Raw genomic sequence first — 72,089 nt, forward strand, 5'->3', positions numbered from 1 at the left:
AGCAAACATTTTGACTTAAAACCCCAAATTTCATTCTCTTCACACTTCATCATACTGTCTCTACATTATTTTATTTAATCTCCACAGTGGTTCTGTGAAGCTGTAGTGTTATCTTCATTTTATGTTACTTAGAGCAGTAGGATTAGCAGAAAAAACTTGTCAGTACTTCAGGATGAAAAGGTTATTGTTGCCTAATTGCAAAAAATTCCACATTCATAATACCTACTTAACTGGTTCACCTAAAAGGTAATATCCTCTGTGTTGTGGTATTGAAGCTCAAATGGAATATAAAGAAATATTCAGGAAACAGAGACAATAAGCACTTTAGATCTTGTTTTTGGAAATAGATAGGAAATTAATTTACTTGACATATTACCATGAATTTTTATTGATATATACTTCTTTTTTGTAAGTAAATTTTAATTTATTAATTTTGAATAGGCAATATCAGCTCTTAGTAAAAGATTAAAAAGATATCAATGAATAGGTAGGGAAAAGTATTTTTCATATCTTGCCTACACCTTCCCTCATCAGGGGTAACCACTTCCCTTAGTTTCCTCTGAATTCTTCCAGAGATAGTTTATGTATACACTTACTCATTATATATACCTCTAAAATGTACATGAAATAATTTATTGATTCTAAGTCATACCCCCCCAATTTTGACATCATTGAAACTGGGCTTGCTTCTCTCAAACAATGTCATGTTGTAGTTTAACTGACAATATGTTTTATTTCTCAGTGGTACCTAGAATAGTGGTGTACCTTACATTTAACGGATTATTATATTTGATGAAATAATAAGCATACATATTTAAACGTGACCAAAGAGTAACTGAAGTCTAGTTTCTTAGTTTTCTGTGTTGCAAATTTCATCCCCAAATAACACAGAACAGTAAGAAAAAACTATACAGAAATCACTCAAAATAACTTGAAGACAGAGAATGCCCAAATTTCAAAATAACCATAAGCAAAAAGAAAAAAAGAAAAGAAAAGAAAACAAAGCATCAAATCTCAGTGAGTGATCTCTTATGTTCCTACCTTCCTGCAAAGCTTTGTAGCAAACAAAGACAGTGTTTAAAAAGCTGCAGAGAAGAAAAGCAAGCAACTGGCCTAAGGTTGGTCTAAAATCACCTGCAGAAACAGTTAAGTCCCTATTAAATCTAAAAATGAAAATATTTTGAGCATATCAGGGCATGACATACAAGGAAATGACTAAAAAATATGTAGTCTTCCTGTTTCCCTTTTCTGCTTTCTTCTGGGTCACTGAAAAATGCAACTATTTCTTATATACGAAATTAACGAATGGTTTTAAACATATGTATCTTGCTCTTTTTAAAAGCTCCTTAATTGATAAAGACAACTTTAAGTAACTACATTCATATATATTAAATAGCTCAGGAAAACAAGGTAGGAGTTCTCTGGTGGCCCAGTTGTTGAGGATTCAGAGTTGTCACTGCTGTAGCTTGGATTCAGTCTTTGGCCCAAGAACTGAACCCATGTTACAGGCACAGCCAAAAAAAGAAAAAAAAAAAAAAAAAAAAAAAAAAAAAAAAAAAAAAAAGGAAAACATGGTAAGTGGAATGCTCTCCCACAGAGTTGATAAACTCAAACCACTTAGAATTAAGTCTGATGAGAAAGAAGCAAGTTTCAAAAAGAAATATGGATGTGTCTTTTGACAAATTGAACTACCTGAAATCAAGCAGGTAAAAAAAGCTGTTTTGGTAGAATGTGTATAGCCCCAAATAAAATAAAATAAAATAAAAAAATTCTCTATATTGTATTAGAAGGGGCTGTGACTATTCTAGTCTTAAAATAACCTTTGAGCAAGAAGCCTTTCAATATCCTTTTATAGACAGAGTCAAGGAAAGAAATGGAACTAGAAAGATACACCAGGGTGTAGAGCTAGGAAACACAGAGAACAATAATTTGTAGTAGCAAAACAAGGACTGTGTTTTACTTCCAGAAAAGACTCCTCAATGACAAAAATCTTCCCATTAGGATTTCAGAACCACTGTGGACTACAAACTGCTGTGTGCCTTGCAAAAAAAAAAAAAACTTTATTTATAAATTTTATTTCTGGCTTTATTGAGATAGAATTAACATATAACATCATGTGGGTTTAAGGTGTCCAACATGATTTTATATATGTATATATTTGCAAAATGATTATCACAACATGGTTAATGATGTCACCACATCTATTACCTCACACCTTTTATTTATTTGTGTTGAGAACTTTTAAGATCTACTCTCTTAGCATCTTTCAAGTGTACAATACAGTATTGTTAACTATAGTAATCTGGCTTATATTAGATTTCCAGAATATATGCATCATATAACTGAAAGTTTTTACCTTTTGACCTTCTTCACCCATTTCCTCCACACCCCCCACCACTGGCAACCACAAGTTTACTCTCTTTCTATGAGTTCTGATTTTTCAGATTTTATATATGGGTGAGATCATTTAGTTTTCTTTTTCTTCTTTTTTTTTTTTTTTTCTATGTGGCTCATTTCACTTAGTGCCTTCAGGTTTCATCCATATTGTTGCAAATGGAAGGATTTCCTTTTAATGTCTAAATAATATTCCATTGTGTAAAGATGTGTGTGTAATATGTTATTCTTTTTTTAACTGAATGAATTTTATTATATTTATTTGTACAACAATCATCACAGCCCAATTTTAGAGCATTTCCATCCCAAACCCCCCTCTCATTCTTCCCCCACCAAACTGTCTCCTTTGGAAAGCATAAATTTTACAAAGTCTGTGAGTCAGTATTTGTCCTGCTAAGAAGCTCATTGTATCCTTTTTTTTTTAAGATTCCGTATATAAGTGATAGCATATGATGCTGGTGTCTCACTGACTTATCACTTAACATGGTAATTTCTAAGTCCATCACATTGCTGCAAATGCCATTATTTCATCCCTTTTTAGGACTGAGTAATATTCCTTTGTGTATATGTACCACATCTTCTTTATCCACTCCTCTGTCAATGGACATTTACATTGCTTCCGTGTCTTGGCTACTGTATATAGTGCCACAATGAACATTGGAATACATGTATCTTTTCGAGTCATGGTTTTCTCTGGAAAGATGCCTAGGAGTGGGATTGCTGGATCAAATGGTAATTTTATTTTTAGTTTTCTGAGAAATATCCTTACTGTTTTCCACAGTGGTTGCATCAATTTACGTTCCCACCAACAACGTAAGAGGGTTCCCTTTTCCCCACACCCTCTCCAGCATTTATTGTTTATAGGCTTTTTGATGATGGCCATTCTGGCTGGTATAAGGTGATACCTCATGGAGGTATTGATTTGCATTTCTCTAATAATTCGTGATGTTGAACATCTTTTCATGTGATTTTTGGCTATTGGTCTGCCTTTATAAAATTATCTGTTTAGATCTTCAGCCCATTTTTTTTTGATGAGGTTGTTTTTTTGATATTGAGCTGCAGGAGGTGTTTATATATTTTGGAAATTAATCCCTTGTCATTCACTTCATTTGCAAATATTTTCTCCCATTCTGTTTGTTGTCTTTTTGTTTTGTTTGGACTTTCCTTTGCTGTGCAGAAACTTTTATGTTTGATTAAGTCCCACTAGTTTACTTTTGTTTTTATGGTCATTACTCTAGGAGGTGGATCTGAGAAGATATCACTGTGGTTTATGTTGGAGAGTGTGTGGCCTATGTTTTCCTCTAAGAGTTTTGTAGTATCTGGTCTTATAGTTAGGTCTTTAATCCATTTTGAGTTTATTTTTGTGTGTGGTATTAGGAAGTATTCTAACTTCATTCTTTTACATGTAGCTGTCCAGTTTTCCCAGCACCACTTATTGAACAGGCTGTCTTTTCTCCATTGTGTATTGCCACCACCTTTGTCATAGATTAGTTGACTGTATGTGTGTGGGTTTTTTTCTGGGTTTTCTAACCTGTTCCTCTGGTCTGTATTTCAGTCTTTGTGCTGGTACCATATGATTTTGATGACTGTAGCTTTGTAGGATAGCCTGAACAGGGAGCCTGATTCCCCCAGTTCCATTTTTCTTTTTCAGGATGGCTTTGGCTACTCTAGTTATTTTGTACTTCCAAACAAGCTGTAAGATATTTTGTTCTAGTTCTGTGAAAAATGTCCTTGGTTATTTGATAGGGATTACATTGAATCTGTAGATTGTCTTGGGTAGTATCGTCATTTTGATAATATTGATTCTTTCCATTCAAGAGCATGATATGACTTTCCATCTGTTTGTGTTATCTTTGATTTCCTTCATTATTATCACAGCTCTTTTATCTCTTTAGGTAGGTTTATTCCTAAGTATTTTATTCTTTTTTTTTGATGTCATGGTCAATGGGATTGTTTCCCTAATTTCTCTTTCTTATCTTTCATTGTTAGTATATAGAAATGCAGTCAATTTCTGTGTATTAATTTTGTATCCTGCAAATTTACAAAATTCATTGATGAGCTCTAACAATGTTCTGGTAGTGTCTTTAGGATTTTCTAGGTGTAGCATCATGTCATCTGCAAATAGTGATAGTTTTACTTTTTCCTTTCCAATTCGGATGCCTTTTATTTATTTTTCTTCTCTGATTGCTGTGGCTAGGACTTCCAAAACTATGTTGAATAGTAGTGGCAAGAGAGGAGATCCTTGTCTTGTTCCTGATCTCAGCAGGAATTCTTTCAGCTTTTCACCATTGAGAATAATGTTAACTGTGGGTTTGTCATGGCCTTTATTATGTTGAGGTAGATTTCCTCTATGCCCACTTTCTGAAGGTTTTTGTTTTAATCAGAAATGGGTGCTGGATTGTGTCAAAAGCTTTTTCTGCATCTATTGAAAGGATCATATGATTTTTATTCTTCAGTTTGTTAATGTGGTATATCACACTGATTGATTTGTAGACATTGATGAATCCTTGCATCCCTGGGATAAAGCCTGCCTGATCATGATGTACAATCCTTTTAATGTATTGTTGGATTAGGTTTGCTAATATTTTGTTGAGGATTTTTTGCATCCATATTCATCAGTGATATTGGCCTGTAATTTTCTTTTTTTGTGGTATCTTTGTCTGGTTTTGGTATCAGGTGATGGCAGCCTCATACTGTGAGTTTGGGACTGTTCCTTCCTCTGCATTTTTTTGGAAGAGTTTCAGAAACATAGGTGTTAGCTCTTCTCTAAATGTTCGATAGAATTCACATGTGAAACCATCTGGTCCTGGACTTTTGTTTGTTGGAATTTTTGAAATCACATTTCCAATTTCAGTACTTGTGATCAGTCCATTCATCTTTTCTATTTCATCTTGGTTTAGTCTTGGAAGATTATACTTTTCTAAGAATTTGTTCATTTCTTCTAGGTTGTCCTTTTGTTGGCACATAGTTGCGTGTAGTGGTCTCTTATGTTCCTGTGTATTTATGTGATGTCTGTTGTTACTTCTCCTTTTTCATTTCTAATTTTATTGATTTGAGTCCTCTCTCTTTTCTTCATGAGTCTGGATAAGTGTTTATCAATTTTGTTGATCTTTTCAAAGTACCAGCTTTTAGTTTCATTGATCTTTTCTATGGTTTTCATTTCTATTTCATTTATTTCTGCCCTGATCTTTATAATTTCTTTCCTTCTGCTAACTGTAAGTCTTGTCTATTCTCTTTCTAGCTGCTTTAGATGTAAAGTTAGGTTTTTTTATTTGAGCTTTTTCTTGTTTCCTGACATAGGCTTGTATTGCTATAGACTTCTCTCAAAAATGCTTTTGCTGCATCCCATAAGTTTTGGAATGTTCTATCTTTGTTGTCATTTGCTTCTAGGTATTTTTAAATTTCCTCTTTGATTTCTTCAGTGATCCATTGGTTGTTTAGTAAAATGTTGTTTAGTCTCCATGTGTTCATACTTTTTGCAATTTTTTTCTTGTTGATTTCCAGTCACATAGCAGTGTGGTTGGAAAAGATGCTTGATATGATTTCAATTTTCCTAAATTTACTGAGGCTTGATTTGTGGGCCAGAATGTGATCAATCCTAGAGAATGTTCCTTATGCACTTGAGAAGAATGTGTATTCTGTTGCTTTTGGGTGGAATGTCCTATAAATATCTATTAAGTCCATCTGGTGTAATGCTTCATTTAGGGCCTGTGTTTTCTTGTTGATTTTCTGTCTGGATGATCTGTCCATTGGTGTAAGTGGGGAGTTAAAACTCCCTGCTGTTTTTCTTTTATTGTCAATTGCTTCTTTAAGTTTGTTAACAGCTGCCTTATATATTGAGGCAATCCTATGTAGGATGCATATGTATTTACAATTGTTATATCTTCTTCTTGGATTAATCCTTTGGTCATTATGTAGTGTCCTTCTTTGTCTCTTATAATAGTCTTTATTTTAAGGTCTATTTTGTCTGATAAGTGTACTGCTACTCCAGCTTGTTTTTGATTCCTGTTTGCATGGAATATTTTAATCTTCTCACTTTCAGTTTGTATGTGTCTGTAGAAGTGAAGTGGGTCTCTTGAAAACAGCATATAAAGTGTCTTGTTTATGTATCCATTCAGTCAGTCTATGTCTTTTGGTAGGGGCATTTAGCCCATTTACATTTAAGGTAATTATTGATATGTATGTTCCTATTGCCATTTTGTTACCAATTTTGGATTTGTTTTTGTTGCTCTTTTTTTCCCCTTCTTCTCACCTCTTGTGGTTTGATGACTATCTTTAGTGTTGTATTTGAGTTGATTTTTCTTATTTGTGTGTGTATCTATTGTAGATTTTTGGTTTGCAGTTACCCTGAGCTTTTGATATAGGAGTCTCTCTCTCGCTATATATGAGATTGTTTAAAGTTGTTGGTCTCTTAATTGCAAGTGCATCTCCAGTGTCCTGAATTTGTAACCTCCTCACAATTTCTCATTTTGGTAGCATATTTGTGTATGGATGATTTTCTACCTTTACTGTATACATGCCTTTACTGGTGAGCCTTGTCATTTGCAGTATTTTTGTTTCTGGTTGTGGCCTTTTCTTTTCTGCCTAGAGCAGTTCCTTTAGTATTTATTGTAAAGCTGGTTTAGTGGTGCTAAATTCTCTTGATTTCTCCTTCAAATCTGAATGAAAGCCTTGCTGGGTAGAGTAATCTTGGTTGGAAATTTGAGCAACAAATAGTTATGGTGGTATTGGATTGTAAGTCAAAGTTTAAAATATATATCAATGAGTCAGCACTAATACAAATAAATGGCGGAATAAATAAATGGGGAAGAGACAACTTTCTTCTGCAAAAGAATTCTAAATTATTTATCTAGGTACTCTACTATCAAAGATGTAGAACACGCTCCTCTACCCTCTAAGTATGGGCTGAGCATAGTGTTTTCCTTCTAAAGGAAGATTGGGAAGAGGGGGAAAAAAGAATAATTTTAGAATAGAGAAACTTGACAAACACTTCTCTCTCTCTCTCTCTTTTTTTTTTGTCTTTTTAGGGCCACACCTGTGGCATATGGAGGTTCCCAGGCTAGGGGTCCAATTGGAGCCACAGCTGCTGGCCTAAACCACAGCCATAGCAACACCAGATCCAAGCCGCATCTGCAACCTACACCACAGCCCATGGCAATGCCGGATCCTCAACCCACCCAACGAAGCCAGGGATCAAACCCTCAACCCCATGTTTTCCAGTTGGATTTGTTTCCACTGTGCCACGACGGGAACTCCAATAAACACTTCTTTAGCCAGGTGATCAAGGTTAACATCAATAGGGATGAGTCATGTTGATAGTATGAGTGTGTACATTTGATAAGATGTGATACAAATATCACTTTAGTTCTGTAGATTCCTCCCCTAAAACACCTAACTCCAGTCTAATCATAATAAAACACCAGGAAAATCCCAATAGAGGATTCTGAAAAATACTAGCACTCCTCTAAATTATCAAGGTCATTAAAAAAAAAAAAGTCTGATATACTGTCCTAGGCTAGCAGATCCTAAGGAGACTTGATGACTAAACATATGTGGTATCATGGATTGCATCCTGGAACAGAGGAAGGACCTTAGGTGAAAATTAAGGATATCTGAATTAAGGATGAACTTGAGTTAATAATAATGTGTCAGTATTGCTTCATTAATTATAACAAGCATGTCCCTTAAATAGTAAGGGAAACCAGGTATGTCATGCACGGGAAATGTATGTACTTTCTTTGTAACATTTTTTTATAAATCTAAAATCTTAGAAAATAAACTTTATTTTTTAAAAGCTACAAAGATTATAACCAAGATATAGATGGCAAGTGAGTAGAGTGGTCTTGAAAGTTGCAAGTGAGAAATTTTCTGCCTGAAGATTATCAGTGATCAAGTAAGTTGATAGAAATTGTTCTTTGGATTTAGTAACATGGTGATCTATTAGCTGAGCAAGAGTAGTTTCAGATGGTGGCAAGATGGGAATAGAAGCTAGATTGAAGTAAATGAAGAGTAAATGTGATTTGAAGGCAAGTGGGTACTGCTTGGAGACATGTCACGAAAAGTGTCAGAGAAGTGTAGGAGAAAGGAGAAAAGGCTGCAGGATTTAGGAAGGATGAACCTTTTTACTTTTTTTTTTTTTTTTTTTTTTTGGTAAGCTCAAGATGAATGGGAGGGTAGATAAAAAGTACCCATTAAAAAAGTAAATACTGAAAATATGGGAGGGTGGATATTTAATTCATTGAATGATGAGGCATGGGATCAAGACCACAGTTGGATGGATTAGCATTTAATAAAAGGCTGAGCATACCCTCAGAAACAAATTCACAGATTTCAAAACCAATCTTATGGTTACTGTAGGTAAAACCACTGGGGGAAGGAAGACTTGGGAGGTAGGGAATAACATATACATATTACTGTGTAAAATAGATGATTAGCAAGAACCTACTGTATAGTACAGGAAAATCTACTCATTAGTCTGAAATAACCTATCAGGGGAGAAAAGAATGGATATATTTATGCATATGACTGATTAACTTTGCTGTACACTTGAAACTATTACAACATTGTAAGTCAATTATACTCTAATAAAATTAAATTTAAAAAAGATAAAGTCATTGGAGGGCCCTGATCCCATGTGACTATGTCCTTATAAAATGGGACATTTGGACACAGAGGCATAAACCCAGAAGAATGACATGTGAAGATAAAAGCAGAAGTGAGGCTGATGCATCTAGAAGCAAAGGAACACTAAAGACTGCCAGTAAACCTTCAGAAACTAGGAGGGAGGCATGGAACAGATTCTTTATCACAGCCCTCTGAAAGAACCAACTTTATCCAGACTCTGACATGTCAATATCAGACTTCTTTCCTCTAGAACTGAGACAATAAATTTTAGCTGTTAAGGACCTAGTTTTTGGTCCATTGGTATGGCAACCCTAGCAAACTAATACAGCCATAACTGGTTTTATTTCACTTCAGTTTATTGTGCTTCATGGGTATTGTTTTTCACATTGAGGGTGTGTGGCAACCCTGAATTGAACAAGTCTCTTGGCACCATTTTTCCAGCGTTTGCTCACTTTGTGTCTCTGTGTCACATATTTTGTTAATTCTTATAATATGAAAAACCCTCCACTAGCAAAAAGATTACGACTTGCCGAATGCTCAGATGATGCTTGGAACTTTTTAGCAATAAAGTATTTTTGATTAAAGTATGTACATTTTTTAGACATAATGTGATTGCACACTTGGTATACTATATTGTAATCATAACTTTTATGCACTTAGAAACCAAACTCACTTTGTTACAATATTTGCCTATTGCAGTCATCTGTAATACCAGTCTCTGAGGTGTGCCTGTACATTGTCTGATGATTTTCATTTTTCCTGTGAAGTATTTGGCAAGAGCATCCTCTGAAAGTAAAAAAGATGGGATATAGGTGAAGGCGGAGTTGAAAGTTAAAAGAGAGAGGAGAGGTAATTGAGTTTTATATTTCTTTAGTAAAATGTTTCCATGAGACATTTTTACTAATTCAAATTGACTTTTCTCCTAGGGATTAATGGGATTATGTGAAATTTTAAATTAATATTTTTATAGCACTCTAAAATTTATATCCTCTTGTAACAATGTAGGGTTTAAACCAATGTGATGGTTAATTTTATGTGTCAGCTTGGCTGGGTTACAGTGTCCAGATATTTGATCAAACATTATTTTGGATGTTTCTGTGAAGATGTTTTTTTGGATGAAATGTACATTTAAATTGGTGGCTTTGAGTAAAGCGGATTCACTCCATAATGTGAGTGGTCTTCAGCTAATCATTTGAAGGCCTTAGTAGAACAAAGATTGATTTCTCCTGAGCAAGAAGAAATTCTGCCAGCATATGGTTTTTGGATTTGATTTGCACTCTTTCCTTGGTCTCCAGCCTGCTGGTATACCCTGCAGATTTGGGGCTTGCCAAGCCTCCCCAATCATGCGAGCCAATTCCTTAAAATAAGTCAGTCTCTCTCCCTCTCTCTCTACTTCTTTCCCCTTCTTCCTCCCTCATGCTCTCTCTCTTCATATCCTGTCGCTTCTTTCACTTTGAAATACCCCGTTTAACACAACCAAAAATTGTGTTTCAATTTTCCTTATTTGTAAACATAGTGTTGTAATTTTTGAAGAAAATAATCTGTACTAGATATAAAATTTCAAATAGTACAGAGAGGTTAAAGCAAAGTGTAAAAGCCACCCCAAATAATATCACCCTGTGTTAAGCACTGTTACTGTCTTGATGCACACCTTTTTGAATTTTCTCTGTCTCCCCACACTCTTTATGGCCTACTTTTTTTCAGTCAACAATTTGTCACAAGCTCCTTTCTATGACAATACAAATAGTTAATTTTAAATGAAGCATACATAGTATTTCATGGATGTGTAAATTATTTCCAATATTTGATAGCATGTGGGACTGCTATGAAATCCTGTACCCCTAAAATGACATTTTCCCCATACATGATTATCTCCTTATGCTAGTCTCTTAAGAGGGATTTCTGGATAAGGTTATTTTTGAAATGAGAAAACTCAGGGTCAGAAAGATTTTTCAGGTGTCACAAAAAGAGTGTAAGTTTGGTTAGAACGCACAGCCAAGGTCTCTCAAGTTTTTTGTCTAGACTACTAAGTAGTTTTTTCTTAATATATGTCTCATGGGAAAAGTTCCATTCACTGCAGCAAATTTATATAGCCTGCTGAGGCCACAGCTTTGACAGAGCCTCAGATTTTATTTATTATAATCATCTATTAGAAAAGAGAGGTAAATTTGTAGGTGGAGTTGTTTCTTCTAAAAGTGTATATTTCTATTAAAAGATAGTAGAAATCAAAAGAGTTACTTGGGAGCGTCTTTTAGACTGAGGGCATGTGGAGCTACTGGGTGGCTGCCTTTGTTTTAATGCAGCTTATGTGCAGAAACATAGATCTGATTATTGGTGTTTGCTGTTGGGGAAGGAAATTTTTGCAAAACAATAAATAACATTCATATAGAGAAAGGATATATACTCTATAAAGAGAACAGTTGACATATGTGGAACTCATGAATAAGTTTTCTGTCTTAGCCAGGATTTTGATGATATTGAATAGGATTATCTTACATTTCATTTAACACGATAATCAACATGTTTTAAAATTTTAATATTTCTAAGTACTTATACTCCTTTAAATATTTGTTGAAAGAAAGAAGAAATGAATAAAACTGGTAAGGCAGAATTATTTATATTCATTTATATTATTGACATAGATACATCAATCTTGCTTGTAATTGAGAGTTTATTAGTAAAAATATGTTTATCCTCCCTTTAGGAGATAAAACCAGAGTTAGTTTATAGCCCAGCACTAAATATGGTAGCCACTAGCCACCTGTGACTATTTAAATTTAAGTTAATTAAATTTTTAAATTTAGTTTCTTAGTTACAATAGGTACATTTCTAGCACTCAGTAACCCCAAAGGACTAGTGGCTACTGTATTGGACAGCACAGATATCAAGTATTTCCATTACTGCATAAAGTTCTGTTGCACAAGCCTATTCTAGTTTATACTTAACTATTAAAATTTTCTTTATATAGCAAATGTAAAGGAAACTTCATGAAGATGTGGCAACACAGTTAATCACTGACAGTGATTTTGATGTGATAATTATATATAATAATTATATATGATCATGTATATCACATCATATCATATAATTATATATACATACATATGATCACATATATGTAATAATCATATGTGTATATATACATATAGTTCAATATATGTATATATGTAAATATACATGTGGATATAGATGGAACATGTGTATGTATGTGTGTATATATACACACATACATGTGTAGATATATCTTCTTTATCAGTTTATCTAGTGGTGGACACTTAGGGTGCCACCATATCTTGGCTATTATAAATAGTGCTTCAGTGAACATAGGGGTGCATATAATCTTTTCAAATTAGTGTTTTTGGTTTCTTCACATAAAAATCCAGAAGTGAAATCGCTGGATCTTATGGTAGTTCTATTTTAATTTTTTGAGACCACTATGCCGTTTTCCATAGTGGCTGCACCAATTTACAGTCCTACCAACAGTGCACAAGGGTTTCCTTTTCTCCACATCCTCACTAGCACTTGTTATTTGTCATCTTTTTGGTGATGGCCATTCTGACAGGTGATTGGTGATATCTCATTGTGGTTTTGGTTTGCATTTCCCTGATAATTTTAATGTTGAGCCTATTTTCATGTGCCTATTGGCTAACTGTATGTATTCTTTGGAAAACTGTTCAGGTCTCCCGACCATGTTTTAATTGAATGAGTTTTTTTTGATATTTTGTTTATAGGCTTTAATATATTTTAAATATTAACCCTTTATTGAATATATTGTTTTGTAAAAATCTTCTGCCATTCAGTAGGCTTCCTTTTCATTTTGTTGATTGTTTCCTTTGCTGTGCAAAAGCTTTTTAGTTTGAGGTAGTTCTATTTGTTTATTTTTGCTTTTGTTTTCCTTGCCTGAGAAGAGAGATTCAAAAAAATGTTACTAAGACCAATGCCAAAGACATTGCTGCTGCATTTTCCTCTCGGAGTTTTATGGTTTCATGTCTTAACATTTAAGTCTTTAATCAATTTTGAGTTTATTTTTGTATACAGTGTATGAAAATGGTTGTTTTATTCTTTGGTGTGTAGCTGTCCATTTACTGAAGAAGCTGTCTTTTCCCCATTGTATATTCTTGGCTCCTTTGTTGTAGTTTAATCGATTTTAAAGCTTGTTTTTTTTTTTTTTTTTTTCTGGTCTGTCTATGCTGTTTCATTGATCTATGTGTCTTTTTTTTTTTTTGTGCCAACACCATATTGTTTAGATTACTGTAGCTCTCTGGTATGGCTTGAAATCAGGGAGAGTGATACTTCTAGCTTTGTCATTCTTTCTCAAGATTGCTGTGGCTATTTTCTGTGTGTGTGTGTGTGTGTGTGTGTGTGTGTGTGTGTGTGTGTATTTCCATACCAATTTTATGAGTATTTGTTCTAGTTCCATGAAAAATGTCCTTGATATTTTGAAAAGGATTGTATTGAAACTGTAGATTGCCTTGGGTAGTATGAGCATTTGAACAGTTTTGATTCATTCAATCTATGAGCATTGTTTGTCTATCTTTCCATTTGTTTGTGTCATTTTCAATTACTGTCATCAGGAGTTCCTGCTGTGGTGCAACGAGATTGGTGATGTCTTGGGAATGCTAGGATGTAGGTTTGATCCCTGCCCAGCACAGTGAGTTAAGGACCTGGCATTGCTGCAGTTGCAGTTTATGCTGCAAGTGTGGCTTGGATCTGATCCCTGACGAGGGAACCCCATGGGCTGTGGGTGCCCCCCCCAAAAAAAAGAAAAAACAAAATCAATTACTGTCATCAGGGTCTTACAATTTTTAGAGTATAGGTCTTTTATGTCCTTCATTAGATTTATTCCTATGTGGTGTTTTTTGTTTGTTGGTTGGTTGGTTTTGTTGATTTTTTGTTTGCTTTTTGGGGTCTGCGGAATATGGAGGTTCCCAGGCCAGGGGGGTCTAGTCAAAGCTACAGCTGCTGGCCTACACCATAGCCACAGCAACCAGATCCCAGTTGTGTATGTGACCTACACCACAGCTCAGGGCAACGCTGAATCCTTAAACCATTAAGCGAGGCCAGGGATCAAACCTGCAACCTCATGGTTCCTAGAAGGATTCATTTCTGCTATGCCACTACGGAAACTCCAATTTTATTCTTTTTAACGCAGTTGTAAATGGGGTTGTTTTCTTAATTTCTCTTTCCAATAGTTTGTTGTTAGTATATAGAAACACAACAGATTTCTATATATTAACTTTGTATCCTGCAACCTTACCGAATTTATTTGTTATTTCTAATAGTTTATAGTATTCATGCCATTGGATTCCTTTTTATTTCTTTCTCTTTCTGATTGCTGTGTGTAGAACTTGCAATACTGTGTTGAGTAAAAGTGGTAAAAATGAGCATCCTTGTCTGTTCCTGATCTTAGAGGAGTTGCTCTCAGATTTTTACTCTTGAGTGTGATGTGGGCTATGGATTTGTTATATACGGCATTTATTATGTTGAGATATGTTCCCTCCATTCCCACTTTGTTGAGAGTTTTTATCATAAGTCCCTCCATTCCCACTTTGTTTAGTTTTGTCGAAAAATTTTTTTTGCATATATTGAGATGATTATGATTTTTATCCTTTGTTTTGTTAAGATGGTGTGTAATATTGATTGATTTATATTTTTGAACCATCCTTGTATCCCTTGAATAAATCCTGCTTGATCATGGTGTACAATCCTTTTACTATATTGTTGAATTGGTTTTGCTAACATTTTGTTGGTGATTTTTGCATCTATGTTCATCAGTGATACTGGCTTGGAATTTTTTTTTCCTGATGTCTTTGCCTGATTTTGGCATCAGGGTGATGCTAGCCTTGTAGAATGAGTTTGGAAGTGATCTTTCCTCTGTAATTGTTTTGGACAGTTTGAGAAGGATAGGTATTATCTTGTCTTTAAATATTTTTTAGAATTCATCTGTGAAACCATCTGGAACTGGACTTTTGTTTGTTGGGAGGTTTATTTTTTAATTGAATTTGATTAGATTAGAGTTGATTTACAATGTTGTGTTTCAGGAGTACAGCAAAGTGACTCAGTTAATATATATATATATCTTATACACACACACACATATATCCATTCCTTTTCAGATTATATATATATATGTGTATATATATACACACACACACACATATATCCATTCCTTTTCAGATTCTTTTCCCATTTGGGTCACTACAGAGTACTGAATAGATTTCCCTGTGCTATACAGCAGGTCTTTTTCACACATCCATTCCATATATAGTAGTATGTATATGTCAATTCCAACCTCCAATTTCATCCCTTCCCTTGTAGGGAGTTTTTTGATTACTGATTCAATTCCATGTCTAGTAATTGGTTCTGTTAAGATTTTTTATTCCTTCCTGATTCAGTCTTGGATGATTGTATGTTCCTAGGAATCTATCCATTTCTAGTTGCTTTTTTTAATTAAAAAAAATTTAAGCTACTGTTGCCAAGGCTATAGATGTTTACACATGTGATTAATCATCTTTAGATATGGAAAAATTTTATTTACTTTCTCCAATTTATATCATGTCTACCTACACACATTACTATTTTTCTTTTTTTATCTATCCAGTCTTCTTCTAATCATCTATGTACAGTGAGTACCCCTCAAATTCTGTTGCCACTTAGCCCTCAAAGACTGCAGTACAATCACAGAAAAGACTGATCTCTTTAAATATCATAGAAATTCAGAATATGAGTTCACAGGGCCAATTCTATTCTCCAAGTTCTTTTTTTTTTTTTAATGTAGCTTTTTGTAATTATCCAATTTGAAATGTAGCTTATTTATGTAGGTGTAAAAAATGGGCTTTCTTTACCCAGGAAGATTTAAGTCATAATTGGCACAGTCAAAAAAGATCCAAAAGTGCATGTTTATTTGGCAGAGACTTTCTTCCTAATTATAGACATGAACAAGCCCTGAGCTTCTAAAACTTCCTGGCACTCTTGCTGCATCCAGGTAGATAGATACTGTCTTCTTTGTTTAAGATTGGATCTTCTTTATTTTTATTTCTCACATAAAGAAAAAGATACAGGAAAAGATATTAGAGCCAATTTATGATCAAGTTCTCTGCTTATAAAAGAAAACAAAATTGAAAAAGTCTTTTAATTAATTTGGAGAAGAGTTCATGTTTTATAGCTGACATGTTTTTGTCCTTCCTCTTTCCAAATTTTCAGCACAAAGGGGTCATTCATACTAAGTGTATGAAGAGAAACAATTTTAATTCATTTTTATACTTTGTTTTGTTTGGGTCCAAACAAAACATAAGCCATTTGTCAAGGGATAAAAAAGCAAGGAAATTAAAATTAGCTTGCATGGTAAACAAGTAGTAATTAAAAAACTTCTTTGAATTATTTGTACTTTTTTTAAAAACATTAAGATCATATTTTAGCTATTCACTTTCCCTTGTGGAGTTTTTTTAGAAGCAACACTAAGAAAAGTGTTAATTAATTTGAGAAAACCCTATCTTTAGTGAGAACCATTTTATTTTGTTGCCAGTATTTTCCTTTTGAATTAGAGATGACCAAAATGAATATTGATAAGATCACTGATTTCACCAAAGCCATTTGTTAGAATTACTTTCCTTTTGGGACTTGCTTTTATTCCTTGTACAAGGTCTTAAGTGAAATTAGGGAAAGAGTGAATGTGGTTTTTTTCATGCTAAATTGTCTCTGTACAATAGTAGTTGGGTATGTATTGCACAGATATTGATTTCTGAGAATATTTTGCAATGCTACACCTACCATAATGGACAAAGTGTGGCCTCTAAAATCAGAGACTCATTTGGCTTTTTATTGGCTTTTCAACCTTGAATAAATTACTTAATTTCTCTGAGCTTCATTTTTCTTGTCTCTAAAATAGAGATGGGGTATTTACGTTAAAGGCCTGTACCAGAGGAGGGTACAAAATAAATGTAGTGCATCTGAATAGCACCTGGCCAGTAGTATGCACTCAGTAAAGGAATGTTGCTATTTTTAAAGATGTTAACTCTATACGGTGACACTAAGCCTACAGTTCTATGAAAAATTACATTTTCCTCCAAAGAGTTTTTCTTAAAATTTTGAAATGCTTTCATTATGGTGGCTGGAAGAATCATTGAAGCATACAGAAATGTCATTTTTCCTTGTCTCTGTTCAAGTATCCGAAGCTAATATTTTAAGCTGGGAAGGTAATTGATGGCTTGATGCCTCATAAGGTTATTTACACATTTATTGTGGAAAACACCAGTTTGTTAATTTAAATGAGATTTTGTGTAGTGATTACAATCATCCTTACATGAAAATAATGACTAATTTTAGGTTATGGTTGACAAGTGAAATTGGGGCACACTAATATAAATTGATGACCACTGAGGATTGACTCACAAGTTCAGGAATGCTATTTATAATAAATGATTAAAGTTTATGAGCAAAGTGTAAATAGGATACTAATTAATGTATTTATTAGCCATTTCAACTTTTGGCTATTAACTTTCAGTTCTATTAATAGAGGTTTGTAAAATACATTTTAGACACAGGTTACGAGTTTTGTTTTGTTTTTTTTTTTTTTTGTCTTTTTTTTGGGCATTTCTTAGGCCACTCCTACGGCATATGGAGGTTCCCAGACTAGGGGTCGAATCGGAGCTGTAGCCGCCGGCCTACACCAGAGCCACAGCAACGCGAGATCTGAGCTGCGTCTGCAACCTGCACCACAACTCACGGCAACGCCAGATCCTTAACCCACTGAGCAAGGGCAGGGATCGAACCCGCAACCTTATGGCTCCTAGTAGGATTCGTTAATCACTGCGCCACAACAGGAACTCCCAGGTTACGAGTTTTGAAACAATGACACATATCTACTAGAATTGAATAATTAGCTGAGTGGCTGGTAGATGGTTTTAGAGTGGGAGACTGCGGACAATCAGTGGGGAGAAAGGCTAGAATGATCCAGATGATAATGGATTAGAATTAGAGACACTGGATTGAACTCATGTTTTGCTATAAGATATATCTGTGTATATATACACAGATATTTATAGATATGGGTATATACATAGTTTAGTATACACATATCTATTTCTTTGTTCTGTTAGCTAAGAGGCCCTAGAAGCAATGACACCCCTCTAGTAACGAGCACACACAGCGCCCAGACCTTGGTTTCAAACACTGTACTCCTATAGAAGGGTTCCTACTAGAAATGGCTAATTCTAGGGCTGGAAAAGAGATATACAGGATGAGCCTAGAGTAACTTGTAGTACCATAAAGTAAGGAGTGTTCAAAAAACAGCAAACAAACAAACAAAACCCATAGGCACACTGATGGAAGCATGTCAAAGGATTATAGAAGCCATTTAAATGAGCTCCCCATGGCCAAAGCTGAAAAAATAGAGAAAAAAAGAAAAGTATACCTTGGGTTTATATCCCAAGGTATAAAGTAAATATCTCTGAGTCAATAATGATATAAATAAAAGGTGAATAAAGAAAAGAATTGATACATCCTCCATGGACAAGAATCCCAAGCAATTTCTATAGGTAACTCTGTTCTCAAGATGTGAAACATAACTCTCCACATTATATGCATGGGTTGTGCAGTCACTTCTTTAGCAAGAATACAGGAAAGAAGGGGCAGGGAGAGTTACCTTACAGGAGAGAAACATAGCAAACACTACCTCAGCCAGCTATTCAGGGTGAAAGTCACCAGTGATGAGTCATGGTGACAGTAGGTACTCTTGATGAGGTATGATGTAAATGGTGCTTTACCTCTGCAGCCTTCTCTCTAAAATCCACAACCCCAGTCTAATTAGGAGAAAAACATCATACAAATCTCAATAGAGGAGTATTCTGCACAATTCTCCCCTGTACTCCTCAAAACTATCATGGTCATTAAAAACAAAGTCTGAAAAATTGTCCCAGTGTAAAGGAGGCTAAGGAGACATGATGACATGATGCATTGTTATCTCCTGAATGGGAACCTGATACAGAAAAGGATACTTAAAAAAAAAAAAAAAAAAAAAAACTAAAGACCACACTTTATTCACTTTTTTAATGATAATATATGGATTTAATAAATAATGTATCAGAACCAGGTCATTACCACCTCAATCATATCAGATTGAGTGGCCAGTTGGTGGGTGTAGCTTGCATTCATATGAGGCATTATATAATTCTTTCTTAAAGTATCTTGTTGCTATTTTCCTCAGAATTTTTGAAGTTTTAATAAGATTATTCTTTGTTTCTTTAGTTCTAAATGACTTAAATTATAATGATCTCCTTATTTGATAATGTTTTCATGAATTTTTAATTTTTGCAAAATGGATGAAAACAAATTCTTCTAAAAATGTGTCAACATTCTAGTAATTTGCTTACGTATGCTTTCTTTACAGTTAAATTATTATTATTATTATTATTATTTTGTCTTTTGTTGTTGTTGTTGTTATTGTTGCTATTTCTTGGGCCGCTCCCGTGGCATATGGAGGTTCCCAGGCTAGGGGTCTAATCGGAGCTGTAGCCACCGGCCTATGCCAGAGCCACAGCAACGCGGGATCCGAGCCGCGTCTGCAACCTACACCACAGCTCACGGCAACGCCGGATCATTAACCCACTGAGCAAGGGCAGGGACCGAACCCGCAACCTCATGGTTCCTAGTCGGATTCGTTAACCGCTGCGCCACGACGGGAACTCCCTCTTTACAGTTAAATTATATATTTTAGCGAGTTAAGCATGAACTGAAAAGTTTATGTCCTCCTAAAATTCATATATTAGACCCTAATCCTCAGTGTGATAGTATTTGGAGGTGGGACCTTTGGGAAGTGATTAGATCATAAATGGAGCCCTCATGAATGGGATTAGTGCCCTTAAAAGAGAGACTCCACAAAATACCTCACCCCTTCCATATGAGGACACATGGAGATGGCAGGTAGTAGTCTATGAACCAGGAAACATGTTCTTACCTGCTGGTACCTTGATTTTGGACTTCCTACCATCCAGAACTGTGAGACATAAATTTCTATTCTTAATAAGCCATCCAGTCCATGGAATTCTATTATAAAAACTCAAACAAATTGACACCAGCTATCCTAGGCATTCCCTTGCAAAATATTTTCCAGCCAATAAGTCTCATTTAAAAAAATTTTTTTTCCCCTCTTTCGGCATTATTTTAAATATTCATTTACTTTAATTAGATAATCTAAATTTGCCTTGAAGAAGAAGAAGAAGGAATTTTACTGTGATGTTGAAGTAAATAACCTGAATTTCATTCAAGACAATTTATCAAACAAATACAATGCGGGGCATTTGATGGCACAGTATCAAGGCAGTCCTTTTCTTCATAGAGCTTCCACTGTAATTGAAAATAAGACTTTGAAAAACCAATTACAAATCTGATAAGTTTGTAGTTGAGAAAGGCTGGATGTCAAGGGAGCCTAACAGCTGAGGGTGAGGGTAGGGGCAGGATCTAAACCAGTCTTAAGGAAGTAAGTAAGGACATTTAATCTGAGGATAATAGGCATTAACTAGGTAAGTGGTTCTTACTGTGGCTGTTTTGGAAATATGTGGGAGTGTTTTACGTTGTTACAATAATGGGGATTGCTACTAGCACTTAGTGTCTGGGTGCAAGGATAACAGATGTATTGCAATGTGTGTGATGGTTCCACACAATGGAAAATTGACTCCTTATCTATATAACTTTATAATGCCCCACTGGACATTTTTATATGGATTGTAGAGCTTGTCTATGAGAAATCCACTCTATCTCATCCTTTCTGGCTTGATAATATATAATTTGTCTTGATTTGTTATTTGTTTTGCTCTTTTTCTTATCAATATAAATAAGTCTACTCTGCTATGATTTATTCTACTACAGGTTTTTATTCTTTATTTTGAATGTCCACCCTTATCCTGCCCCTTCATTTTCTGTACTCTCCCTACAAATGATATTTTAAGTTCAAACTTACTCATCCTGACAGGAGAAAATATCAGATTCGGTCATGATGGTTGCCAGCACAGCCATGTTTGAGCATCTACATGTATAAATATGTAATGTTTTGTTATAAATGACTTTCCTCTTGCTTTTCCTTCACATTAGGACTTGGACATCCATACTAAATTAAATGTTTTAAATTTATATGTGTGAACTATGACTTTTGTTCCAGGAGTATAATGGGGACGTTATAAAATACTTCTTATATAAAAAGGAAGATTAGATCTGATAGAGTTTGGGTTTATCACTATGATCGGGGTACTTCTAGTGTCTAGTGTGTGAGTGCCAGGGATGTGGAATATCTTACCATACATGGGACAGTTCTGCTCGGTAAAATCCTGCATTCCACACAGATTTTAAAAATTTCATTGGACTTTCATGTAGGTGCAATGATTTCTATGCAAGAATACCATACCTCCTCATTCTCTCCTCCTGACAGTCTATAAACATTGATATATCATTTCTAATTCAGTTAAGATTATTTGGTTCCTTTTATCACATACAAATAAGTCTGGTGTTATGACTTCTCCTACCAGATTTTATTCTCATGCTTCCTGGTACCCATGTAGTATGTTCATTTTTCTATTCTTTAATGTACAGAATAGCTTTCGATTTCTTTCTCTTAAATTTCTCTTAAATTCTTTTAAATTCATACTTACTAATTAAAGTAAGTTTAAGCATCTGGGAATACTTCATTATGTCTTCTAGTAGACATGCATAGGCATTGGTATATCTTCAAATATTCATCTGAGTTTATTTGTATGCTAGATGGATATCTCTTTTAGCTAATATATTTTTGAAATAAAAATGAAATACATTTTATTTTTAAAATGTCTAATCCTCTTGGTTGTATGAAACAAATGTCTCCAGGAAGTTCAAGGAAAATACTTTGGAATCTCAAAGGAGAGAAAGTTGTTCACTTTGCTTGAACTCAAAGAACTTAAAAAGTCAACTTTACAAACAATTCAGTAAATTATAAAAATTAAAACCTGGATCTAGAGCTTCCTTGAGCAAGTGTCACTTGATCTAAGGCCTAAATAGGAAACAGCAGTGTTGTCCTGAGATGGGAACAAGCCATCTTCTGTGCCAGGGGCTATTTCTAAATATCTTTTTGGTAGCTCTAAGTTGCTCAGTTTTATATGAACCAATGATAATTGGCAAAGAAAAGGGGATATTGAGGTCTGGAAGAGAACAAGGAAGTAAGTGTCTGACTGAGCGAGTATAAGGTTTTTGTAATGAAATCTTGGAAGAAATAAAAGATGCTGAAAGGAGGGAACAGTTACCAAAGCCTCAAACCTGTGATCTTGCAGCTGCTGGAAGGTAAGGCTCCAGCTGTGTTCTGAGGTGGTTCCACTGAGAGGCAATGACAGGCAGGGTCAACTAATTTGACATGGTGGGCTTATTTTATTTTACCATTTTATTTTATTTTACCATTTTATTTTACTTTTACCAAATCTGAAAAGCATTGAACTTTGAATAGAGAAATAGAAGGAGAAAGTTATATTATATTCAATGAAGTTAAATTAATTGCAAACTTGTAATTAAAATGTGACAAAAACAAATCTTGATAGCTTTTAGAAGTTCAAAGAATGACAAATGGAAGTTTGTTGCACAGCTCCCATCATTTCTATTTTAAAAGGCATACACTTACTCATTTGGATAATGTTATTGTTTCATTTTAGAGAATTGATAAATGCCTATGAAGGTTTTTATATTTTCTTTGTGATCTTGCTCCTCACCTCTGTTCCCCAAAACATCTTTAATTTTTTTAAATTGCCAATATCCTTCCACAGAAATCCTTAGAAGCCACATTGTTAGGTTTGGGAATAAATAATTATCTATATAGTTTATTAAAGTGGTCACAAAATTAAAAATGGATCATATTCTAAAAATTCAGGTAATAGCTAGAAACATGTTTGGAGATAAGAAGCATAGCTATGTAAGAATTACGATGGTAAATCAAATCCCTGGTCAGACTTAAAAATACCCTTCAATATCTACTGAACAGATAGTATACATTTTAAAATTTAGAATCAGCAGGAAGAGGAAAAAGAAAAAAAAAAAAAAAAAAAAAGAGTTCCTGATCCTGTCAGAGGTCCCTAGGAAAATTTTGAAAGACAGTTTCTTTAAAATATACTCCCTTCTTTTGTACTTTGTGCACCTTTCCTAATGTTGCTCATCCCAGATGCCCTGATCTTAATACACTGATTTTGGCTTTCTTTGTTTCTCCCTGGGGCATTCTACAGAGGGAAGCTTCACTGCCCAGTCAGAGCAATAAATTTTGGTTCAGATTTAGCTTCCTCATATTCTATTTCATTTTTTCCCCATTTCACAAAACTCACCTACAACTGCAAGATGATAAAGATTCAACTCTTTCAGACTTTGTATTCTAAAAAGGAGGTGTTTGGGAACCCAAATGCATATCCATTTGGTGAAAGTTTAGATCAATAAATTCAATGAAAAAATATGCATAAAGCCCTGGGCATAGTGGCAGGAACTTCCTAAATGTTAATTTTTATCTGATTCCTGATATCAAATCAAACAAGGTAAAAAAATTAAATAAATTGCCATGTGGGGAAGATATTATGATTCATGGAGGTGATGTCGTATTTTTGACCTTGTGAGGAGCACAGAATCTGGGTGGAGGAAATGGTTGTGTGTAGGAAAAGGTGGGGCAAAGGTAATTTGAGTATAGTAATTTTAGATTTCTTTGCAAGGTGGCAATCACAATTTTTCTTTGTTTCTATTTTCCTTGAAGAAATAGAGCCATATATTATACAACCATTTTTATGTTTCTGACTTTTTTGGTGTGTATTTTGGGACATTATGCTAACATGTTAGTTGGGGTTTCTAGAGCTCTAGTATTTGTCCACATTTTACTTATTGCTTGAAGTTTTCTATAAGATTTAAACTTCTTCCTACCGTCGTTGGAGCCCATGGAGTTTAAATTCCATACCCTTTGGCAGTTTTTGATTGATTTAAATGGAGATGGAAGGTGTCATTTTTAGGAGTTAAATCTATGTTGGAAATGTCTCATATATTTTGCTTTTGTGGTTTTGTTTGTTTCTTTATGCACATTTAAAAACCTCTGAATACCCAGGAAGAGTATAACATGTAAATTTAGATCTAGTTTATGAAAAAATATGTGAATTGAGAGGGAGTAGTGATGTACTATATTTTAACACTATGCTTTATATATGAAGGGCTATTTTTCCCTTTTGGTCGTGATTCTACCTTTTGATTTCTTTAGAGTATACTCCAGTATCTCTAGATAAGTTGCGTTTTCCTCTCTACAAGTTTCTTTTATGGATTTTAAGATGCTTTGAATGTATTATTAATAAGTAGCACAATTCAATATTTATGTGTTCTCTGCATTATACAAGTCAGAGTGCATATTCTTTGTATTTTCAGTTCTATAGGAAACAATTCTAATTTTCCCACTTCATTTATCCTCTCTCAATTGGCCATTGAAAATTTGGCATTCTGTTAAGCTTCATTCAATTTTCTATTATAAATTTCACTTTTTTTCAAAACCTTTCCATTGAAGTCTATCATTTCTCATGTTATTGCTCTTTCTACAGACACCATCAATATTTGAAAGCTGCTATATTATGAATTTTGGCCGCCTGAGCTCTCCAACTTAGATATCACATCTGGTCCATTTCTAGTTATAATTGCATCTGACCCTTCTGACTTTGCAACAGTCTGGATAAGGAGCAATCTTGTATTAGTTCATAAAGACTGTTTTACTTTGTCTTTTTTCTCATTAATAAAGAGATACCTCCAAACCACATAATCATTTCTTATGGACTTTCAAATGAGGAAACTTTTCAGAATGCTTGGTGATTTTTGATAGCACGTATAATGAACATCTGGAAGTTAATCTGGTTAAATTTAGTACATTGTTCAGCAGATTAATACTTGTCTTTATCCTTTGATGGTAATGGTGATGGTGGGGAGAATTCTACTTTTTTCATGTTTTATAAGCTATCTTATTTCTTAACAGCAAACTTATCTTTTTCTGAAAGGTTTTACTTTGATTATCATAGAAGTAATAAACAAAGTAAAACAAAATGAAGAAAAAGAAAACCATTTCCATTTCAAATGAATAATAGTTATTAAAATTTTAGAGTGTAATCATCCAAAATTTTATGGGCATACATCTTTTTTTTAAAAAAAAAATATTAAATCATACTGTAAAGAGCAGTCTTGTTAAATTCAGAAATCTGTCATTATTTAAATTTGAAACATAGAATGTTCCCTAAATTTCTAAGATGGAAATGATATCCAATGAATCAATTAGGAGCTTGATTAGGAACTAAGCATATGGTGTTATTATGGATTTAGAACCTATGACAACTCCATTATGCTTCAAGGTGTCCAAAAAGAAAGCTCATCATTTAGTGGTGGTGGTGATGGGAAGGGTGTTTGGTCTGATGTAATCTGTAGTGAAATAAAATATGTATCTAGAAAAGGTAGGATATATAGAGAAGATGTCTATATATGTCTAGCTGTGCAGGCTTCAGCTGAAAGCTTTGAAGGTGGCATGTAAGAAAGTGTTTATTGATAATATGTCACTGAAGAAGTTGTTGGGGGTAATGTATTGTGTTAACACATTTGCTCTGTCTCATTTTCCTTTGAGGACATCCTCACTAAATTGTCTTCAGTTTAAACAATCCCATGCATTCCTTTTATTACAATTGGAATTCTTTACTACTAGAGTTCTGAGGAACATTTTGTTCACCCACAACATTCTTTATGGCAGTCTAAATTTTTTTTTCTTTTTTTTTTTCCCTTTTTCACCTGCACCTGTGCCATATGGTCCCGGTGCAGGGGTCAAATAGGAGCTGCAGCTGTGGCTTATACCACAGCAACAGCAAAGCTGGATCTGAGATGCATCTGAGACCTACGCCACAGTTTAAGTCAACACCATATCCTTAACCCATTTAGCAAGGCCAGGGATTGAACTTGCATCCTCATAGAAACAATGTCTGGTCTTTAACCCTGGTGAGCCACAATGAGAACTCCTAAATTGGTTTTTATCATTTGCTTAGCTTCTACTGATTAAGGAAATTGTACAACTTCATAAAAGATGAAAATTCTATCTTTTTGCCATTAAAGGTGTGTATTATGGAGAACAGAGGAAATGAACATGATTAAGTATATTTCATGGCTGTAAATCTTTTTTCTGTAATAACAAATTACTATATATTTTTGATTTCATGGTTGTAAAATCTGATGCTTATTATAGTTGTTATTATCTGAGTTAAGTTCATAGTGATGTCACTTATTAGTTCTTAAGTGCTTTGTGAGAAAAATTTCCCGATTAGCAGATTTAGTCAGCTCTTTCACCAAGTAAGAATGGGGCTAACTTGAAGCAAAATCCAGTTTTAAAAATTTTAATTCTATTTGATTTTACACAGTAGTGGGTAGATGTCTCGTGGCAACTTTACACATAAAACTCTTAAGATGGTGACTGACTGAAATGAACTTAATTTCCACCTGACATTTTTCTTCTAATTGTTTAACAGTTCATCAGTAATGTTCTTTGCAAATAGCAGGGTTTTTAGAAAGCTCAGTATATATTAGCTACTGATTTGTTTAGTTAAAATGCTTCTAAAATATTTGGAAACAGAGAAAATACTGCAAGAGAATCAGCATAAAATTGGAAAGTATCTGTAAATAATAAAGGCAACAAATTAGTGGTGAAATTATAAAATTGGATAAAAGTTAAGAATTTATTAAAATGTGAAGTTACCCTTTTCCATTTTAATATTTGAAAGTCAGGAAAATATTCCTGCTTTGTTTTAATATTTGCAAAGAAAAGCGGTACTTTGTCTTTAACACAGTTGTACCCTTTTCAAGATTAATGCAGTTTCAGTTTTCAAGAGGTTGCCAGTTATTAAGATCTATAATGATTTCAGATGAACATGGATTTCTTATTTGTTTTTAAAGGTTATTGACTGTACAGTCACCTCTGAGCTTTTTTTTTTTTTGCTTTTTAGGGCCTCACTCACAGCATATGGAAGTTCCCAGGATAGGGTGTTAAATCAGAGCTACAGCTGCTGGCCTACACCACAGCCACAGCAATGCAGGATCTGAGCCATGTCTGTGACCTATACCACAGCCCACAGCAACGCTGGATCCTTAACCCAGAGTGAGACCAGGGATCGAACCCGCATCCTCATGGATACTATTTGGATTTGTTTCTGCTGTGCCACAATGGGAACTCCCACCTCTGAGCTTCTGTCCTGAATATTGTCTGAGTATCTTGTCAAATCAGGGCAGATTTTATATCCCCAAAACTTGGATTTGAGTAATAGAGGATAAATCCTCAGGTTAGACAATTAGTTCTTGTAATCTTGAAAGATGTCTGGAAGAAGAGGATTTTTTAAGGTCAGGATTGGGTCAGGAAGATTTCTTATGTTTCCATAGGCTTTAAATTTGTAGACAAGATGGGTAAGACCCATTTGTGAATATATGATTAATAGAATATATCATTTACTGGGCACCTTATATGCCCCTTTAGTTCTATGAATAGCACTGTGAAAAATATTTTATAGATGAGCAGATGCTCAGAGTGGTTAAGTAAATTTTTCATGGTTTCACAGCTAGAAAGTAGCAGAATTGGGATCAAATCTGTATTGAACTGAATCCACGGCCTGTGTGTGTTTGCATGCTACCTCCATTTGTTAAGTGAGAAGGTATTCAAATTAGAATAGTAAATGCCCAGGAGGGAGGTAGTAATGCCTATTGTCATGATAAAACAGGCTTCCTTTTTGGAAGCTAGATGGACTGTCAATATTCATGTGCCCTCAAAGATATTGTTAAATCAAAGCATGGGTTTGTATTTATGTGCGAAGAAGATCCTTAGAATCCAACATATCTGCCAGTCAGACTTTGGTTCATGAGTGGATGCCCATTTCATTCTGGGTCAAGGACAGATACCACAGTGTGACAGTCTGACACCCAGATTATGTTTCATTCTAGAAAAATTGGCCTAATTTGTCTAATATTTCCCAAGTTATTTCTGTAAGTAATTTTAGACCTGGCAGATAATGTAGACACCAGTGCTTTGAAAATGTCACTGTGAATGCTTTTCTTCAGACTTTTCATTCACCAAAAGGTTTATTATTCTAATCAAGCAATTGCACAAGAGAAAATCTTTTACAGAGATACGTAGAACTCTTTAGGCATAGACAAGCTTTTTTCTTTTTTTCTTTTAAATATGAGACAGAGACCCAGACAGTTCCAAAAATGAGTTGACTCACAGGTTCACCTTCTGGTAATTACAAAGTCAGCATCTAGCTCTGTGACGTAGACTGAGCACAATTTATGTTGTTGATGGTAGTTCTGCCTTGAAACTTGTGCTTCTGCTTGGCGATGAGCATTACTGGTCAGATAGCAACTCAGAGAAATGAATTCAGTTTGTTTCTCACTCGATAGGCATAACCTAATTCCATACTCCATTCTGGTATGGGCACTTTTGTAACTTCACCAGAGTGTCTAGCAGGACAAATTTCCATCCCTAGACTAAGGATGAAGGTCAAGAGGACATCGGGCAGTTACGTTCAGAAGAGATTAGTGACTATATACTTGCCTTTATGAGGAACAGATTCTATCACTGAGTGCGTATCAAGAAAAGTGGATGAGCAGAGCCTCTGTCCTCTCTTATGTATACCTGGACTAGGAATTTAGACATGTTTCTCTTTTCTTTCTGTCTTTCTGTTTTTCTGTCTTTTTATCTCTCTGTCTCTCTTTCTTTCCCTTTCTTTCTTCCTTTCTTTTCTTTCTGCCCTGTTGTCTACAGCATGTAGAAATTCCTAGGCCAGGGATTGAAACTGTGCCACAGTAGAGGCAAAACTTAACCAGCTGTGCCACCAGGGAACTTCTGTGTCTTCTTTAATAAAGAATGATTTGTAAGTGACACACTGAAATTCTCCATAAGTATTGATTAACTTGGGACCCATCTGCCTAGAATGCTTGCAGTTTAATTTTACTCCAAATAATAAAAGTTTAAAATAAAAAGAATAAATTACTTTTGTGAATGCACCAGAATTTTTAGAGGCTGAGGCATTTTCCTGGCTGTTATACATGAATAGTGCCTTCCACCCATAAAATGTAAATTTGTTGTCACGGGTCTTTCTCTATATTTTCTCTTTTAAATGCTTTAAGGGGGATTGTTATTAAATCATTTCCTGGATAGTTTCAGTTCTGGCATCAGAAAACCCTACATGTTTCCAGAGCAGATAGTGCACACGTGTGTATGGGCTGATTCTTCTCCTTGTACCATGGTAGATGTGAGCAGGGGCTGCCAGTCTCCAACCAGGAAGAAGCACAGCTGACCTTAAAGTGTCTATTTCTATGCTTTACTCTAGTCACTATAATTCACTTATGTGCTTATAAATTATAGAATGGGGAAAATGATTTTATTAGAAAATCTGCAATATTAGTTTAATGATGATGCAGAAACAATCTAAATACTTGTGACTATCTAAAGCGTTCTATCCATCTCTCTAGAAGATTTTCTCTTGTGTCATTGCATGATTAGAATAATAAACCTTTTGGTGACTAAGAAGTCTGAAGAAAAGCATTCACACTGACATTTTCAAAGCATTAGCGTCTATATTACCTGTCAGGTCTGAAATCATTTTATAGAAACAAGTAAGGAAATAATAGGCAAATTAGACAAATTAGGCCATATTTTCTAGAACGAAACACAGGGGTTGGACACAGTGGAAGTTTACTTCTCTTTTGCCTCACTCATGCCTTTCTGTTTCTTTTTCACCTTCCATGACCAAATTCTTAGAACTGTCATTTTGGGTATCTGGCTTTTTTCCTAGAATTTAACATTTCCCTTGTGTGGTAGAGCTGTGAAGACTCTTGGTACCTCAGCAGAGAATCATCTCTGACCTAGGGGTATCATATCTTAGACTCTGTGCTTGGACTCTGGCAAACAGTATTTCTTGCACCAGTGGTTCAGAAACTATGGCTACTAAATATGCTGTTTGCATTCCAAGTTGTTGGAACTTCTATGAGTACTTTAATAGTCTGTAGAGACAATAGGATGGAATATTTGAAATACATGTCATACTGGGACACCCAGAAAAATGTGCCGTGAAGACAACCCCCTGTTTCACTTCCTTGTGAGAATGACTTTAGAATATTTTGCTCCACTGACTTGAGTTTCTGAAATGCTCATGGTAGTTAACTCCATCTACAGCCCTATCACAAAGGGCGTTTGAATGTTTTATTTGCATTCCTAAATTCCTGCAAAGGTTTCAATGTTATTTTACCCACTGGTAAATGTAATAAACAGTGATACTCAGATAGTGCATATTTAGCTTGCCTTTTCTCTACATAAGAGTGCATGCTAATTGTCACTGGATAATTAAAATTAAATCATATTTAATAGATAAACAAATTAAAGCAGAGCAAATTGTGTGCATACCTCCCTAAATAGTGCATACATTATCAGAAGGGGCAACTCTAATTATTCAAAGATATAGCAAGAGCTATTGAAGGAGCTATCAATTTTTTTAAGATAAGAAAAGTGTCTTCAGTATTATTGAGTAGTATTTGTTTACAAGCCAAATTCTTTGTAATTCTGTAGAAAAAGGAAATTGGATCGAAACTACCCCAACCTTACTCACTAATCAGGACCTACCAACTAATAGGTCATGATCTTCTAGTATTATTTTTAACCTTTATTTTGGATTACAAGGTAACACATGAATTTATTTTAAAATAAAATATTGTAAAATACTGCAATATTTCTGACTATCCCCATGTATCCATCCCTTCTTCAGAGGTAAACTTGATATTGTTTAGTGTGGATACTTCGAGATGATTTCTAATGCATTTTTAAATGCATTTTCAGGATCAAGGTATAAAAGCTGTTCTGGGGGCTCTGTGTCTGTGGGGACAGGCCTTGTCCAGTGGAGGCCTCTGCTCCAGGACAGTTGCTCAGAGAACTCTAAGGCCAGAATGCAGATGTCTTCTCTTTGTGGCTCTCCTGCGAGGGGAGATGTGACTAACCTGTGTGTGCAGCACGGCTCCACAGGAGCTTCACAGGAGCCCTCACTCAGAAGGGCCCCACCTTTGGTTTAATGCTCTGTGTTCCCTGCCTTGACATTACTAATCATTTTATCTTCGAATCTGTGTTTTCTGAGTCCAGTTCAGTGGGAAATGGAGCACGTGTGGGGGCTTTCAGCCTCAGCTCTGGGGATCCCACTTCCTCCCAGAGCAGGTTTTCTGAGTCTTACCTCTGCCCTCTGGACCTTCCCCTTCCCCATAAGCTAGCCTAGCCTGCTCCATGGTCCAGTGACTCTTGGGATATGCCACTTGGGGCAGTGATTGGTTTGTGTGTGTGTGTGTGTGTGTGTGTGTGAGAGAGAGAGAGAGAGAGAGAGAGAGAGATGGGGGTTGGTGGGGCATAAAGGTGTCATGTTTCACTGTTGCCCACCACCCTGCGGGAAGGTCTGGTTATAGATATAGGGGTTGCTGGGCTTGTGTGCACCACAGTGCCATGGTGACTGTGTGGGCAGCTCTGCAGCGGCAACTCGGGGTTTCTCACCCACCCAGATCCAGGAATCTAGCACATCACAGTGCAGATGTGACAATATTTTGGGTCATCTATGTGGACTTCTCTGCCCCTGGATTTGCATTTGCAACTTGCACTGGGTCTCTTAAATTATGCAGTCCACCCTGAGTATAGATAATGATAATTGGAATCACTATGTCATCTAAGTGTGCTTTTAAATTTAAATACATACATTTACCTGGCTCTCCAAAGTGGTTACACTTGTGCTACTGCTAGAATTTCCTCACACTCTCACCTCAGTGGTTAACATTTTTTTTTTTAAACTTGGCCATTCTGGTGATTGACAAATGGTCTCATTGTTTTACATGACCATGCTTAGTAGTGTTGCTTCACAATTAGTGAAGTTGACTTTTCATATATTAATTCTTTTGTATTAATCTTTTTGTACAGTTAACCTTTTCATATGATTAGTCATTTCATATAATTAATTATTTATATTTCCTTTAGGTGAATATTTTGTATCTAAGCCTTTGCTTTTTCTTTTTGACCTGTGTAGTTATCTGTATATGCTTTTCATATATATACTTAATATGCACAAGGCACTACTATAAATCTATATATATTAACTCATTTAATCTTTGTGACAACCCTGCAAGATAGTTTACTTTTATTATCCTCATTTTACATATTAAAAAAATTATGGCACTGAGAGGCTAAGTACTGGGACGGAGCTGATACAGTTAGCAATTCTTCGTTATGTACATTGTAAATATTTTCTTCCTACTTTTGGTTTGTATTCTACCTATATTAATAGTGTCTTTTTCACACAGAAAATTTAAAATTTGATCTTATAAAATTCATCAGACTTAAAATGTCTTTTGGATTTTTATGTCTTATTTAAAAAGATCTGCCTTATCTCAAGGTCATATACATTGACAGTTAGACTTTTAAACTATATAATTCTTCTGTTTTTATTGAGATTTTTAATATATCTTGATTTTTTTTGTATGAAAAAATTTACTTAAAAAATGAATGGCCACTTGTTCCAGTAGTTCATCTTTTTTAGTCTATCTTTTACCCATTGATTTAAATGATACCCATGTCATACTTTAGGTTCACATGTATTCTTTGTTTTATTTGGGTGTTCTTGTTCTTTTCCTTTCTAGCTTACATTCTTAGTTATTATAGCTTATGATATTTGGCCATCTGGTAGGTATTTGTCCTTTGTTTTTCTTCTCCAAAATTGTCTTGCATATTAGTGTGCATCTAATTTTCTCCATGAAGTTAAGAATCAGTTGATTGGGTTTGGTGAAAACTCCTTTTGTGGATGCTATGTGGATTGTTTGAAATTAACATATTATTTGCAGACTGTTGACATCTTTGATGAGCATGGTACATCACTGTATTTATTTAAGTCTTTTTTTTAACATCCTGAAGGTATACTTTAGCGGTAAAATGAAGATCTTGCATGTATTTTTATAATCTTCTTTCTATCTAAGTATTTCCTAGTAGTTGCTATGATGAATGACATTTTTTTCTATTATATTTTCTAATTGGTTATATGTGGTATATAGGAAAACTATGGTTTTTTGTATGCTGCTCTTGTATCTGGCCATTTTTAATTTTGTACTTCAATTAATTTTTAAACTGATGCTCTTGTTGCTAGATCTTCAACTTGTGTTTTGCTAGGTCTTCCTTTCAATGATTTGCCATGATTTCCACTCAGAAGCAGCAAACCCTTCCAAACTTTACTGTCACTGGAATTACCTCTCAGGAAATTCATGATCAACATGCCAGTGTTTACCCCCAGACTGATTCTGAATGTACTTTACCCAGTGGCTAGGTTTTGTCAGTGCACAGATGTGATGAAAGTAATTCAATTCCAAAATTATCTTTTGGAATACTTGGCGAATCCTCCCCAAAACTATTGAAAGAGCAGGTGTTCTACATGGCTCTTGATAATTTACACTGGCCAAATGTTTGTTTAAATCTGGTTTACTTGAGCTCAAAAACACAGCCTATTTTTGGACAAGTGGTATAATACCTTTAACATTGCTTCGAAAATAGATATATATATAAAGTTAATTTAGGTTAGCTCCTTTGATGACTTGGTTCTGGGAATAGGGTTGCTTAATAAAATATAGCATGCCCAATAAATTACAGAGTGCCCAGTTAAATCTGAATATCAGATAAATAACAAATAATTTTTAGTGTATGTCCTGTGTAATATTTGACACATATTTATTCTATGCAATATTTGGGACATACTTACACTAAAAAAATATTTGTTGTTCATCTACAGTTAAATTTAACCAGGAATTTCTTTGCTACATCTGGTGACCCTGTCTGGGAAGGCATTTTGAATAGACATAGATATTGCAGTATGTAGAATCCAACAGTACATGTGACCATCTGTTCTGATAAAGGATGTAGCATAAAACTGAAGAAAGTCATTTTCAGACAAAAAGGCTTTGATGACTTTATTCAGTATAAAGCTCAGGGTTGGGAATGATTAATTTTTCAACTTCTTTCTTCAGCTTAAACCCCTATTAGGAAAGTAGTGAGACAGTCATATAATGTTACACGGAAATTATTTTAAGATGTCTGCTACTTTTTTTTTTTTTTTGTCTTTTGCCTTTTCTAGGGCTGCCCCTGCAGCATATGGAGGTTCCCAGGCTAGGGGTGTAATCGGAGCTGTAGCTGCTGGCCTACATCACAGCCACAGCAATGCGGGACACAAGCCGCGTCTGCAACCTACACTACAGCTCACAGCAATGCTGGATCCTTAACCCACTGAGCAAGGGCAGGGACCGAACCTGCAACCTCATGGTTCCTAGTTGGATTCATTAACCAGTGAGCCATGACGGGAACTCCCTCTGCTACTTTTTGAATTTTTTATTTGGATTAGTTTCATGACAGTTTTAATACAGATAATTGAAGTAATGGAAAACTAGGGGGCAGAGCAAGATGGCAGAGGAGTAAGAGGTCACGCTCACCTTCTTCCACAACATATCAGAAAAACACATGTACATGTAAAACGACTTGCACAGAACATCAACTGAATGCTGGTAGAAGAACTTAAACCTCCCCAAAGGGTAAGAAACTCTTGACATAACTGGGTAGAACAAAAGCAAAAAGAGAGAAAAGGAATCAGGACAGGACTAGCATTCCTGAGAGGGAGCTATGAAGGAGACTAGGAACCCACATCCTGGGAAACCACCTAACTGACAGCCAAGAAGGAGGGACCTCAAAGATACAGAGAAAATTGCAGAAGCTGGACTGAGAACAGCAAAGCAGAGTGAGAGACCCACAGGTCATCTGCACTACCGGTCTGGACACCACAGCCTGAGATGCTCAGGCAGGGGCTGGGCACTGAGACTCAGGCTCCAGAGGTTAGTCCTGGGAAGAAGACTGGGGTTGGCAGTTTGGAGACAGCCGAAGGGGCTAAGGAGCCATAGGCGGGGGAACAGTGTGCTACAGGCTGGGGAGTGGAACACCATGGAAAAGGGAAGCTGGGAGGTCTGGGCCCACAGGAGAGGCAGGGCACCATGCTGGGGAGGGCAAGATGAGGAGGGGCAGCCCTCCATAGGAAATTCCCTTCACCCAAGCATGCACGTGCCCCTGGGCTCTCAGAGCGCTGGGAGGCTCTGGCACAGGCTATAGGCAGTGAGAAGCCTCTTGCTTATTTACAGGAGACTGGGCACTTTTTATGCAGGCTACCTGTGGCCAGGCACCTCTTCTGTGGGCTAAGGGCATCAGGGGGCTAATTGCAGCATGGTGCCTTTTACACAATCTATAGGTGTCAGGGAAAGACTGCGGAGGCTAGAGGGAGGTGTGGCTTGCCACCACTGGGTTCCTGGGAGTGGGCTCAACCTGTGGCCCCAGTCACCCCAGGGGTTGGCAAAAAAAAAAAAAAAAAGGCACTGCAACCAAGCACCATACGCTATGGCTCTCACTCCCCTGGGAACACACCCGCCCTGCAGCTGCCACTACCAAATGCTCTGGGTGATGTCCAGACACTTGGTCACTGTCCCTTCCCAAGACCCTACAACCAGGAACAGCTGGTGCAGCACTTACTGTGTGGGCTAAGTGGGACAGAGTGCTTCTTGCATGGTCTACAGGAGGCGGGGCAAACCACTGCAGTTATCTCTGGCTCCAGAGGTAGGAGTGGCCTGCTACCACTAGGGGTCTGTGAACAGGCACCACTTGCAGCCCCAGTCACCTCAAGGGCACCACAGAGATGGGCATTGTAACCAGACACCAACTGTTGATGTTCCCGCACCCCTGGGAACGCACCTGTCCTGCTGCTGCTACTGTCAAATGCTCTGGGCAGTATCTACACGCCTGATCTCTGTCACTTCCCAGGATCCTCCAACTAGGAGCAGCTGTGCAGCCTCCTATGTGGGCTAAGATGTGGTGCTTTATGCATGGCCTACAGGTGGCAAGGGCAAACCACTGTAGTTATCACTAACTCCAGAGGTGGTCGTGGCCTGCTACCACTAGGGGTCCCTGAACAGGCACCACCTGTGGTTCCAGTCACCTCAAAGGAGGGCATTGCAATCAAACACTAGCTGTTGTTGCTCTCAATCCCCTGGGAACTCACACACCCTGCTGCTGCTACTACCAAATGCTCTGGACACCTTGTAGATCTGCCTAGAGCTCATTACCACTTCCCAGGGCCCTGCAACTAGGAGTCACCTGTGCCACCTTCCTGCAGGTCCCTGCTGCTGTTGAGAGCCCAGTGACCAGGCATTGACTGCTGGCCCTATACCATTGCCTCCTTCTCCCTGAAAACACAATGAGCATCCTGGGGATAACAGCCAGCTCACAGTGAAGAAAGAGAAAGCAAATATTCAAACTCCTACAACAAAAATAAATAATAACCCCCCCAAAAATACAAAGGGGTGCTCTTGCATAGAAGTAGCCTTACAAGACTACAGTTTGGCTTCCCTAAAGTCACAGAAAAAGAAAAACATAAGCAAGATGAAGAAGCAGTCAACAATGAAACAGATCTCTGCAATCTGACAGACATTGAGTTCAAAAGGGAGGTAGTGAAAATACTGAAGGAATTAAGGCTGAATATCAAGGAATTAAGAGAGGATATGAACAGTAATGCAGATTTCTTTAGAAAGGAACTAGAAAATATAGGGAGGATCATAGAAAAATTAGAAAATTCATTTGCAGAGATACAAACAGAGCTAAAGGCACTAAAGAACAGAATGAATAATGCAGAGGAACGAATTTGTGACTTGGAAGATAGAATAATTTAAATCACCCAGTCAGGATAACAGACAGAAAACCAAATGAAGAAACATGAAAGCAATATAAGAGATCTATGGATAATATAAAGTGGGCCAATACATGCTTAATAGGAATTCCAGAAGGAGAGAAAAAGAAAAGGGGATTGAAAATATATTCATAGAAATAATGTCTGAAAACTCTCCAAATCTAAAGGAAACTGATATCAAGATAGCTGAATCACAGAGGACCCCAAACAAGTTGAACCCAAATAGGCACACACCAAGACATACTATAATAAAAATGGCAAAAGTTAAAGAGAGGATTCTAAAGGCAGCAAGAGAAAAGCAAAGTATTAATTATACAGGAACCCCCCCTAAAGCTATCAGCTGATTTCTCTACAGAAACACCACAGGCCAGAAGGGAGTGGCAAAATATATTTAAAGTGCTGAAAGGAAAAACATGTGCAACCTAGAATTCTCTATGCATCAAGAATATCATTTAAACAGGGCAACCACAAATCAAAACTAAACATTACATTCACAAAAACTGAAAAGAAAAGTACTCAAGCATAAAATAAATGGAAATCATATAGCACCCCCCAAAAAAAAAGGAAGAAAAGACAAACATAGAATCAACTGGAAAACAAGGTTTAAAATGGCAAGAAATACATATCTATTAATAATCACCTTAAATGTCAATGGACTGAATGCTCCAATCAAAAGATACAAAGTGGCAGATTGGGTAAAAAAGCAAAACCTTCAATCTGCTGTCTACAAGAGAGTCAACGTTAGGGCAAAGGACACATATAGATTGAAAGTGAGGGGATGGGAAAAGATATTTCATGCCAATGGAGAATATAGGAAAGCAGGAGTTGCAATACTCATATCAGACAAAATAGACTTTAAAACAAAGCCCATAAAGAAAGATACTATTTAATGGTAAAAGGATCCATTCAAGAAGAGGATATTACAATCGTCAATATATATGCCCTAAGTATAGGAACACCCAGACACCTACAACAAATACTAACAGATATAAAAGGAGAAATTGATGGGAATACAATCATAGTAGGAGACCTTAATGCCCCACTCACATCAATGGACAGATCCTCTAGACAGAATTTCAGTAAGGTAACAGAGATCCTAAATGACACAATAGGACGTTATGTCAAAAAAAATCTGAATATACATTCTTCTTAAGTGCATATGGAACATTCTCAAGGATCAATCACATACTGGGGCACAAAGCTAACCTCAACAAATTTAAAAATATATAAATTATTTCAAGTATCTTCTCTGACAGCACTGACATGAAAGTAGAAATCAACCACAGGAAAAGAAATGAGAAAAAAACTATGTACATGGAGACTAATCAACATGCTACTAAAAAACCAGTGGGTCAATGAGGAAATCAAGATGGAAATTAAAAAATACCTCGAGACAAATGATAAGAAAAAACCACTCAAAACCTATGGGATGCTGCAAATGCAGTGCTCAGAGGGAAGTTCATAGCAATACAGGCTTTCCTAAAAAAAGAAGAAAACTCTCAAACTGACAACTTAACCCGCCACCCAAATGAATTAGAAAAAGAAAAAACAAAACCTAAAGTCAGCAGAAGGGAGGAAACCATAATGATCAGACAGGAAATCAATAAAATAGAGATTCAAAAAATAATAGAAAAAAATCAAACCAAGAGCTGGTTCTTTGAAAAGGTAAACAAAATTAAGAAACCTCTGGCTAGACTCACCAAGAAGAGGAGAGAAAAAACCCAAATAAACAAAATAAGACATGAAAAAGGGAAAGTCACAACAGATACTGCAGAAATACAAAACCATGAGGGAATACTATGGACAATTGTATGCCAACAAATTTGACAACCTAGAAGAAATGGACAACTTTCTAGAGACTTACAGCCTGTCAAAACTGAATCAAGAAGAAATAGATCATTTGAACAGACTGATCACTAGAAATGAAATTGAATATGTCATAAAAATACTCTCTATAAATAAAAGTCCAGGGCCAGATGGCTTCATAGGCAAATTCTACCAAAAATACAAAGAAGAACTTAAAACCATCCTCCTTAAACTTTTTCAAAAGGTTGAAAAAGAAGGAACACTCCTAAAGATATTCTATGATGCCACCATCACCTGAATTCCAAAAGCAGAAAAAGATACTACCAAAAAAGAAAACTATAGGCCAATATCTTTGATAAATATAGAAGCAAAAATTCTCAACAAAATTTTAGCCAACCGAATCCAGCAACATATAAAAAAGATCATACACCATGACCAGGTGGGATTTATCCCAGGTTTACAAGGATGGTTCAACATACAAAGATCAATCAACATCGCACACCACCTTAACAAAAGAAAAGTAAAAAACCACCATCTCAATAGATGCAGAAAAAGCATTTGACAAATTCCAACATCCATTCGTGATCAAAACTCTTACCAAAGTGGGCATAGAGGGAACATACCTTAACATAATAAAAGCAATTTATGGCAAACCCACAGCAAATATAATACTCAACGAAGAAAAGCTGAAAGCCTTCCCACTCAAATCTGGAACAAGACAAGGCCCACAGCAAGAGACAATGCCCACTCTCGCCACTGTTATACAATGCCATTTGTAATAACATGGATGGAACTACAGATTCTCATACTGAGTGAAGTAAGTCAGAAAGAGAAAGCCAAATGCTGTATGATATCACATGTATCTGGAATCTAATATACGGCACAGCAATCTGACTAACAAAAGAAATAAAAGCCATCTAAATAGGAAGAGAAGAGGTAAAATTGTCACTGTATGCAGACAGTTTTATATATATATATAAAACCCTAAGGACTCAACCCAAAAATGACTTGAACTGATCAACAAATTCAGCAAAGTAGCAGGATATATGGTTAACATTCAGAAACCAGTCATATTTCTGTATACTAACAATGAAATATTAGAAAAGGAATACAAAAATATAATACCCTTTAAAATTGCACCCCAAAAAAATCAAATACTTTGGAATACACCTGACTGAGGAGATGAAAGAATTATGCTGAGAACTATAAAACATTCATCAAGGAAATTAAAGAGGATGCAAACAATGGAAAGATATTCTATGTACCTGGGTTGGAAAAATTAATATTGTAAAAATGGCCATACTACCCAAAGCAATCTACAGATTCAATGTAATACCTATCAAATTACCCATGACATTTTTCACAGAACTAGAACAAATGATCCAAAAGTTCATATGGAGCCACAAAAAACCCAGAATTGCCAAAGTAATCCTGAGGAACAAAAACCAAGTAGGAGGCATAACTCTCTCAGACTTCGGGCAATATTACAAAGCAACAGTAATCAAGACAGTGTGGTACTGGTACCAAAACAGACATACAGACCAATGGAACAGAACAGAGAATCCAGAAACAAACCCAGACACCTATGGTCAATTAATCTTTGACAAAGGAGGCAAGAATATAAAATGGGAAAAAGACAGTCTGTTTTCAGCACCATACTGGGAAAACTGGACAGCCACATATAAATCAATGAAACTGGAACACACCCTCAGACAAAAATTAACTCAAAATAGCTTAAAGACGACACACCATCACACTCCTAGAAGAGAACACCGGCAAAACATTCTCTGACATCAACCTCACGAATGTTTTCTCAGGTCAGTCTTCCAAGGCAACAGAAATAAAAGCAAAAATAAACCAATGGGACCTAATCAAACTAAGAAGCTTTTGCACAGCAAAGGAAACTATTAAAAAAATCCAAAAAGGCAACTTACAGAATGGAAAAAAAATAGTTTCAAATGATGCAACTGACAAGGGCTTAATCTCTAAAATATACAAACTTATACAACTCAACAGCAAAAAAGCCAACAACACAATGGAAAAATGGGCAAAAGACTTAAACAGACATTTCTCCAAGGAAGATACACAGATGGCCAACAAGCACATGAAAAGATGCTCAACATCCCTGATTAGTAGAGAAATGCAAATCAAAACCACCATGAGATACCACCTCACACCAGTCAGAATGGCCATCATTAATAAGTCCACAAATAACAAGTGCTGGAGGGGCTGTGGAGAAAAGGGAACCCTCCTGCACTGTTGGTGGGAATGTTAGTTGGTACAACCACTGTGGAAAACAGTATGGAGGTACCTTAGAAAATTATGCATGCAACTACCATATGACTCAGCAATCCTACTCTTGGGCATATATCCAGACAAAACTTTCCTTGAAAAAGACATGTACCCGTATGCTCATTGAAGCACTATTCACAATAGCCAAGATGTGGAAACAACCTAAATGTCCATCAACAGTTGATTAGATTTGGAAAATGTGGTATATATACACCATGGAATACTCCTCAGCCATAAAAATAGAAAACAATGCCATTTGTAATAACATGGATGGAACTACAGATTCTCATACCGAGTGAAGTAAGTCAGAAAGAGAAAGCCAAATGCTGTATGATATCACTTGTATCTGGAATCTAATATATGGCACAAATGAATTTTTCCATAGAAAAGAAAATCATGGACTTGGAGAACAGAATTGTGGTTGCCAAGGGGGAGGGCAAGGGAACAGGGTAGATTGGGAACTTGGGGTTAATAGATGCAGACTATTGCCTTTGGAATGGATAAGCAATGAAATCCTGCTCTGTAGCACTGGGAACTATATCTAGTCACTTATGATGGAGCATGATAATGTGAGAAAAAAAAATCTATACATATATGTGTAACTGGGTCACCTTGCTGTAGAGTAGAAAATTGACAGAACATGGTAAATTCGTTATAATGAAAAAAATCATTATATAAACAAACAAACTAGGAGTCTAATTTTAACAGGACCTCAGTGGCTATGTAACTAGGTAGCAGGCCTTAAATGAGGACTGTTCACAAATACACTGGTTCTCCTTGTGCCAGGGACATGGTGGGATTGCACCTCCCAGCTTCAGAGACTCATGACTTGCTTTGATTAATAAAATGTGATTGGAAACTTTAAAAGTCAAAGTTTTTTTTTTTTTTTGTTTTTTGGTTTTTTTTGTCAGAGCATGATAATATGAGAAAAAAGAATGTATACATGTAAAAAAAAAAAAAGTCACGTTTTATTTGCTATGTCCCTAGCTCTGCCATAGTAATTTTGAAAACCTGTTAAGATGGAACCTTGAATAGTTTGAGTTCCTGAATGACCATGATGAACAAAGCTGATCCTTCAGACCCATACCGAATATGCAGTGTGAATGAGAAATAAAATTCAAAACAGTAATTCTAAAACTGTTTATTATTGTGGTGTAATGTAGCCCACACTGACAAATGAATGTAGTATTCTGGGTGCTAGTCATCAGAAAGCTGTTAGAAACTAGACAAATGGTGAACTGTCTCTAGTGATAATTTGGAAAGGGGTTAATGTACTTAATTAATTTGTATCTCTAGAAGAATAGATAGAAAATAGAATGTCAGTAATCCGTGCATGTTGCTCTTTGATAAAATAATCCAAGAAAAATGAATCCAAATAAGAAATGGCCAATTTATAAGCAGGAATGAAATAATAAAGCCCATGAATTCAAAGAATTGTGGGATTGGAAGAGGCCCATTCCTCTCAAAATGAAAGAGTAAAAAATAAAGTTGAGGGAGTTCCCATTGCAGCTCAGCATATTATGAACCCAGCTAGAATCCATAAGGATGCAGGTTAGATACCTGGTCTTGCTCATTGGGTTAAGGATCCTGCATTGCTATGAGCTGAGGTATAGGTTGCAGACACAGCTCAGATCCTGCATTGTTGTAGCTGTAGATGTAGCTTGCAGCTGCAGCTGCAATTTGACCCCTAACCTGGGAACTTCCATATGCTACAGGTGCAGCCCTAAAAAACATACAAACAAACAAACAAAACATTGAGAAAGATTTTGCTTAAGAAAGGCATTTACTAAACCCAAATATATGGTTATTACATGTAGTGTTAAATCCTTGATAACTTCAATCGTTGATAACTTCAGCTACAACAATGCAGGATCTGAGCTGTATCTGTAAATGTATGGCACCAAGTAAATCTTGCTATTAGACAAAGTCACTCAGGAATAAAAGATTAATGTGATTTGATCCCTTTACTAACCTTTGTTATACATATATAGTTAGACCAAGAAATAAACATTATTTTTTTCTGAGTCAAGAGTTCTTCCAAGACTAGCATGTTGACTTTAACTTCTTATCTTTTTCTTCTTCTGTAAAATGGGATTAATTATCCTTGTTCTGTATACTCCATAAAAAATTTTTGAGAATCATGGATTTGTTCATTAGCATACATTTATTGAATATCTTAACATTTATTGATGTTTAGCATACATCTTGAACATCTTGTGCTATGCTTTAAAGAACTATATAGAGTCAGAAAATAAAAAATATTGTCTGATTGTTAAGCACAGTGGACTTTGGCTCACAAAGGAAGCTCAGCCTTCCTAGTATTAGAAAGAAAGTTGTAAAAGGGAAAATCTTAGAGGAGATGAAGTGCACTAAGTCTTAAAGAATACCTGAGAGTTATATCTAAGCAGATATCATAGCAAGAATGATGGAAGAAGGTACAAAATTGGGAATCAGAAAGTGCTTGTAAGGTGGTGCTGGGTCTGATTGGAGGGTTAGGGAGAAGACAGATCATTAGTCTCTTGTGTGCTAAGTTAAGAATGAGGTATTTTCTAAATCATCAAAGTGTTTTAAATATGGAAAGAAAGAATAGAAATTACCCTTTTATAAATACCACTATGGCAACAATGGCAGGTAGTTTGGAGGGGCAGAAAGTACTAGGTAGAAGTTTATTGAAGTAATACAGGGAAAATAATGTAGTGGCCATGAGAATGGAGGGAAGGAGAAACATTGGGGATATATTAAGAAGTATTTAGGAAATATTATGATTTGGTTACTGACTGACTCTCAAATCACTGGTATAAGTAGCAGTGGATGAGTGGGGATGATTCTATCTACAGAGGATGGATATGAGAAGGGGGAGTTTTAGAAGGAAAGATAATAATGTTCAACATTATTCATTAAAAGTTGGCTATTTGCCTGTGTATTGTACAGGAACAAAACCTTAGTAAACAATTAGTTTTATAGGACTTGCTCCTAGATCCAAGATCCAAGCAAAAAAACCTAGATGTCCGAGTCTTTATTATATAATAAATAGATGAAGTCTGAGTTTTCGTTGAGATTATCTTGGGAGAGGGATAAAGGCAGAGGGCCCAAGGTGAATCTATAGGGAACATAAATTTTTAATCATATATGACAGCTTCCTTTTATTGAGTACTACCTTGAACCAGGCACTGTATAAAGAGATATACCTGGATTATTTATTTGATTTCAGTTACATCCTATATTTGCTGCTATTATACTTGTTTTGCAGAGGGAAAAACAGAAACTCAGAGAGGTGGCTTGTCCAGGATCATGGAGTTGGTAAGTGGCAGAGTTTGGACTCAAACTCAAGTGATCTGATGCCAGAATTTTCATGGTTAAATACTGCTTTTAGGGAATGAGCCATGAAAACAACCGGGAAGGTAGGACCCAGGGGGTAGGGGGAAATTTGGATGAGAGGGATGTACCAGAAGCCAAGAGAAAAAAGATTGTCAAAGAAAACTAGCTGAATGAAGGATTATGTGGTTAAAGATTCTAAATATTGGAGACATCCATGAAGGTTTTATGGTTGCGGCAATACTAGTGAACATGGAAAGTGGAAAATAATAGTGAGTTGAGTAGAAACTGGAGAACAGAGTTGGAGATGTTGGGTATAAGCTTCTTTGTAGAAGACTCATGACCAAGGATGGCCTGTGATTTGGGATGTGTGAGGGATGTTTTGGTTTTTAATGGGAAAGATGTAATTGTTCTTAGAGGCTAATTAAATAGAATCAGTCGGGTAAAAAGGAAAGGGAGAGGAATATGATTGAAATGGGGAGAATAGGTCCAAGAAGCAGGTAGAAGATTAGGTGGATAGAAGAAAGGGTACTTCTACTGAGAAGAGAGAGAAAGAATTAAGGAAGGTTCCTTGTCTGGCAAGTTTGCAGGGAAAGAAGATAAAGTTGGGGTATTTTTCTTACAGACAGAATAAAATCACTTGAATGAGGCAAGTACTGTAGATATACAAATTACTGTTTAGGAATTGATGATATAAACATTTTCCAAATTAATAGAATTTCAGCAAGTCTTCAATATTTGTGTCTCTAAATCTAGAAAGGATGTCCAGTTTTGTCTTTTCCTTTTCATTCTGCACCAGAGTTATTGCTTCGTGACTAGAGGGTAGTCATTTTAATATGAACTTGGTTATATTCAAGAGGAATTGCATTGGCTGTTCATGCTACAGGTTTAAGTGAAATCAATAGAAGTTTTCAGAGTACACTCTGTTAATCCCCTCTGGAAAATGAAGTTACCCTCATATCCCTCACTCTGTCTGCCCCAGACCCTTTCATGGTCATCTGATGCCTGACACAGGAAACTTGGTGTCTTAATTGGGGCTGCCACAGCAAAATATCAAAGGATGGGTAGTTTAAAGAGCAGACATTTATGTCTTACACTCTGGAGGCTCGGAAGTCCAAGATCAGAATGCCCATATGGTTTGGTTCTGGGAAAACCCTCTATCTGGCTTACACATGGCTGCCTTTTTGCTGTGTCTTCTCATGGCAGAGAGCAAAGGGGAGGAAAAAGGTGAGAAGGGGAGAAAGAGAAATCATGTGAGCTTTCTGGTAGGTCTCTTAAGAACACTAATTCCATCATGACGACCCAACCTTCATGACCTCATATAAACTTAATTACCTCCCAAAAGCCCCATTTCCAAATTACCATTGCTTTGGGGGTTAGGATTTCAACATACAGATTTCAAGGGGACACAAGCACCCAGTCCATAATACACTGTGGTCCTGGAAGATTTGTTCCCCTTAGAATAACCCCTGTTCCTTTCGTGCTTATATCATTTCATTAAATCAGAACTTGTCGTTCTTTATTTCTCACAAGAGTTCAGTGGTTTTATAATTTCAAAAAATTACTGTGTTTTATTTGCTAAATCCATGTGAAAACTCATTTGTCTTTTAAGATCACTAAATCTCCTCTCTCTATGTAAAAAAAATGCAAGCGTTCCCGTCGTGGCACAGTGGTTAATGAATCTGACTAGGAACCATGAAATTGCAGGTTCGATCCCTGGCCTTGCTCAGTGGGTTAAGGATCTGGCGTTGCCGTGAGCTGTGGTGTAGGTTGTAGATGCGGCTTGGATCCCACGTTGCTGTGGCTCTGGTGTAGGCCAGTGGCAACAGTTCAAATTATACCACTAGCCTGGGAACCTCCACATGCCATGGGAGCAGCCCTAGAAAAGGCAAAAAGCCAAAACAAAACAAAACACATAAAATGCATACTTGTACATTCTTAACAGAATACAAGATGCATGACAATAAGTTTATCCCTTTTTAACCCCTAAGACTTGTGAGTCTACCTCCTACTTTCTAGGCAGGTTTTTGTTGCTGTTGAATTTTTTGCTATGCTTACCCAGGGATTTTTAATTTGTTCAGGAAGTTTCCTGAAATCAGAAACAGGGGGCTTTAGTTGATACCGCTTGCCTGTTATTTCTTTAGAAAGCTGTTTCCAATCTGCTGTCTGATATCAAAACAGCATTCTAAACAGATGAATTATTGAAATGTTTGGAGGTGACAAGGGAGCTGAAAAAGGTCCCCCACAGAGGTTGAGTTGGCATTTGGGAGAACAATGCCTCAGGCTACCGAGTGACAGACAAGGTAGCTCCAAATAAGGGATGTTTTCTAAGCTGATTGCTGGCAAATCCATAATGTCTGAGTGATCAGTGATGAATGCTCTTGTGCCTTGAGATGACAAGGCATTGAGATGATGGCACCTAAAAAATCCTAGCATGCTGTTCAATAGAAAAGGCCATGTTGGAAAAGGATTTTGAGCTGCCTTTTTCCTTCCTTCCCCCTCCCTCCCTATCTCCCCCAACCACTCTCTCTTCCTTGGGACTTAACTTTAAGTTTCTTTTGCCAGTATGATGCTGAGTACCTTACAAATATATCTCATTTAGTTCCCCAACAATCCTAGAATGTAGGTCCTATTATGTCTATTTTACAGTTGACAAGATTGAATAGTTAGTGGGTGCAAGTTATTTTGGCATGGTTTATGTAGCCCATACATCTCTTCTGTCTCCCCTGTGAAATCCCTGGTTAATCTAGCATCAATCACCAGTATTTTATAGAAGTGTGTTGAAAAGGAGTTTGAGAACACTGCTGAAATATAGGTTATACGTTGAATGGACATCTAACTCAATGTGAGGGAATTGGCTACTTCTTCCTGGAAGAGGTATGATTTGAACAGATTTGGAAGAGGAGGATTCAGCCAAAAGTATGTGGGTAGTATACAGGGTATGTCAGGGAGAGAGAGGAACACATACCAAGGCTAAGAGTCAGGAGCAGCTTCAGCATATTTGAGGAACTGTTAGATGGTAACTTTGCTTCACAAGGGTCATATACAATAAAGAATGTCACATTGGACTTTGTTTAAGTTTTCTTTTGCTTCTTTACTTAATCACAGGTCAATGTCAATGAAATTCTGATATGCATAGAAAATATTGCATATATCAAAATAGCCACTTCTTAAAAAAAGTGATTGTGAAAGGAGAGATTAAAGTATCATTGCTTCTAAACATCGTTAGCAAAGGAGATCCATTTACTTTATTAAATGTATTTGTTCTATTATTGTGCCATAACTATTCCCGTTATCTTTTTTTTTTCTCTCTCTCTTTTTAGGGCCGCATTTGAGGCTTATGGAAGTTAGGCTTAAGGCTTATAGGCTAGGCATTAAATCAGAGCCATAGCTGCCCTCCTACACCACAGCCACAGCCATGCTGGATCCTTAAACCAGTGATCAAGGCCAGGAATTGAACCTGCATTCTCATGGGTACCAGTTGGATTCATTTTCACTGTACCACAACGTGAACTGCATAATTTTTTTTTATGTGTGTGTCTGTGTGTTTGAAGATGCCAGTAATCACACACTTTTATCATTCTCCCTTCCCTAAGCTCATACACTCCTTTAAAATAAAATTGTTCTGTTGCCAAATTTTTCTCCTCATATTTAAAAAAAATTATTGACGTATGATGGATTTACAATATTATATTACTTTCAGTTGTACGATGTAGTTATTTGATTATTTTTGTATATTACACATCATACAAAGTTATTATAAAATATTGACTATACTTCCTGTGATGTACCGTTAAATCCCTGTGAATTATCTATTTTATAGCCGGTAGTTTGTACCACTTAATCTCCATTACATATTTTGCCCCTACACTTACCCGAACATTTGTTCTCTGTAGCTGTGAATATCTTTCTGTTTTGTTATGTTTATTCATTTTTTAAAGTTCTATGTTCAAGTGAAAACATAGAGTATTTATCTTTCTGTGTCTGACTTATTTCGCTAACACCCTCCAGATTCATCCCTGTTGGTGAAAATGGCAGGATCTCATTCTTTTTATATCATATTCAGTATCTTCTTTATATATTATATTATATATAATCGTTATCCAGTCATCTACTGATGGTAACTTAGGTTGGTTCTGTGTCTTGGCTATAGTAAATAGTGCTGCTTTGTACATTGAGATAAAGATACCTTTTCCAATTAGCATTTTTGTTTTCTTCAGATAAATATCCAGGAATGGAAATGCTGGGTCATATGATAGTCTATTTTTAATTTTATAAGGCATCTCTGTACTGTTTTCCATAGTGACATAGCAATTTACATTCCTACAAACAGTGTACTAGGGTTCCCTTTTCTCTACATCCTTGTGAATACTTGTTATTTCTTGGGTTTTTGATGATAGCTATTATGACAGGTGTGAGGTGTTGTTATCGTATAGTGGTTTTGATTTGCTTTTTTCTGATGAACACATGATGAGCATCTTTTCATGTGCCTTTTGGCAATCTGTATGTCTTTGGAAAAATGCCTGTTCAGGTTCTCTGCACATTTTAAAATTGGATTGTTTGAGTATTTTTGATATTGAATTATTTGAAATTCTTTATAAGTTTGGATATTAACTTCTTATGTCTGTGTATTGTTTGAAACTATTTTCTTCCATTGAGTAGGTTGGCTTTTGGTATTGTCTACAGTTTACTTTCATGTACAAAAGCTTTTTAGTTTGATATAGTTCCATTGGTGTAATTTTGCTTTTGTTTCCCTTGCCTGAAGGGACAGATTTAAAAAATACTCTTATGATTGTTTATATTTCTGTGATATCAGTTGTAACTTCTTTTATTCCTTATTTTATTTATTTGGACTATATGTTTTATTTAACATTTCAAAAAAATCCAACTTTTATAGTTTCATGCTTAGATCTTTATTTTTCCTTCTTTCTGCTAATTTGGCCTTTGTTTTTATTTTTGTAATTTCTTAGTTGAAAAGTTAGGTTTTTATTTTAGGTTTCTCTTATTTCTCAAAGTAGGCCTGTAATGCTGTAAACCCCTCTTAGAACTACTTTTGCTGTATACTGTAGATTTTGGAAAGTTGTGTTTTATTTTAATTCATTTCAAGGCTTTTGTATTTCCTCATTGATTTCTTCATCGACCTATGTGTTTTTGTGTATTGTTGTTTAGTTTCTACATGTCCATGTTTCTTTTCCAGTTTTTTTCCTGTAATTTATTTTTAATTTCATAATATCGTGGTAGGAAAAGATGCTTTATATTATTTTAATCTTATTAATTTTATTAATAAAATTCTTAAATTTTATTAATTTTATTTTTTTATTAGGCCATTTGTTTTGTGGCCTAGCATGTGATCTGTCTTGGAGAATGTTTCACGTGCACTTGAAAAGAATGTTTATTCTCCTATTTTTGAATGGAATGTTCTACAGATACTATTTAGTTCATCTGATCTAATGTGTCAGCTAAAGCTAGTATTTTCTTGTCTGTTTTCTTTCTGAATAATCTATCCATTGATGTATGTGATATAAGTGGTCTATTCAGTGTTGTGACGTTCCCTAGTATTAATGTGTTACTCTCAACTTCTCCCTTTATGTCTGTTAATACTTTATTTATTTAGGTACTCCTATGTTAGGTGTATATATATATATTTACAAATGGTATATACTCTTCTTAGGTTGATCTATTTTTCATTATATAATGCTGCTCTTTTTGTTATATTTTAAGTCTATTTTGTCTAATGTATTGCAACTTCAGCTTTCTTTTCATTTTTATTTGATTGGAATATCTTTTGCCATCCCTCATCTTTCAGTCTGTGTGTGTCTTTAACTCTTAAGTGAGGCTCTTGTAGGCAGCATACACATGGGTCTTTTTTTTTAATCCATTCAGTCACCATTTGTCTTTTGATTAGAGCACTTATTTCATTTACATTTAAAATGATTTTTGATAGATTTGTACTTACTGTCATTTTGTTAGTTGTTTTCAGGTTGTTAATGTATTTCTTCTCTGCTATTTTCTTCCCTTGTGGCTTGATGATTTTCTTTAGCATGATATTTAAATTTCTTTCTCTCTCTCTCTCTTTTTTTCATGGGTACTGTTGATTTTTGGTTTGTGGTCATTATGAGGTTTATATATACACATACATACTCACACACACATTTGTTTTAAACTAATAGTTGATTGTACAGTTTTTGTCTTTTAATCTTCATACTGATTTTGAAAGTGATTAAGTCCCTGCCTTTACTATATATTTACTATTGCCAATCATATTTTTTTCCTTCATATATTCTATTTATTATTATATCCTTTTCTTTAACATCTCTTATAAGACCCTTTAACATTTCTTGTAAGTCTGGATTAGTGGTGATGGACTCTTAGTGTTTGCTTGTCTGCAAAGCTATCTCTCCTTCCGTTTTGAATTATAACCTTGTTGGGTAGCATATCCTTGGTTGTGGAACTTTTCCTTTAAACACTTTAAATATATCATGGCACTCTTTCCCAGCCTGCAAAATTTCTGTGAAAAAGTAGCTGAAAATCTTTTGGGGTCCCCTTGTGTGTGATGCTTTAAGTTTTCCCATTTTACTTGATATGTCTGGTTGTAGATTTCTTTGAGTTAATTTTGTTTGGGACTCAATCTGATTCCTAGAACTGGATATCTATTTCCTTATTCATGTTAGGAAAACTTTCAGTGATTATTTCATCAAATATGTATTCTATTCCTTTCTCCTCCTTCCCCTTCTCCTTTGCAGATTTCTTGAGTGGAAATATTACTACACTTGATGTTGTCACAGAAGTCCCTTACACTATCCCCATTTTTTTTTTTTTTTTTCTTTTTGCTGTGCTGATTGGATGATTTCTGCTATTCTGTCTTTCAGGTTGCTTATGTATTCTTTTATACCATGTAATCTGCTGTTGATTCCTCCATTTTTTCATTTTAGTTACTGTGTTCTTCAGCTCTGATTGTTTTCATTTATTTTTTCTTTTCTAATTCTTTTTTGAAGTTCTCACTGTGTTATTCTAGTCTCTTCCAAAGCTTTTCTTATGGTAAATATTTTTATGACCTTGTTTCAAAGTCTTTATCAGTTAGATTTTTTATCTGTGTTTCTCTAGTCCCCCCACCCCCACCCCCAGGTTTTATTTTTATTTTGTTTTTCATTCAAAACATACTCCTCTGTCTTCTCATTTTATTTGACTTTCTATGTTTATCTCTCTGAAATTGGGAGGAATAATTACCCATCCCAGTCATGTGTGTAGGGGCTCCATATGGACATTTGTATTGTCCAATGGCCTTGTGAGAGAGCTGTATCTGAAGTGGGTGCAAGCTGGCAATTTTTTTCTGGGGTATAATGGGGTCATCGCCTATGCAGAGGTGGGCAGAAACTGGGTGAGGGCTACAGCCAGAGTTCAGCATGGGCCAGGGATTCTCTTGGGGTGTACTGGTAACCAATGCCTTGATGGAGGCAAGCTAGAGCCAAAGCTGGCTATATACAGAGCCCAGTGTGAGCCACAGCTTCTCTTGGTGCACATTGGTGGCCACAGCCTTGGCAGGGGCTGAGGCTGGAGCTGGAGGGGCTAGAGCCAGATCCTGGTGTGAGGTATGCCTTTTCCCAAGCTATGCTGGCAGCTGCCATTCCTGTGGGGGATGGGCTGAAGCTGGAGTTGGTATGGGCTTTGGGACATGCTTGAGAAGTCTTGGTAGGCTGGGTAAAGCACCAAGAACTTTTCAGTCTACTGCCTCTATGCTGGGACTGAGAGTGAGCAAGTCTGTGCATGCCCTTTAAGAACAGAGTCTGTTTTCCACAGACCTCTTGCTCTTCTGGTCATAAGTCCCACTAGTTTTCAAAACCAGAAAAGGGGATAATCTTCCCAGTATCAGACCTTAGGTCTGGGGTAGCCAGTGTGGGGCTCAAACTCCTTGCTCCTTAGGGAAGATCCCAAAATTGCAATATCTCCCTCTTCTTCTGGGTCACCCACTGGGATTGTTGGTTCTAACTGGACCACTTTTACTCCCCTCCTGTTCATCTCAGTTTTTTTTTTATTCTTCATTTCCTTGGTTGTAGAAGAACTATTTTGATAATTGTAAGGTTGTTCTAAGAGAGAGATATTTATATGTAGATGTAATTTTTTGTTTGTTTGTTTTTTAAGGAGGAGGTGAGCTCAGGGTTTCCCTACTCCACCATCTTTATCCTGCCTCCGAGCTGCCTTTTCATCTTCAGAATTAAATTTTTGCATTTATTTCAGCAGCAAATGTTTTCCACCTCAATTGAGACTGCTTTAGCTTATTTTACTGTGAAAAATACTTGAAAAGTTATCACCATGCTTTATCCCTGCCTCTTAGCCAAGCATATTTTGCAAGCTCAGTAATTAAATATGCCCTTGAGATCCACTTGTGGCTCAATATGATGGTATGAAAGGACTTGGAGGAGAAAGTTGAGAAACCAGTTTTTGTGTCCAACTTTGCCACTAGCTAGCTTGAGACCTGGCACAAGTCATTTAGCTTTCCTGAGTCTCAGCCTTTTCCTCTATCAAAAAAGGAATTGGATTAGGTAATATTAAAAGTGACCTTCTTGATTACAGTTTTGTGATTTATGTATATTTTAGGTAAGTAAAGGACATGTTGCATAAAACCAGAAAACTCATTATGCATCTTAGCAAAATACTGCATGTAGTGAACAAAAGTGATACTTGAGTTAGGAGGAAGCTTAAATTTGTTTTCCAAGAGATTAATTATAACAAGGAAAACTAACTCGCTGGCCTTAGGTGCTATATTGATTTTCTTTTGGGATGCCAAATATGGCCAGTGGTTTACATAAGAATGTATACAGTGGAATTAGGTGACCAAGAACTACCAGTTTTTTAATCTGTATTCAGAAAATAGTTTTTTGCATGTTTTGTTGTTAAGTTAAATTATGGCACCTAAATGCCTCTAAAGTTAAAATTTCAGGGAGTTTCTATCATGGCATAGTGGGTTAAGAATCCAACAGCAGCAGCTTGGGTCACTACAGAGGTACAGGTTCAATCCCTGGCCTGGCACGGTGGATTAAAGGATCTAGCATTGCCACAGCTATGGCTCAGATTCAATTCCTGGCACAGAAACTTCCATATGCTGTGAGTGAGGGTATAAAAAAAAATAAAATAAAACTGGCTAACAAGTACATATCCAATATTATGCTGCCTATGCTAACTTTTTTTTTTTTTGTCTTTTTAGGGCCACACCCACAGCATATGGAAGTTCCCAGGCTAGGAGTCGAATCAGAGCTGTAGCTGCAGGCCTGTACCACAGCCACAGCAACACCAAATCTGAACTGCATCTGTGACCTACACTACAGCTCACAGTAATGCTGGATCCTTAACCCACTGAGCGAGGCCAGGGATTGAACCTGTGTCTTCACAGATGCTAGTTGGGTTTGTTACCACTGAACCATGGTGGAAACTCCCATGCTAACTAATTTTAAAGTAAATTATAGGAATTGTTAAACCAACCTCGTAAGGTGTCGTAAAGTTGGGTTATATTAGAAAATCCTTTGAAATCTAACCTTGGCTCCAGCTAGACTTATTCTTTTGAATTAAGGTGATATCTATTAAGATTAATGATTTGTTAGGATCCTCAACTATCCTAAGAGGATGCTGACCATCCTTTGGATGGTATGTATTTTGAAGTCTTTGGATCTTTAGACAATGGAGGTATTTAATAGCTTTTCAATGTAGCATGATACCAATCTTTTCATCATTGCATGAAATAAGTTAAAATGTAGAGGTTAATAGCACCAATCCTGGAGTTAGATCCCCTGAATCTAATTCTGGTGGGACTGAGTGATGCTGGACAAGTTACTTCTCTTCCACACCTCATCTGAAAACTAGAGATAATGGTGAGGTTTAAATGAATGAATATATTATAAAAATCAAATGTGTTAATATATTGAAAGGGCTTAGAATAAATAATTCCTGGCACATAGCATGTGATATCTTTTAGCTATTATTATTGTATTATTATAACATCATCATCTCCAAGATTTTTTGGCACCCGTTTGAACAAAACAATATTGAGGGAGGAATGTGTGAAAGATTTAGAATCTATTTATTCTTCTAGATTCTCTAAATTCTGCCCAGTTGATCAGATCATGTCTACAGAGTGCTGGAATTTTGAACCTTATATTGATAATATTTATTGTTTTAGGGAAATTAACACACTAAAGTTTTCACCCTTGCATATGTCATGGTCTAATTTAGGTTGAATGCCTCTCCTTGGAGATGCTCCACTGAGCTAAGTGTGTGGCACTTCCACTGTGTGACACTGCCATTTTAAGTATGTGCTTTCAAGGTCACTGTGGAAGAAGGAAGCAAGAAGTTATGCTCAGTGATAGAAGGTGTATCTCTGTGTATTGGCCAGAATCCAGTCACATGGCCTCAGCCTGATCTTATATGACTGGGAATTACAGAGTTTCTGCATGTGCAGGAAGAAAAAATGAGGTTGAGGTAGTCACTGTTACATATGATCCTGAGGACTCACTTTTTACAAAACTCTGATCAACTCAGATAAATAGTTCAGGGCTGCATTATCTTATTTTTATTGTAACAAAGCTATTGAGTATTGCCCTCTTCATGTTAAGCCCCAGTGGAGCCCTAGGCCTGATCTTAATTTAAGAATAGTTCCCCTTTTAGGAAAATTGTTAATATTTTTCTTATGCAAACTGAACTGATACCCAATTCTTCTTTTTAAGCTGACAGACTGCTAGAAAGTTTAGAGCCAAATTTGTTGTCCATCTGGAGCAAATACATTCCTTGATCAATTTTATGACCCATAGACTAGGTTTTCTTATATTTTTTTAAAAACTAATTCATATTATTTTTTGTTGTGTTTTATAAATCCTTACAAATTCTAATAAAACTTTTTTTGGAGGGAACAAGTAAATAGGTAAATACACTACTTTATGTAGAGCTATATCTCATGGAAATAAGTTATCACTGAGTCCATTAATTGACAAGGATTTTCTTCATTAAATCCCTTGATAAATAAGATGCTCCCACTGGTAACAATGGGTCAATGTGGCAGTGATGCTCAACTCAGGAGGTAGGAAGTTTTATCAAAATGTTTGGGACTAGAGGATAGAGGAAGGCGGGAATTTTTGCCCCGACACATACTTTAGTACCATTGGTACAGACATTTGAATAGTAATGCTCTCCTGTACTGCAATAATATAGCTCTATCCTTTCTTCATAGTCTCATAAAATGTTTTATATTTATCTCTTATGTAAATATTTATCTAAACAAATGGGACATCCCTTCTTCTCAGAGTATCAGGTTACCTTACTTCAGTTCAAGTTCCAGATGTTCAACTCAAGAGTTGCTCTTGGGCTAAGTTAGGTATCTTCCTGGTCAGAGAGAAACCAGGTACAAAGCTGCTATGGATAGTGTCTCTTTTCTTCAGAGAAACACATGGGTTGTTTGAATTATTCTTTCCTTAATGTCACTTCAAGTTATCCTAAGAAGGTTCTCTTTCCTCCTCTGTGCACATGTTTTTCCCCCAGGAAAAGCTTCACACTGTCCAGGGGAAGGCAGAGTGCCCAAGAGGGAATGTGTTTTGAAAGCAGAACATGATGGAAGATAGTATGAAAAAAAAGAATGTGTGAGTGTGTGTATGTGTGTATATATATGTGTGTGTGTGTGTGTGTGTGTATAATGACTGGGTCACTTTGCTGTATATCAGAAATTGAAAGGACATTGTAAATCAACTCTAATAAAAAATTTAAAAAAATATGATTAGAAATAGAAAAAAAAAAAAAGAAAGGCAGGTACTTTAAAAGAAATGTTGTCTTTCTTATGACACTCTGTGCTTGGTGAATTTGAATTAGAAGTTAGAGAAGACTAATGTCTTAGCTAATGTAGTTACACAGACTTCACAAGTAGAGAGAGGACATAGAAAGATAAAACAGACAAAACTGGATGAAAGATGGTATATTTATGATTATTTCACTTTGTGCCCAGATTCTACTAGCTGAGCCTCTACCTGTTTGGGTGGTTGGCCAGTAATGCTTTCTTGCAGGCCTCTTCTCAGTTAGATAGTGTGATGGACAGGCTCCTAGAAGACCTCTTATGTTTCCTACCTCCTGGTAGTCATACCCTTGTGTAGTGCTCTCCCACATTGTACGAGGATTGAACAGTATGCTATGGGAACAATAGTATAGAGGAGTTCCATTGTGGCTTTGTGGTAATGAACTCCACTAGTATCCATGAGGATGTGGATTAGATCCCTGGCCCCAGTGGATTAAAGGATTGCTTAGTTGGTTTAAGGATTTGGCACTGCCATTAGCTGCAGTGTAGATTGCAGACATGGCTTGGATCCTGCATTACTGTGCTGTAGGCCATCAGCTGCAGCTCCGATTTGACCCCTAGCCTGGTAACTTCCATATGCCACAGGTGCAGCCCTAAAAAGCAAGCAAGCAAACAAGCAAGCAAAACAATAGCATAGAGTGGAAATGATGGCAATTCATTTCTGAGATGAGAGTATACAAGATTGCCTTTTGAGTGCTAACTCTCTGTCTTGGATCTCTTGCTTGAAAGGAAACAGGCAGCCATGTGACAATCCCTGTTTAGAGGCCCATAGAGCAAGGAACTGAAATCTCTGACCAACAGCAATTAAGAAAGTATGTCCTGCCAACAACCACATAGGTGAGATTGAGAGCCAATTCTCTTGACTCAGTTGAGTCTTGAGATGACTATAAATCTAGCTGACAGCTTCCCAGCAACCTTGCGAAAGCCAGAGCTGGAACCACCCAGCTAAGCTCTTCCCACAGTTTTGATGATGAGAAACTGTTAAAGAAAATAAGTGCTTGTTGTTTCAGTCTGCTGAATTTGGAATAATTTGTTTCATGGCAACAAATAACTAGTAGAGATGAGATAGAATGAACATAAATATTTTCTCTCAAATATCAGAAAATAAATCATTGGCTTTTCTTAAACATTGAAAGATACCTGACTTTTCTTCCTACTTCAAATTCTTTCCTCCTTTCCACCTTAATAAATATACTTATCACTTGACACTGTGGAGGAAATTAGGTTCTCCACTAATGTTGAAACTCATTTGACAATATCTTGGAGTGGTAATTGAATAGATGAGATTGCTCACAATTCTTAGTGTGAAAAGCATTCCCTCCAACAAATCTCATAGTAATGGTCATTATTAATTATCGTCTAGGCAGCTTCACTCTCTTTCCCCTCTTCTTTTGGAGATTCAGAGAAGCATCTCCTCTGTCAAAAAGTAAAATATGGATTAAGACAGAATCTGCTTCTGGTCAGAGGTTAGCTTTTTCTCTCTGCATGTTCTATTTTTCTCCTTTAGTATTTAGGATAATGGACAGAGAATACATTTCAGGAGACAGATATTGTGCCTTAAATTTTTCCAGGAGATGCTACAAAAGATCATGGAATAGATCCTTCTTTGACATAAAAGAGCTGAGTAGGGAAATTCCCTTGAGACAACTGGAGGCCAATGTCTATTTTAATGATCGATTTAAATGAAAAGTCTTCAGTATTTCATTAATTTTTTTTATTACTCAAATGAATTTATCACATCTGTAGTTGTATAATGATCATAACGATCAGATTTCACAGGATTTCCATACCACAGCCCAAGCATATCCCCCACCCCCCAAACTGTCTCCTCCAGAGACCATAAGTTTTTCAATGTCTGTGAGTCAGCATCTGTTCTGCAAATTAAGTTCAGTCTGTCCTTTTTTTCCAGATTCCACATGTCAGTGAAAGCATTTGATGTTGGTGTCTCATTGTATGGCTGACTTCACTCAGCATGATAGTTTCTAGGTCCATCCATGTTGCAAAAAATGCTGGTATTTCATTCTTTTTAATGGCTGAGTAATATTCCATTGTGTATATGTACCACATCTTCTTGATATACTCCTCTGTCGATGGACATTTATCATTAATGTTTTAATTCATAGTATAACTTCCTTTGTACAGCGTGGCGAACATAGTTTTACTTCCATCATCTCAGAGATTCAGATGATACTTACCCTATGTTATAAAGTGAGAAGGTACTAATACTGAGATTTGTCCAAAGCCCACCAGGTAGTTAGAAGTATTCATGATTAGAACCTTCATTTCTTACTTTCATTCCAGGCCTTCTTCTTCTTCTTTTTTTTTTTTTTTTTTTTGTTTTTTTTTTTTGTTTGTTTGTTTTTTTTTTTGTTTTGTTTTTTTTTGTTTTAACTCAAGAGGAAGCAGTTAGTTGAAGTCAAATCAATTTCTTGTATATACAAAGAATGGCTTTAAAAGAGTAAGGATGGCTCAATATAGAGAGGTCTTGTGACATTTCTTAGAGGGGGGTCATTAATTCTCTAAATTAGTGGGTACAGGTTTTAAACAGCACACACTGTCTGGACAATTCCTTGCAATTTTATTTTTAAAAAATTAATTTGGATTCAAATAATACTTCTGGTAAAATTAAGTGGTACCTCTTTTGTTGGATAACACAGTATTATCACGCAATATGGCAAAAATATTTAGAATGTGTTTGAGATTTGGCCATGCTGTGTAAATAAAACAGACCTCCTTTATTTGAACCTGCTTGAATTTACTCATCTATCTTTGCAGCCCTTTAGCTGAAGTGTTTTGATAAAGGTCATACATTTATTCACAAGGCTGCAGTGTTAAAAACAAAAACAAAAACAAAAACAAAACAAAACAAAACAAAAAAACAGGGCTACCACCCATCTAAAGCATGGTTAAAAGTAGACTTAATCTTCATCTGTAATGTGCCTTGTTTCCATTCTCTTTGTCCATAGAGGACATCAGTCAGTGCTTCCTTGGAAACAATGTTCTGGTATATGAATTAAAATTGTAATGAATCTAAAGAGAGGCAAATGAATAGGTCTAAAAATAGATTCCTATTCAGCATACCCTTCCCCCTTAGACACAGTTGTCTTGACACATAGCAGTCAAGGGCACAGAGCTTTGCAAGGGCTTTGTCCTTTGCCTTGGTGCACATGCAGGCACACCCAAGACCCAGGACAATGGGTTGCTTGCACAAAGCAATTAAACTGCCAGATTCCAGCTGTGCAGCACCTTTCAGATTTTCCTAACATTAATTTCTACATGAGCCAAGGCAAATGAGCAACTGGGAAACCTGATTAGTCTTCCCACAGCTTCCTCTGTGGACTATCTCATTTCTCCCCAGTGAGAGGAGTGTTTTACAGTTCTGCTGTGTGCATACTAAACATTCATTTATTATCTTAAAAAAAGGAAGTACTCCTGAATAATGTACACAGAATTCCCAATTAGATAATTTAACTTTTAATCATTATGCAAATCTAATGAGCCACCTTTGATTTTTGTTGCTTTCAAACCCAAAACCCAAAGTTGGATGGCTTTCAAAAATATTTAAAGAAATCACATTATTCCAAAATACCCACAAAAATATAAAATATATTTCTTCATGAATGCTGACCAGCTAGGTATTAAATAACTTGAGGGATTCCATCATTTATGAATAAACACAATTTGGAACTGTATGTAATGTTTGAATTGAAAATTTGCCAAGGTCATTACTGTCATCATTGATTTGGTCAGGATGTTTTTAATGGCAGGACTTAGATGTCTGCTGCTCTACTGGGTCCATTGGAATTTATGTGCCGTGACTATTTAGGTGTGTGCACACTCTATTGCTGGTAAGGATGTGGGCTTTCTGGTTGCTCATCCTGGCAAGATGCCCAGGACCATGTGTTGGTCACAAGAACAGTTTCCTACAACACTTCTTTGAGTCCTAGCAGTCCACTCCACTCTACTCTGTATGCATTGACCCTTCTTTGACCCTTGAGAGGCAGCAGGAGGTGGGGGGCCCAGAGTAGGAACTCAGTTAATATTTATTAAATGGATGACTGAATTTTTGCAGGAAAAACACGTTCAAGAGAGAGAAGCAAACATTTTCTTGAATCTAATTCTTTAAATAAGTCCTTTCTCCTTTCAGTAAAAGTTCTACCACTTAAGTGACATGGCTTTTTTTGTGTCTTCCTGAGCCCTCCATTGTGTCCTGATCTCTCAAAGTGGTTCCTCCATAGAAAAGACCTGGGAAGAGACATCATCTTGGGTTCTCAGAGCCTGGGTATTTAAAGGGGGTGAGGGGAACAATTGTGAAGCAGGTGGCACCTATGAGTGACTTTTGGGGCATTTCTGAGATCCATGCAAATTTTTAGTATTTATACATATTTGTGTATGAGGTGTTTTTTTTTTTTTTTTTTTTTTGAAGTGATTCATAGCTTTTATCAAATGCTGAAAAGGTTTTGGGCTCCCAAACAATCAAGATTACTGCCATGGAGTTTATTAGCAGTAATTAAAGGCATGCTGTAATTTAACTACTATTACTGGTACCCTAGGAGCTAGTTTTAAAAAGTGCAATTCTGTATCACTTTTTAAAAATGGAAAGAAACTCACAGATTTCAAAAACTAATTTTATGATTACCATAGGTGAAACCATTGAGGGGAGGGAGGAATTGGGAAGGTGGGAATAACATATACACACTACTGTATCAAATAGATGATTACCAAGAACCTACTGTATAGCACAAGAAAATCTGCTCAATAGTTTGTAATAACCTATATGAGGAGAAAGAACGGATATATTTATATGTATGATTCACTTTGCTGTATACTGGAAACATTGTAAGTCAACTATATTCCAATAAAATTTTTAAAAATCCTGAAAGTGATTAATTAGAAATAGTTAGTAGACACACAAAATGTTATTTGAGTAAAAAGTAATACTATCCAACTAATCAAGACTTTGTGGAATGCTTCATTGTTCAAACTTAAACTCAGAGCATATTTTTTTCAAATATGTAAGTTCTTTCCTTGTTCTGCTCTCATGGACTCTGGAACAGAAGTTAAGTGATAATGGAGAATTTGAAAATTATGTCTTTCAGTACAATGGAAATGGAGGCTTCGTTTTCATTCTTTTCAGTTGGGTAGAGCTCTGGTCTCTCATGCCTGAAATATATTTTCTTTTGGAATCTATCTTTTCTACTAGCTAAGTATTCATGATAAAAAGGAACCTTCTAGAAGGCAGAATAAGTTGAGCACATTGTATTTTATCTTTATGATGAAATGCTGACTTCCCTTTAAAGCGGCAAATCCTTCTTTTGAAAAAGTTTAATAGAAAGTCACTTTAAAAAGAGACTTAGAGATTAAATTTGGAGGACTAAGAAACACCAATAAAATTATTTTTGATAATGAATTGGATATATTTACATATACACACAGACACACATATATGCACACACACACATGCACGCAGTAGAGTGAACAAGAGAACAGAATGCCAGGCACATAGTGTTTGTATAGAACTTATTAAACATTGTCTTAACAAGTTCTATACAATTTCTTAAGTAGTTTAGCAAACTTTCAGTCAATTTGTTTATTCATTCATTCAGCAGATATTTGAGTTTACAAGGTGCAAGGACTTTTATTAATTTCTGATGGAAAAATGTGAATAAGGAGTGAATAAGGGTTTTCTTGAATGCTTATATTGTTTTCCTTCTCATGTTCAACTTACTTTTTTTTCTTTTAATTGAAGTATAGTTGATTTACAATATTGTGTTAGTTTCAGGTGTACTACATAGTGATTCGACTATTTTTTTTCTGGCTATGTTTCATTATAAATTATTATAAGATATGAATATAATTTCCTATGCTATATAATAAATCCTTGTTGCTTATCTATTTTATGTATAGTAATTTGTATCTGTTAATCCTGTATTCCTAATTTCTTCCTCTCCCACTCACACTCTTATTTGGTAACCATAAGTTTGTTTTTTGTGTCTGTGAGTCTGTTTCTGTTTTGTATATAGATTGATTTGTACTGTTTTTTAGATTCCACATATAAGGGATATGATGTAGTATTTGTCTTTTTCTGTCTGACTTACCTCACTTAGTATGATGATCTTTAGGTCCATCCAGGGTGCTGCAAATGGTATTATTTCATTCTCTTTTATTCTCTTATAAAACTACAACTTGTCTTTAAAGACTTTTCTTGATATCAAAAATAATTTAGGTCTAATGAGTAATTGTCATTTTAAAGCTTCTTTATTTCTGGGGAGTTAATCTCCCATATGAATTTATTAACTCTATAATTTAACAATACAGATTTTCAAACAGAAACATGTACCAATTTACTCTTTTTCTTATGTTTAAGACTAAGGTTTTTAATTTTTCATCTTGATGTATTTCATAGGAATATTTTCTAAAATATTCCTATTCTCTGCTAATGACCTTTAATTGAACATTCTTTGTTTTGTATATAGTGTTGTTTCATTCATAATTTGGTACTAAGTTATATTTTTATTTGCTAGTTTGATTGAATAGTGTCTCTCTGAGTCTGCCACTCCACCCTAACACAACAAGCTGTGGGATTTATATATGAGTTTGTGTGGATGAATGTATGTATACATCTTACCAATTTGCAAATGTGGGACAGCTTTAAGTAAAAAACATTTTCCTAACTTCTTGAATATTTTGTGAAATATTGAGAAAAGCAAAGTACAGAAATAGCAATGTGGCAGTGACTGACTGGCAAGATGATTCATAAGATAAAATGATCTATTTCTTTTCACAGAAATGTGCATTTCACAGAAATGTGCTATTAACTTTTATTAAAGTATACTTGCTAGTAAATCGTCTTTCTTTTAAATTTAACCTAAACACTAGGGTCTTAAACCTATGATACTTGAAATTTGAATTGATACACTCGATGTATCCAATATGGTAAATAACGGTTCCCCTGTTACTTTGAGAGGCACATACCTTTTGAATAGACTTAGAATTGAAAATAAAATCCTTATCAGCTAACGTTTTCAAAACCAATTCATATTGTCAGTGCATTCATATTCTTTTAGAGGATATAATGCTATCTCTGCACACAAGGGCACTCAGTAAGTGTTACATTAAATTTTCAGCTGTATTAGAAATTGGTGTACTTGAAATACTATTATTTTAGCAATAGCTATTTTCATGTTCAATAAATTTCATATCTATGAAAACATCTGCAATGAATTCAATGCTATTAATCTAATTGAAACTATTTGATTACATGCAGATGAATGTTAAAATGATTAATATTTTTTGGAGACAAATTTAATTTGCTTTTAAGTACTATAGCAAATGACATTCTTCTAGATCTCTGAATGGTATTGATGTTTATGTGTTCAGGTGTTGCACAAATTAAGGAACTAAATCACTTTCATAGGTAGGAGTTAAATGTGGTAGAGAAGCCATTAAAGTAATTTACAGCTGATGATATGTCAAAGCAGTTTCCTACGAAATCCTACAGAGATGGGAGGGAGTATGAATCATTGAGAATTAAAGATTTTTCATCTCTAATTACTTTAGCTCTCTTAGGAACCACACATACATTTTTAATGTAAAAAAAATAAAGACAGCACACACCAGAGAAGGAATACACTTAATGCTGGCCCATTCACCTTTTATTTTTCTAGACCAGAATTCTGGGATCAAGCTGAATCTGTATATTTGATTATTAATGCCTTCTCTCATTTTCACTAAGACAACGTGAGCATCAAATTGTTTATAAGGCCTATGGGATTTCATTCAACTGTCCTATTGTTTGACTAAAATAGAGAATGCATGCTTAGAGAGCTTATGGTCAATATAGGTTTTTCTTTTATTTTTAATGCAAGTTCAATAAACCCTTAGGCCCCAAAATGATTTTGGGTATCCTAAATTGGTATATGAAATCCAGGTGTGTTAAGTGCCACTATTATGTAACTTAATTGAAGATTCTAGTAGACATCTTTTGTTTGGCTCATACAGCATCTACTCATTGGTCTCTGGATAAATCACCCCATTATTCCTCTGGGAACCCCTCTGTCATCTATTTTTCATGCAGGGACTCGGGGAGGGGCGGAACCAATATGTGGCTCACATCTGGCCCGTCAGAACAATTATTCCCATAGCCACTGTGGTTGGCTAAGGGGAGAGTACATGAGCATAGCTATTTTGTCACTAATAAGGACCTTGAGCATGAAGTTAACCTGAAAAAAGTAGAATAAAATATTAGGGGATGAGGCCAAGTATCAGTGACTTTTTGAACCCTTGGAGAAAAGACCTAGATTTTAACAGTAATGTCTTCCAAGAAGTTCCCCCTTTCATTTATGCCACTTTAAATTGTGTTTCCCATCACTCACAATTGAAATAACCCTAACCAAAATACACACAGAAGTTTTGAGTTAGAAATCAATGAGTTGCAAGAGTAGCAGGGGTTAAAATGAAGTACAGCTTCATTCCTGTAGCCAATTTCAGAGACAAGAATTTTTTTCTCTCTAAATATCATTTCTTTCCAAATAAGATTGCTAAAACTTATGCCTAGATATAGGCATGTATAAAGAATCAATCTGGCAGTTTTGAAATAGAAATCCTGACAAAATAATCCAAGTTCTTTTATGTTTTCTGAGATAAATTATATTTTTCCACATTGTGCCTCTGAGTGGAAGACAAATCTAGGTTTCAGGTTTCAGTTTTTCAACAGTCCTTGGGGAATGTGGCAGCATTCATGCCTGCTGTGCCCAGAGCCTTGGGCAGCAGAGAATGGCCTGAAGGCTGACCCTGACCATCCAGGCATGGAGGTACAGAGCTGGGCAAGCTGTGGCACATGCGTGCCTTGAATTCAGTGTCAGGCCAGCCTGGCCAGATAAGATGCTCAAATCTGTGGTGACGCAGAAGTCTGCATGCAAGCCTTGGGCTGGATAACCTCAGGAAAAGAGGCAGGTGGCTGACCTGGCCTTGTAGAATCAGCTTTCTGGAGATTTTTGCAGGAATACCCATTGATTTCCTTGCTTAGCCTGCTAGTGCTTTGGAGTCCTTCTCTATGTTACAACTTGTTTGGGTTAAGCTCTTAAATGTTTTTACATTTTCACATCATTTATTTGTGGTTTCATCATAATCAAAGCATTGATTAGCTCAGTCTAACATGTTGATGTAACCTGAGGCCTGCAATAAAGTTTTAAGGATTAAGTTACCCTAGTGGTTATCACTGTATTGGGGTCATTGTAGGATTGTCAGGTGATTGTCGGACTGTGTCTGAAATGATTAGCTCAGAGCATGGTCCAGAGAAGGGGCTATGTGCATGTTGGTGTGGGGAGTAGAAGAGATGGATGTGTATGTAGCCCAGAGTGTGTCCAGCTGGCCAAAAATTAGAAAGTGTTCTGGAAGGAAATAGGCTGAGAGCCTCACAAATCTTCTCAATTTCCTATTTGGAGGCAGCTCTTGTTGCCTCTGTCCCTTGGTCCCATTAGCTCCTTGTCACTGGGAAACACTCCCAGAAAACTTCAAAGAACTAGGGAAAATAGCAGTCAACTGAGTTTCATACCTAACCACTCTTTCAAGAGGGGAGCAAAATAAAAAAAGATCAGACAAATGGAGAGCTTACTAATCCATGGTGCTTTATAAAGGAAATAGATGTAGTTCAGCAAGAAGAAAAGTAAACCCAGAGGAAAGGCATGAATTATTAAAATATAATGGACAGAAACTAAAAAAACGTTTATGAAATCTAACCATGCATGGTGCTTTTTTCCCAACATAATTAAGGTAAAACTAATTTTCAGCACAATAATAAGATAGGTTATAAAGTTCAAGGATGATTAAATTATCAAGAGGAGATTATAAAGTTGAAGAACTTTGACTTTTAGAAAAATTCAGATAAGAGCTACCTTAACACTTTAAGAAAGTGTTTAGGAGGAATTTTTTAATCTTTAGCTTTTAAACAAAAATATAGCAAACATTTTATCAATCTAATAAAAGAAGAAAAATAGAACAAAAGAAGCAAATAAATGAATGGCAGGTAGAAACTACAAAATAAGATGATAGAAATAACTATAAATATATAAGTATTCAGGATAACTGTTGTCAAGTTACATAATTATTTTAAGTAACGAATCTTGCCAAGTTACTACGTCTTGTTGACTTCAGGTTATATCAGTGTAGTAGAATGAGCTAATAAACACTTGATCTTACCATTAACTTTTTAATTAATGTTGAATAGTAACAAACTTTTAAATGCATAACCCAATAACTAATAACAAAAAGAGGGACCCCCAAGCCCTAAGCAGATTTTGTCAAGTAATAGATATTTTTATCACTGCTTTCCTTATATCTGTGTATGTCTTAAATGATTTTGAACTCTGGTACAGAAGAGTTACATTAGATGCGATTACTTCTGTCCCTAACAGAACAGAATAGGAAACTCAGAGACACATATTCACATAAATGAAAATTTGATATATGACAAGGATATTAAAAATCAATGGATGGGAGTTGCTAATGTTACTCAGCAGTAACAAACCTAACTAGTAACCATGAGGACACAGGTTCCATCCCCGGCCTTTCTCAGTTGGTTAAGGATCTGATGTTGCCGTGAACTGTGGTATAGGTCACAGACGTGGCTCAGATCTGGCATGGCTGTGGCTGTGGCTCTTGGTGTAGACTGGTGGCTACAGCTCATATTTGCCCCCTAGTCGGGGAACTTCCATATGCCTCATGTGTGGCCCTAAAAAAACATACACACACACACACACACAAAAGAAAAAAATCAATGGAGATAATCAATTTACTAAATGAGGCAGGCACAACTAGCTATCTAAATAGGAAAATAAAAGGTAAAATGAAGAGTTCCTACTGTGGCCCATTGGTAATGAACCCAAATAGTGTCCATGAGGATGATGGTTTGATCCTTGGCCTTGCTCAGTGGCTTAAGGATCCAGAATTGCCATGAGCTGTGGTGTAGGTCACAGGTGCAGCTCAGATCCCTTGTTGCTATAGCTATGGTGTAGGCTGGCAGCTGCAGCCCAATTCAACCCCTTGCCTGGGAAATTCCATAAGCCACCGTTGTGACACTAAAAAATAAAAAGATAAAATTAGAGGAGTTCCCTTGCAGCACAGCAGGTTAAGGACCTGCCATTGTCCCTGCAGTGGCTCAGGTTGCTGCTGTGGCATGGGTTTGATCCCTGACCTGGGAACTTTTACATGCCATGGGCAAGGTCAAAAGAAAAAAAAAAGACAGAAAAAATTAGATCCCTGTCTCACATCAGACATAAAAATCTATTCCAGGTAGAACTGCAAATATCAGCAACATTTTAAAATTAAAAACAGGTAAATAGGAGATTATTTTCTAATTTCAGAGAGGAGAAAAAAGTTAATTTACAAAAAGCACAAGTAATAAAAGAAGGAATTAGATTTCATTAAATTCAATTTAAAATTTCTTTCTTTCTTTCTTTTTGTCTTTTGTCTTTTTAGGGCCGCACCCTGAAGCACGTGGAAGTTCCCAGGCTAGGGGTCGAATCAGAGCTACACCTGCCAGCCTATGCCACAGCCACAGCAACACAGGATCTGAGCCATGTCTGCGACTTACACCACAGCTCATGCCAATGCTGGATCCTTAACCCACTGAGTGAGGCCAGGGATCGAATCTACAACCTCTTGGTTACTAGTCAGGTTTGTTAACCACCGAGCCACAATGGGAACTCCTAACATTTCTTTATAGCAATAAGCAGGTAACATTAAAATAAAAGTCAGTCTGGAAGAAGGTATTTGGTATACATGTAACTATCAAAGAATTAGTAGCCTGAGGACATAACAAATCCAATAACCCAATGGACAAATGTGGAAAAGATATGAGCAGACAATTTGCAGAAAAGGAAACCTAAATTGACTCCATAGGTTAGCAGTGATGTTCAAATTAAATAGTACTTAGAAAATACAAATCAAAACTACAAAATACAGTTTTATACTAATATCACATAAATAAAAAATTATGACCATACTAAATTGGTCTTACATATTTATATTAAGAATTGATATATAATAATTGAAGATGTGGGGAAATAGGAATCTCATCCACTACTGAAGGGCATGGAAATTAAACTGACTTTGGAGAGCAATTTGGCAATGCCTAGTGAACCTTAAGACTGCCTATAAATGTAGCAGGAAATATGAATAAGAATGTCCACTGCTACATTTCTTAAGACACCAATAAATATTTAACCAAAGAAGAAACCTGAATGACCAATAAATACACTCAATTACATTTTTAACCAGGTTACTGAAACTGAAGCAAAAATAAAAGTTCATTCTATCCAAATAGACAAAAATAACAAATTTTGAAAATAGCAAATTGGTGAAGGTTTAGGTTAAGATGACCTCTGATGGCAGTGTAAAATTATTGTAATTCCTTTGAAAAACAACTTATAACTTTGAATATAAACATATACTTTGTATAAACAACAATATCCTAAATATGCCTTCATGCGGGTGCACAAAGAACAAAAATGTTCATCAGACCAGGTGTAAATGGAAAACTGAAAACTTACCTAAATAAACATAGAAACTTGAAAAAACAAAGTCTATTCACATGTTAGATACTACACAGACAAAATGAAATAACTAGGTTTAAATGTACCAACATTGATAAATATAAAAATGTTTAAAAAATTCTCAAATGTTACACAGATCATTGTACTAGTTATATAAATTAAAAACATACAAATTCTTATTCTGCTTTTTGATCTTTTTATCATCACATCAAGAGCATGCCATCCTAATTTCTCTTGTTTTATAATAGATCTTGACATGTGTGGGCACATCTCTCTACCTTGATCACCTTCAGTAATATTTTGTCTATTCCTGGTCTTTTATTCCTTTAAATACATTTCAAAAGTAGCTTGTCAATTTTAATTAAAATATGTTGACATTTTGTTTGAATTGCATTGATTCTATTGCTCTGATAATTTAGGTGAAATTGATACCTTTGTGACCTTGAGTCTTCCAACTCATAAAAATGATACTTCTATTTTTAAATTGTCTTCACCAGCATTTCCATGTCTTTCTCCAAAAGTATATTGTGCATCTTTTGCCATTCTGTGTACCTTATATAAGTGGTGGCTACTTGTTTTCTCTATTTTCCCCTACATTCCCTGCCTACCTATTTAAATATTGTGTTTTTGTTTTTAATATGAAAACAGCCCTTATTTCAGGAGATGAAAGGAATTCTATCTCATAACTTCTCCCTATTATTAATGAAGTTGTGGGTGAGTTGAGGACTATTAATACATGCCAGATTTTATCATGAATGCTGATCAGAAATTAAGGAAAATTAATTGCAAAGAATACACTTCTGTGGCAAACGTGTCATAAGCTCTGATTTACTAGCTGCGTCTAGACTGTCTGATTTTCATAATGGTTGGCAGGACAGCCTGGGTTATGACAGATGTGGCTGATTGATCATTGTTTAAAGGCAGCATTAACATACTCTGAGAGAATGTAAATGTAAAGCGGAAGGTTGCTTTAACCAGTAGAAGAATAGGAGATATTGTCCTGATTTTATTCTTCCCAAATCTACTAACATGTATACTTTTCTAATGTTATGGTTCAGAATCAGCCAAGTTCTAGGAGTATCTTTATGTTACTGACTTAAAGTTATCCTAAGCAGCAGTAAAAGCTCGATTCATTAAACATCCCAAGAGTACTGATTTATTGCAGAGGCCTGTGTGGTGTTTGCCATCATCTTTGAGTATATCTATGGGCTCAGATTCAAGCAGCTAAATAATAATTACTGTGGTGCCTCAGATGGGGGTAAAGCCAGCTGCCTTTAGGATTTAGCATAGTCCAGACACTTAAAACATGAGGGAAAATAAGCAAATAGTAATTAATGAGCAGTTTTAGCAAAGTTTTAAATCTGGATCCATTGCCTGTTTACCACTGTGGGGGACCATTTGGAACCCTGAAGCTATTTCCAAGAGTATTTGCTTCTGTCCATTTGTACCACTAGGACCTTTGGGTGGTTTCAGGACTGATGAAGTAACACTCAATGTAAATATTTATTATCCTAGCTCATCTCTCTTTTTCATATCTGATAGTAATGAGTTGGAGACCTTTTGGCTTCTGGTTATAAGTTTTGAAGCAAAGCTTGGTGCTTATCTATTTAAAAATACATTGTCTTTTGGCTCTTCTCCTTAGAGAACTGTAGCAACCAAAGGAAAACAAATCTTAAGGGTAGAATATTCACCTACCTAGTATGAATTTATTCAACTGTATGTTTACATATTGGCTTAAACTTTCCTTAATGTTACCTGGATACATTTTATGGTTTATCTGTTAAAATGATTAACCACCATGGATGCTGTACTCTCCAAAATTACAATCCAAAACAGATAAACCACTTAGATTGTAATTTTTGACTGGACAGTATCCATGGTGGTTAATCATGTTGTGCCAGATTATAAGCAAGTAGCTATATAACGGATGCTGCTTAGAGATGGTGGTGGTGACTCTATATACCCTTGTCTTCAGCATTGGCATAATAGACCTGATTGGGAGCTGGATGTCATTGGTTTGAATGTAAATCTGGAGTGTCTTAATATTGTTCCATAAATCAAAGAATTGGTTTCCTGCTTCAATACCAAACAGGAAAACATTCTTACCTAAGAGGTTCAGGAGAAACCTCTGGCAGTGTTAGAGTATCAGAGGAAGCTCAGAAAGAACCTACTTTGAATATGTAGGAGGAGAGGCATGGCTTCAAAATCAGGTTTATCCCTAGAGGAAGAAGCAAAGCCAACAGTATTTACCTTGTAGTTTCCTGAAGAAAAGCCAGAGCTCTTTGGCTAAGACTTTGATGAAGACTCTTACTTTAAAATGAATTTTGAGCAAGGGTATAAGACCAAGAATTTTTGTGAGAATAATAGTACAATGAAAATTTGGTCATGTATTCCAAAATAAAAGATGGAAAATTCAGGTCTCAGATAAGAAAGAGATAAGATGTGTTTGTAAGTGGGGAAAAGTTAATTCCAGAGAAAATAGTGTAGTGCCAATGGAGGACAGGATGGATCTACCTGACACCTGGGACATAAGATTCCTGACACTTGGGGTGTGTGGCAGGGTGGGAGGTCAGAATGGAAAGGAGTGTATCTATGAGAGTTTAAAGGATCTGACACAGGAGTAGGAAAGTTCTCTGGTTAAAATCTCCTGAACGTGAAAGCAGTTGAGTTCAAGGTTTCAATAGATCCACAAAATAGTGAGACCATTCATTGTTGCAAATATTGTAGTAATTTGGGACAAATACTCCTGAAGCCCATTTTGTCTTATGTGCTGTGGGGGGAGCTTTACAATCAAGGTTGGCATATTGAGCACACATATAACCATAGGGAGAGAGGCCATTGGTGGTGGATAGTGATTGCTAAACAAATACAATGAACATTCAAGTCTAGTGGAAACCAGGGAAGGAGGAGGTCACAGCTGAGACAAAGAAATCATAGGGTGTTATTGGTGAAGAATGAGGGAGATGTGGGCCTGGGAGCCAGTGTATGCCTGCCTTGTGCCCTGGAGCAAGTCATACAAGCTTTCTGGAACTCCTTATCAGTAAAAAAGGAGCTTGGTCACAAATGATTTTCAAAATTACTTTATTGTTGTACATTTTATAGTTTCACAGTCCACCCAAGAGTGAGAATTAAATCAAACCTTAAGGAATTTAAGATTGTGTTATGAGGATGAAGGTACAGGACATTTCATATGAGCCAAAGTATGGTACAGGAGAGTGAAGTTCCTTTTTGGGGATACAGAGTAGTTTGTCCTAAATATTATAAATAAAATATCACAAGACAGATATTTGGAATTGTAAGTAATCAATACTACATGGTGGAGGAATGGAAGAGTGTAATTGGATTTGGGCTTATGGTGAAAGGTGTAGATTTCTACTTATTCTTTCTAAACTGTGGTTCACCTGAATCTTTAAAGTTTCTTATTGTGGCCTTTGGTCAATGTCATCCTTCAAACTTTAGCAAAAA

At 35.9% G+C, this 72,089-nt stretch overlaps 1 long non-coding RNA gene across 1 annotated transcript; it reads left to right on the top strand.

Moving 5' to 3' along the window:
- Window positions 1-12,796: 12,796 nt before the first annotated feature.
- On the top strand, window positions 12,797-18,492 carry LOC146404804 (uncharacterized). Its single transcript, XR_014841959.1, has 2 exons — window positions 12,797-18,084; window positions 18,219-18,492. It is a non-coding gene; the product is annotated as an uncharacterized LOC146404804 (long non-coding RNA).
- The last annotated feature ends 53,597 nt before the right edge of the window (window positions 18,493-72,089 follow it).

This window comes from Sus scrofa, chromosome 3 (assembly GCF_054392235.1).
Source record: "Sus scrofa isolate SSC_HxYL_T2T_F1_AM1 chromosome 3, Sscrofa_HxYL_maternal_Yorkshire_Landrace_v2.0, whole genome shotgun sequence".
Taxonomy (NCBI): Eukaryota; Metazoa; Chordata; class Mammalia; order Artiodactyla; family Suidae; genus Sus; species Sus scrofa.